This window comes from Bos indicus, chromosome 14, assembly GCF_029378745.1.
Source record: "Bos indicus isolate NIAB-ARS_2022 breed Sahiwal x Tharparkar chromosome 14, NIAB-ARS_B.indTharparkar_mat_pri_1.0, whole genome shotgun sequence".
NCBI classification, from domain to species: Eukaryota; Metazoa; Chordata; class Mammalia; order Artiodactyla; family Bovidae; genus Bos; species Bos indicus.
In genome coordinates this window covers 11000045-11072133 of record NC_091773.1, presented here as the reverse complement: position 1 = coordinate 11072133, position 72089 = coordinate 11000045, and positions in this window count along the sequence as shown.

Below are 72089 nucleotides of genomic sequence, written 5' to 3'. Positions count from 1 at the left end.
GGTTGGATAGTCATGTGAGTAGGGTGTAGGTAAAGCAGGGATTGGGTGAGCAGGAGGTGTACAGACAGCAAGAGGACAGCCATGGTGAGCAGCCGGACCATACCCCCGCCGCATTCACAGCTGCTTCCTCTGGCAACCAACTCCCATCCTTAAGTGCTTTCCAAAAGTGACCTGTTACAGAAACCCAACTATTGTGGAAAAGAGATTGTCATGAATATTAAGACACCCACTTCACCTTTATGGCTCTGAATTTTTCAAGCAACCAAGGGCAAGGCACTCAGCAACGAAAGATATTTTCGTTTCACTTAGCAGGAAATTCCAAGGGTTTTGAGGGCCAAGAACTGTGAAAGTGAAAGTGAAGTCATTCAGTCATGTCAAACTCTTTGCAACCCCATGGACTATAGCCTACCAGGTTCCACTGTCCATGGGATTTTCCAGGCAAGAGTACTGGAGCGGGTTGCCATTTCCTTTTCCAGGAGATAGTCCCAACCCAGGGATTGAACCCTGGTCTCATGCATTTTAGGCAGACACTTTACCATCTGAGCCATCAGGGAAGTCTGAACACAGGAACTGTGAGTGATGATTAAATACACATAAGAAATATATTTTGGTCATATGAATGATTGATTATATATGTATTTTTCTTTTTTAATTTTATATTGTAACTGATTAACAATGTTGCATTAGTTTTGGGTGTATAGCAAAGTGATTCAGTTATCTTGCACCCTATTTTTAATTATTGTTTATCCAAGACATCCCCCCTAACTCAAAGCCCGATATGGTCTTCTGCTATTGGGCAAGAAAAAGTTTTTTTAAAACAATAGAAATGTATCCGCTTAGAATAAATGAAAATGAATATCTCAAATATATAACATGGAAAGTAATTTTTAAAAATTAAGACAATAAAAGGATTATAATTTATATTAATAATAAAAATATTAGGAAATTAAAAACAGTTCGCAGAAAGTTCTTGAAATTTTCCCCTAAATTATATGCCAGGGACCTTCAGATTCAACTCTCTGGATTCAGTACCAGACCAAGCCAAAAATTTCAAAAGAGGAGGGAAAAAAAAAAAACACAGTAAAGTCACAAAATCATCTCTTCTGCTCATGAACTGGTGAGTCTTCAGGGGCAAATGGCTGAGTTCCTAAACAGGTCCTGCACATTAGCCAGCTAGCAAGACTGTGAAAGCTTCAGCTGCTGTCTGCACCTAAGCCACCAGGAGCACTGAATTTCCCTTTCATTTGAAATTCTGCCACAACCTCCACCCCAGAGGGCAGGCCTGACCCCAGCGGTTTGATGTCCCAAGCAGATGTGGAACACAGGAGCCTCCCCGGGGAGGCGATTCCAAATGAGCGTCTGCCTTTGGATCCTAGTCCCCAGACTATCTCTTTGCAACAGAACCTCGTCTGGAAACAAGACAATTATCTTTTCTAGCAGGGGCTGTGAGGGAAGAGGAAAGGCTGGAAAGGAGAAGGAGTTGGGGCTGGGAAACCAACCAAATGCGGTTCATTTTCAGGAAGATGCTAGGCTGGGTGTTTCAGAGTGGCTTACATGGGTTCACGATGCATTTTCTTTGAGGTTCCCCCACTCCGGATACGCCAGTGCCCTCTTTTCAGCCCGGGCCCTTGCATCACCACCAACCAGGGGAAGGAGCCGGGCCAGCGGTCACCGTTCTCTTGGATAAGCTTTACCGTAATCTTCATAAACCTCAATGCTCAAGGTGCAGAGGGAGATTGGAGGAAACTTGTTTTTCCGTTGGTTTCTCTGTGACTTCTGTGGCTAGTCATTCCTAGAACAGGAAGCTGGAGAAACTTAGGTGGGAAACACTCTTCTGACCAGCCGGGTTTCCTCACCCTTCTAGGGTACAACTGATTAGGAAAAGCTTCAGGGTTACATAAACTCCTTCCTCGGCTGGTTGGGGAGTGGGGGGTGGTTCTTACAAAAGGTAAATGGGTTGCTCACCCCTGAGAATTGCAATCCCCCCATCCCTGAAGCAGGGCAGGAACCTCTTGGCTGTGTTTCAGTATTGTTGCCAGCTTCATTTCAACACCCCACTGGACCAGTCAGGAAGGACATTCATTCATTCAGCAAGTATTAATTAAGTGCCCACCATTGCCGGGACCTGGGATCCGTCAATAACACATTAGAGAACTCTACCCTGGTGGGCTCATCTTCTAAGGAAAGGAAACAGAATGAACAATAGTAAAGAAGTAAATTAAAAGCATGTTGGAAGGTGAAAAGTTGAATCAATGGAAACAGAAAAAGTACAGAGCGGTGGAGGAGGGGAAATGAGAGGTGAAATTTTAAACAGGGTTCAGAGCTTGAAAAGATGACATCTGAGCAAAGCCTTGAAGAAGATAAATGGGGTCAGTTATGTGACCTCCTGAAGGAAAAGCAAAGGGCTAAGGTCTGAGTATTCCTAGTGTGTTCAAGGGACCACAAAAATGGTCCGAGTGGGAGGAATAGAGTGATCCAGGAGAAGAGTGGGAGATGATGTCTGAGAGATACAGGCCAGAGTAGGTAGGATTCTGCAGGTGAATGTAAGGATTTGGCCTTCTAGAATAAATAAAATGGTAACCATTGCTGTTCTAGGCAAAGGAGCGGCAGAATCAGACCATTCACCGTCGTGCTCACTCTGCAGTGAGAACAAACACAGGCAGGCTCTTCGGGTATCATTATATCCTCCTCTACTGGAAGCCCCTACAAGCTTCTGGGTCACACCAGATGACCTACACAGCCAGCCCATCTTGGGCTGGGAGGGCTGGGTGAGGTCAGGAAGCCCAACAGCCTACGTGCTTAACCACACAGTTTAAATCATCCAAGTGACCCATGAAGAATTACAAAGACAATTTTTTGCTTATTTCCCTGCAGAAGGACTTTGAGACCCTCCCCTTCCCTTTCTTCAATTTCCTAGTGACCAAAGAAACAGATTCCAAGGACTGCTAGCTGGATGCAATCCATACACTCAGAACACAGAGAGCTAAACTGCTTCTCTGTTCCCACGTTCCATTCATACTCAGGCTCTAACCTTCCAAGCTGATCACCCGTAATGCTGTACGGAATGCAATATTTTCTTTAAATCATGACATAGTGAGCACACATTATTTCAGTGATGTGGTAGACTGGGAGGACTCTATCAAGGCTATTAGTCAGTTCATTTTGAGTAGGGTTACCAGCTTCTTTAACAGGAAGATATACTGTTTGTTTCTCTGGAGGCATGAAACCAAGAAGAGAAAGACATTCTGAAAGGGAAAGCCACACTGAGGCCATGCCATCAGTTCAGTTTAGTCGCTCAGTCATGTCTGATTCTTTGCAACCCCATGGACTGCAGCACGCCAAGCTTCCCTGTCCATCACCATCTCCCGGAGCTTACTCAAACTCATGTCCATCGAGTTGGTGATGCCATCCAACCATCTCATCCTCTGTCATCCCCTTCTCCTCCTACCTTCAGTCTTTCCCAGCATCAGGGTCTTCTGCAATGAGTCAGTTTCTCGCATCAGGTGGCCAAAGTATTGGAGTTTCAGCTTCAACATCAGTCCTTCCAATGAATACCCAGGACTAATCTCCTTTAGGATGGACTGGTTGGATCTCCTTGCAGTCCAAGGGACTCTCAAGATGCATTTTGATATTTGGCAAAACTAATACAATTATGTAAAGTTTAAAAATACAATAAAATTAAAAAAAAAAAAAAGAGTCTTCTCCAATACCACAGTTCAAAAGCATCAATCCTTTGGTGCTCAGCTTTCTCTGTGATCCACCTCTCACATCCATATGTGACTGCTGGAGAAACCATACCTTTGACTGCTGCTGCTGCTGCTAAGTCGCTTCAGTCATGTCCTACTCTGTGCAACCCCATAGACGGCAGCCCACCAGGTTCTGCCATCCCTGGGACTCTCCACGCAAGACCCTGGAGTGGGTTGCCATTTCCTTCTCCTAGATGGACCTTTGTCAGCAAAGTAATGCCTCTGCTTTTTAACATGCTCTCTAGGTTGGTCATAACTTTTCTTCCAAGGAGCAAGCATCTTTTAATTTCATGGCTGCAGTCACCATCTGCAGTGATTTTGGAACCCAAAAAATAAAGTCTGTCACTGTTTCCATTGTTTTCCCATCTATTTACCATGAAGTAATGGGACCGGATGCCATGACCTTAGTTATTTTGAATGTTGACTTTTATACCAACTTTTTCATCAAGAGGCTCTTTAGTGGCCATGCCATGCTCACCCCCAAATCCCAACAAATAATAGCAAGAAGGTGAGGTTAAAAGTAATGCATGGAGATAAGCTAGGTAAGAATGGCTGACTATTGAATTTTGGATCAAGAAAGTTAGAGGGGCTTCACTGGTGGCTAGTGGTAAACAATTCACCTGCCAGTGCAGGAGACACAGGTTCGATCCCTGATCCAGAAGATCCCACATGCCGTGGAGCAACAAAGCCCAGGTGCCATGCTGTTGAGCCTGTGCTCTAGAGCCTGGAGCCACAGCTGCTGAGCTCACATGCCGCAGCTACTGCAGCCCGCGCTTCCGCGAGCCCACGCTCCACAATGGGAGAAGCCACCCCAACGAGAAGCCTGCACACTGCGACTCGAGAGCAGCTGCAGTGCACCACATCCAGAGAAAAGCCCACGCGACAGTGAACACTCGGCACAGCCACGAAGAAATAAAGTTTAGAAAATACAAAGTTAGAAATTGGCCAGTCCTGATGTCACAGGTTGACACCCAAATGATACATATGTTCTGTTTGAACTTTACAGCTTTAAAAAATGTTTACATTGTTGCAGGATATATCACACACAAAATTGTATTTCTTACTTCTCTTTAAAAATATGACTGACTAGCTACATGCTGGCAATACCAAGCCTACATTGCAAGGCAGCTAGAGCTTAATAGTGACTGCAGGAATCAGGCAGATGGTCCCCACTTTACCCCAAGTCCCATCTGATTTTTACTGATTTCTGACCCATTTCACTTATTAAAGATCTAAAGTTGTCACACCCTCAGCTCATCTATTATTTTTTATAGAAAATATAAGCCTAGAATGAGGGAGACAGTAGAGTTGTCAGTCATAAAATCAGAATCCTTGCTTTCCAGCCTCCCCCATCTGTGCAAGGGCTAAAAATAAAAACCTCAAGGAAGTCATTTTCCAAAGGCCCATCCTTCCTCCTCAAGCAACCTGGTGCTCCAGCCTCCATGACACTCTAGGGTCTGGTTCTTGGTTAGGTTTCAGAATTATTTTTAATTTGGCTTTGATTCTATTTCACTTGGTACCCACAGCAAGCTGCATTTGTGGCCAAAGGCTTGAACAAGCACACAGGGTTCAGGACCCCAGGCTTCACCAGAGTTCAGGTGGAAACGGTAAAACCACCAGGTTTCACTGGAAGCTGGTGGAAACCTCTTGTCCTGCTTGGTTAGTGGTGCTTAGACTTTGGACTGGAGTCAAACTGACAAGTCTGCCTGCCCCCTCCCTCACTGGGATTGTGGCCTGGCCTGACCTATCGCCAGTGGTGACTATGTTAGAAAATCCCGTCTTTGGGACACGACGGCATCACTGTCTCTACTCTTCCATTTGGTCCATGCCACCACCTACCCCTCTTTGGACTTGGAAAGGCCCAGGCGGTTCCATTTCTTGCCCCATCTCATGGTCTTCAGGAAAGACCTAGTACTGTGCCTGTCGCCTTGCCCCCTTTCCTGGGGGAGTTCTAGCATGAGGCTTTTCTATAATAGGTGAGGATAAAAGCTCTGTGCATCACAAGAAGGTGGCAGAGGGATTTGGGCAAACAGAATGCTTTCTTACTCATTCATTCACTCACTCATACAACCAATCAGTATGGAGTACCTTCTGGTCTGAGTGCTTAGAAGACCTAAATGTCACTGACATGCCTGCTCTATCCTCAGTGAGCTCACAAAACCCAATCCTGAGCTCACACTGTAACGCAGACGATGACTGAGGACCTCCCTGGAGCCTCAGTTTCCTCATTTGAAATAAAAGGACCCCATTGACTCACACACAGATGAACTTTTGAGAACAAATGAGACGAGTGGATGTTACATTCTCTACAAACCGCAAAGCACAACTTCAGCACCTGATTACTGACTCATATTTTACTTGTGCTCGAGGATTTGACCTTGTCGGCTTCCCAGTTGGCTCAGTGGCAAATCCACTTGCCAATTCAGGAGACACAGGTTCTATCCCTGGATTGTGAAGATGCCCTGGAGAAGGAAATGGCAGCCCACTCCAAAATTCTCACCTGGAAAATGCCATGGACGGAAGAGCTTGGAGGGCTACAGTCCATGGGGTTTCAAAGAGTCAGACACGACTGAGCATGCCAGCATGTGTACAATAAAGGATTTGAACACTGCGAGCCAGGCTTTTAACTAAATAAATACAGAAGGGAAGTCTCATCCTTACTATCAAAAGCTAACAAATGTAGAAAGAATGATGGAACTAGAAAACCATTTGGCAACAATTATAATAATCCTGCCAAGGCAGGAGATGCAAGAGACAAGCGTTCGATCTCTGGGTCAAGAAGATCCCCTGGAATAGGAACTGGAAACCCACTCCAGTATTCTTGCCTGGAGAATCCTATGGACAGAGGAGCCTGGCAGCTTACAGTCCATGGGGTCCCAGAAGAGTTGGACACGACTGAGCACACACACAATAATAATCCAGGCAGGCAAGAATTATGGATGCATTTTAAAACTAGTGGCTTAAGGTGTGAAGAGTAACAGAATGTTTATATATCAAGTATCTTCTGCCAGGATACTTACAATTAACGAGAAAGACAGTAAAAAATAACCTGGCAGACACAACCTGCATCATAGTCAACATCACCAGTAATGGGAGAAACTGACATCACATGCCTCCTGAGATAATACATGGAAAAAAGCGTCACTTCTATGATAGTTCAGCTGAAAATGCACAACCTGAATTTCATGAGGAGACACTGGAGAAACCCAGATTGAGGACCATTCTACAAAATACCTGATGTGCACTTTTCTAAACTGCCATCGTCGTAAAAGAGACTGAGGAGGCCTAAGGGACACAAAGCATGGTACAGGGTTTTCTTCTTCTGCATAAAATATCACTGAGATGACTGGTGAATCTGGATAAGGTTATAGGTAAGGTAATAGTTCTGTTTTAATGTTAATTTCCTAGTTTTGATGATCATGCTATGGTTATGTGAAAGAATGTGTTTGCTTTTAGAAAACATACACAGAGGTATTCAGGGACTAAGGGCATCATGTATAAAACTTACCTTCAAATAATTCAGTAAAAGAATTATCTATGATTGTACATATGTGTGTGTGTGCTCAGTCATGTCGACTCTTTGTGACCCCATGAACTGTAGCCTGCCAGGCTCCTCTGTCCATGGCATTTTCCAGTCAAGAAAACTAGAACAGGTTGCCATTTCCCACTCCGGGGGATCTTCCAACCAAGGGATCAAACTCGGGTCTCTTGCACCTCTGCATTGCAGGCAGATTCTTTACCACTGTGCCACCTGGGAAGCCCCATACATAATATGCACATATATAAATATATGTGTATAGAACAACTATGTATATGTGTATTTATGCATAGAGAGAGAAAAATTAACCAAAGCTGGTAGAATTATTAACACTGGGGAATTCTACAGACAGTTTGGGCTGCAGTTTCTGGAATCCCCAGACGCCAAATGTGTTTCACTCATTTTCATCTCTGTTGTCAGGGCTTCTGATATTCACGACAAGGTGGGCAATGATGCTAAATGGGACCCTTCCTTCAGTGATGGTTTCCCATAACTACACACCCACACACCAGAGCAGAGTCGTTAGGACTAGCTATCATTGCCGAGCCAGCTGGGGTCTTAAAAATTTATCTCCTGGAACCTACAGTCCAACATCATCTCTTCCATTCCTGATGGAAGGCAGGAGGCTATCTCTACTGCAATGCACCAGGCCAGCAGACATAGATCACACAGAAATCAGGTGGCAATTTAATCGCGGTGCTACTCCCACCATCTGTTTGTTGTGCTGGATTCTTTACATGCTACTTGGGCCAGCCGGTCAGCTCCTATACGTCCTGGAAAAACCACTGGTAAAAATCAACCTATGCCTGAACCCTTTGCATTTTGGGGAGTCATGAAATGGCCACTCCCAGAGAATGGGCAAAATGTAACCCCCCACCCCCATAGTGCCAAGGATTAAACAGGACTTTGACCGCTCCCTTTCACTTGGTTGAAACAATCTAAAGAAAGTGCAAGAGTGCCCCCTTCTGCCCAAAGGTGGAATCATTCTCATTAGCCCTTCACATATTTCTGTCTCAAGAGAACTTAAAATCATGCCTTTCACAGAGAAATGTGATTCCAGAGCTCACGTTTTCAAACACTATGCTAAGCTGTTGCTTAAATCAGCACTTATCATCTACAATAAGATCTCACCTTTATTACTTCATGTTATCCCTTCCATGACCTCCAGAGGCAAAGAGACCAGTGGTCATTACATCCCCTAACAAATGACTTGAAACCAACAGTGAGGTTAATTCATCCAAGGCCAAAAAGACTCTCCCCTCCGTGTCTCCATCTTTCAAATTCAGTGGCTGCAAAGAAGGGCTTCTACACTGGCCCAACAATACGGATGAGACTCTTTGATTCTGGGTCATCCTCGATGCAACGAAGACTCAGGAAGAGTAGGCAACTGACATTACAGGCTGTCCACAATGCCTTGTGTCATTAAAAACCAAAAGCACAAACTCGGTTAACTTCCCTGCTGGGATGTGATCTGCATAGCGTCATCCTCTTAGTTCCCTAAGATCCCACCGTTTCTCTCTCCCCTTCCTAAGTAAATAGCTGCCAGAATGGGAACATCCATCAAGTCTGAAGAGAATATTCAGTAGACCTAAGCGATGCTGAGCACAGATCCAGGTCTAGGTTATATGCACACCAAGGTACTGCATCTTGTCTAAAAATGCACGATAGAGCGTAGAAGGACATGCACCAAAATGTTAATAATGGTTTCCTCCAAGAAAAGTTCAGGGGTGGGAGAAGACAGCCTGAAGGGAACTTTAATCTTCCTTGTAATATTTTACTATATTATAAGAATGCATTTTATGTTAGATATGCCAGTGAACATGACATTTCTTCAAATTCAAGACATTTGTACTGAACGTCTCAAATGTCAACTCAGATACCTTTTGTACCACAGCTACTGTTACCCAACGCAACACTTCATAGCTCAATCCATTGGTAGGATTATAGGATGCTGTTTGCTGTTTAGTCACTAAGTTGCGTCCAACTCTTTTGCGACCCCACTGTAGCCCTCCAGGCTCCTCTGTCCATGGGATTTCTCAAGCAAGAATACTGGAGTGGGTTGTCATTTCCTTCTTCGGGGGATCTTCCTGACCTAGTGATCCAACCCGAGTCTCCTGCTTGGCAGGCAGATTCTTTACCACTGAGCCACCTGGGAAGCCCCAAATATCAGTGTTGGACCAGAAAATAACTCAAAAGTCCCTTCCAGTCCAGAGATTTCACTAAGTGTGCTAAGCATGTACCACAGGGCTGTGCAGGCCTGGTTCAAACTGGGTGGGAAAGACCTACACCCCAGCTGCCAACCCATTCACCCAATTTCACCTTAGGTGAAAGCGCATTAAAAAATGTGTGTGTGGCAGACATAGAGAATCTACTTAGGGACACGAAGTGTGGGGGGGGGGAGGGCAGAGGAAGGAGAGGGTGGGATATAGGGAGAGAGTAACAGGGAAATTCACATTACCATATGTGAAATCGACAGCCAACGGGACTTTGCTGCATGACTCAGGGAACTCAAACCAGGACTCTGCAACAATCTAGAGGGGTGGGAGGTGGGAGGGAGGTTCTCGAGGGAGGGGACATATGTGTACCTGTGGCTGATTCATGTTGATGTTTGGCAGAAAATAACAAAATTCTGTAAAGCAATTATCCTTCCAGTAAAAAATTAGAAAAAAGAAAAGTGTGTGTGGTTCTTTCCTGAGAGAGACATTCAAGTTGCTCAGGACAGAAGATGGGCTTTCATGGCTGACTAGACAAGCCAAGTGGGTCCTCAGTGAGTGCTGGCTGCTTCCTCCCTCTTCAGATGCAGTGATCCAGCAGTCTGGGATTGCCTACATGCAGCTGAAGATGACTAGGATCGTTGTTCCTTTAGCAGAAAGCCAAGAGGTTACGGTTCAGTGAGCTGGACTGCATAAAATGGGGTGCTCTAGGAGCCAGTACTCTACGGTAGGGAGAGGGTGGGAGCCTGCAGACCACCCCCACCCCAAGTTCAGAGGGCTCTTATCAGCCACAAGTGGAGGTTTGCTTAAACTTAATGATCCATCACGACTGTGTTCACCTTGAAAAATACTGAAGTCTGTTGTGGTGGTGGTCGTCCTCTTGAAAGTTTAACACAAACAGACCCAAGAGGGCCTGTTCATAGCTGACAATGGTGCCAGAATAAGAAATGTTTTGCTGAATAACTTAGACGGAGTGATTGATTACTCAGGCTAAAAAAAAAAAAATGAGAAATGGAAAATGCACTACACTTGGAAACGGAAGACCAGGGTTCGACACTTAGCTCTGTGACTCACTAGCGGTGTGACCTTGAACAGTCCAGTAGGCCTCTCGGAGACATATTTGTCGTCTATAAAGCAGGGATAATGCTAACATGTAATTAGTTAAAAGGTTGTCAGCATGAAACTAATAAAATAGTTCTCATGGGAGGGGAGTTTGGGGAGGAATGGATACAGGTATACGTATGGCTGAGTCCCTTTGCTGTCCACCTGAAACTATAAACATTGCTAATCAGCTATGAAGTTACTCAGTCGCGTCCGGCTCTTTGCAACCCCATGGACTGTAGCCTACCAGGCTCCTCAGTCCAGGGAATTTTCCAGGTAAGAGTACTGGAGTGGGTTACCATTTCCTTCTCCAGGGGATCTTCCCAACCCAGGGATTGAACCTAGGTCTCCCACATTGCAGGCAGACGCTTTACCATGTGAGCCACCAGGGAAGCCATCATCTATACTCCCATATAAAATAAAAAGTTTTTTTAAAAAAAAGGATCTTTCTACTCACAGACATAGAGAACAGAGTTTGGTTGCCAAGGGGCAGGTGGAAAAGGGGAAGAAAGGATTGGGAGTTTGGGAATAGCAGATGCAAACTGTTATGTACAGGATTGATAAACAAGGGCCTCCTGTATAGCACAGGAAACGATATTGAATATCCTGTGATAAACCATAATGGAGAATATGAGAGAGAATGTACACATATATATATGTACAACTGAATCACTTGCTGTACAGTGGAAACTAACAGCATTGTAAATCAACCATACTTTAATAAAGTTAAAAATAATTTTTCAATTAAATAGTTCTCATTAGCCTCAGATTACACATGAGAACACTGAGATGCAAAGGGTTAAGTGGATTACCAAGAGACACCCATCGAGGCAGTCACCAAGTCGAGTTTCAAACTCAGGTAAATCTGGCTGCTGCTGCTGCTAAGTCGCTTCAGTCGTGTCCAACTCTGTGCGACCCCATAGACGGCACCCCACCAGGCTCCCCCGTCCCTGGGATTCTCCAGGCAAGAACACTGGAGTGGGTTGCCCTTGCCTTCTCCAATGCATGAAAGTGAAAAGTGAAAGTGAAGTCGCTCAGTCGTGTCCAACTCTTCGCGACCCCATGGACTGCAGCCTACCAGGCTCCTCCATCCATGGGATTTTCCAGGCAAGAGTACTGGAGTGGGGTGCCGTTGCCTTCTCCGGTAAATCTGGCTACAACATCTCAGTTTCTTCTATGCCACCTGCCCTACTGCTGCCTGGGATCTGATACTGATTATCTGAACCCCATCCATGACTAGTCCCATCTTCCAGCGCTCAGCATATTATGGCACATATGGGTGCTTACTAATGTATTTGTTGAATCAACCAACCCAAGCTCAAAGCATGAGTGAGTTAAGAAACTGTCCGTTCACTTGCAAACACTGTTAAACAGTGACACGCGCCACACATGGGATATGGCTGTTTCATGACCATAAAGTCAAAAATATGTTTCTCCCAATTTGCTATGGGCGTTTCAAATATGAAAGCGTGCATGTGTGTGGTGCACCTGTCACGTATATGTGTGTGTCAAAAGGAGAGGGAATGGCATGAGAATAAGACGAAGACGAAAGCAGCTGCCCTTCTGTTAGCAGCCCCCTCAGTATGAGCTGGGTACCAGGCGCCTGTCTTTGGAAACCCTGAAAGCCCCCTGGCTACGACCACCCTCCACTCCTCAGCTGACAGCCCTTACTTTCCACTGCAGAGAGAACTGTCTTTGAGGAGCAATTCTACCTCCTTTCTCCATCAGCATTTGGTAGTCAGAAAAGGTCAGGTTTGAAATTAGATCCACCCTCTGCATTGCCAAGGTTCTGGCTCAACGGGAACCCTCGGAAAGCTTTGTGATCAAATAACCAGTGTCATCAGATAACCTTTCATTACACAAGAAAGGCCACCGGTGCCTGCCTCTGTCTTGCCACTCTGGAAGAAGGGGATCTGGGGAATGCGGGATTTCTAAGGCTGGCTCAGAAATGCAGCCTCCAAGACAATGCCCAGCTGCTTTTCCTACAGGTATTTTATGTTTTCTGTTTCTTCTTGGCTAGTTTTCAGCCTGACCAGGAAAGTTTAGTGAACTCCTAGGCAATTAGGAGCTGCAGGGGTCAGGTTCTTACTCCACGATTTCCCAGCTACGTGATTTGGATAAGTTCCTTGACCCCTCTGAGCCTCAACTTTCTCATCTACAGGATGGGAATGATGATACTTTGAGGCTGAAATGAATAGCACATGTGAGGCACAGAATGCAAATCAACTGGGAGGTTTCCTTAAGCTGCAATATTGCTAAGAAATAAAGGTACAGTTTTTCTACCTTTATAGGAAAAGATTGAATTTCATAGAAAACAAGTGGCTGTGAAATTATACTCCTCATTCAAGACCAAGACTCAGCATCACCTCCTCGGGACACTTTCTCTGAGCCCCTTCAGGCAGAGCTGAGCAGTTCTCCCCAAGCCCCTCCCAGCACTCCAATACCAGATAGATAATTTACAGGCAACCATTTGTCTACAATCCTCCAACCAGATCATGGTCCAAGAGCCAGGGTTGTGATGTCTCATGAATCCTTCTACCTCTGCCACTCTACACAGATCATTCAATTAAAAATGCTTATTGAAATCACTGACTTGAAATTTTAATAACCAACACGAGATGACCATTTAGTCACTAAACAATGCACTAAAGTTCAGTGCAAGGCAGGATTCTTATGCCCTCTTTTAAATGAGGGCACTGAGGCTCAGGCAGGAGGGGTGACTCTCCTAAGACTAGAGAGCTGGTGACAGAGCTCAGACTTGATCTGGGGTTATCCAGCTGCACCCCACAGGCCTGCAAGCCTTGTAACTGTCCGGCCTCAAGATCAAAGAAAGACCGAGAGACAGTGCCAGAGACATCGACGTTCTTTGGACAGGGGAAGTCTTACAGGTCTCAAGCAAAAGACCCCGGAGCAACTCTCCACCACACACAGCAGACGGCAGGCAGAAGAGCTCTCGCTACACAGGTGAGAAGCCAGCTACCATTTATAGAGGGTCTTGACATCAGGTTGGCTCCTCAGTTACCAGGGAAACCCCCAGCTGGGGTAGGGGGCAAACACACAGACAGTTCCTGATTAACCCCTATAATTAAGATGATCGGAGAGTCATATGACTGAAGCAGGGCCTGGTCAAGCAGGGGATATACAGAGAGCAAGAAAAGAGCCATCTTGAATAGTCTGATCATACAGGGATCTTTTGGCCTCAAACCAGTGTTGCCCCAAGAGACCCAACTACGGAGCCCGTGTGTCATGACTACTGAAGCCTGCACGCTCTGGGGGCCATGAGCCACAACTTCTGAGCCCACGTGCTGCAGCTACTGAAGCCCGTGCGCCTGGAGCCTGTGCTCTGCAATGCAAAGCCACCGCAGTGAGAAGCCCGCGCACCACAGTGAAGAGTGACCCCACTCGCCGCAGCTAGAGAAAGCCCGCATGCAGCGACGAAGACCCAGAGCAACCAAAAATAAGTAATTTCTTTTTTAAGTGTTGCTTCTTGCGCCAAATATCTTCTTCCAGAGAGGGTTTCCCAGTTAAATTTGAATTTCAAATAAACAACAATTTTTTAGCGTGAGTATATCCCTTGCAGTATTTAGGACATGCACCTACTAAAAAAAAGCATTTATCTGAAATTTGAATCTAACTGGGCATCCTGTACTTCTTCATGAATTTGGCAGCCCCACTCCCAGACTCCAACGTGGATCAAACTCATCAATCCACAGTCATCTGGCTGACGTGACAACTTTTGTGAAAGTGATGAAGTCAGGGGAGGAAGAACAGCGTGACGCTAAGTGGGGAGCTTCTGACCACAGGCACCTGAGGAAGAGGCATCGAGAAAGGTGTGTTGAGTGGGAACAGAGAGAGGGAAAGAAGGCTTTGTAGTCAGAGCCAGAATCCCGTTGAGACTCTGCCCCTGTTCACCCGGAGATGCATAAAGCTGCAATAATAATTTGATGACCTCATAGAATCTACACAATGATCAAGTGAAATAACGAATGTACTTTTAGTATTAAGGCCTGGGCCGTAGCACTAAAAGTAGGGGAACATAGCAAACTCCCCAAAGTAGCTTCAGTTATTATTATTTTTGAGGGAGTGAGAAGGGGCATTTATCAAATGTATTGCCTATATCCAGCACCAAAATGAGAATTATACATATATTATCTCATGCGAACCTCATAACAATCGCCCAGAGTAATTACGGATATTAACCGCCATATACTAAGGTTCAGAAAATCTGACACCTGCCCAAGGCCCACAGATGTTAAGCAGTGGAGACAAGACTTGAAGCCAGGTCTGCTTATGCTTAAAGTCACTCTTTCTCCACTGTACCAACTGCCTGGAAGCATCCTTTGGGGGGTCTCTGTGTATGGATCACCTGTTCAGGGATGACACTCACCAGGATTCAAGCCATTCCTTCCCAGAACAGCCTTCTGACCCCTGACCAAGGGAGGGTGCGTAGGAGCAGAAAGAACCACTACAACATTGTAAAGCAATTAGCCTCCAATTAAAATTAATTAATTTAAAAAAAACAAGAAAAGAAAAAAGTCCAGTCATGGAGCATGGAGATAAAGCACAGGGGGGTTCAACCCCATGGGACAGTCCCCCTTTCTTAGTCCTCGAAGTGACCAGCCCGTGTGAGCAAGGCTGCTCTTTCAGGGCTGACACCCAGTCCAGGCACCTTGAGCCCCCTCTTCCGCTCCATCCCCCTCGGCCCAGAGCCAGGGGTGGGCTGTGGAAAGACACGAGGGTGGACAAGTCTGAATGGAGCCCCCCCACCTCCAATGGTCACACCCCCCAGCCCCAATTCAGTTAAAGATTGCAGGAAGTGGTTTGTCCGTTTAGAAGTCCTCTCCAGCTCGGGGGCCTTTCTGAGAAATGAACTTGCAGTTCTCTAAAGATAGATTGCGCAAAACAGGAGGGGGCAGCCCCCAAGGACCCTCCAACAGCAACCCTCCCAGGACGTCCAGAGACTCTTCAAGCACCTCGTGTTCCCTGCCCGCCCCCCGCCCCCACCGCCACCAGCAGCTGCTGGCCTGGGATGGACTAGTCAACGCCCCGCTCTGTGGTGTGCGCTCTTGTGCAAGGCTCAGGTTTCGTGTCTCCAGTGAACAAACTCTGTTCTGAAGAGCTGAAGGAGGGGGTCGGGGGACGGGAACATAAAAACCAGGGGGAGGGGAGTTGAAGCTGGTGGGGGCGGGGTTTTCAGCTGTTCCTGTCATTTCTTTTCCATGGGCTCTTAACTGTAATTTCAAACTGCATCTGGGTTTTCTGAAACTATGTGATGTGACGTGAGGTTCACAGAGAGTTTAGGCCTCTCTCCAGACTGCTGTTCTTTCATGCCTAGGAGAACAGGTGGCGGGATCTTGGAGACAGGAGTGATGGGAAGGAACCGGGGGGTGGTCCCTTGATGGAGGTGCAAGTAAGCAAGCCAACCAGCAACTGGCTCGGGCATCGGTGGAGAGTGAGGACCCAGAGCCAACGCCACTCAGAAACTGACATTTCCCAGCAATCTGTTAGGGCTGGCCTTCGGTGGAACAAATCCGCTTTCTACTTCGGACGATGAGTTTTTAAGCAAATGTTTTTGGAGAAAGGATGGAACACAAGCAAAAAAGGCTAACATAGGCTTGAGGCTTCCATATGCCATCGACTCCTATCTCCAATTACCACTCTGACCAGAATGACTCCTCCACTTATGCAGCCCTCAATGTTTATTTCAGTTTGTTTGCGAAGCGTCTTTCGAGTAGTGGCAATGCAGAGGCAATTCAGACAAGATGAACTTACGGTCTAGTGAAAGAGAAAAAAAAAACATATACAGACAAAGAGAAGACTGCAGTTCCATGTAATTGCATGAGTACTGCAAAGCATGGGTTTCCAGAAGAGAGAGTGAGGGTGGAGAACATCTGGGAAGCCTTCCTGGAGGAGACGGCAGTTGGGCTAGGTTTTGAATTCACCGGGCAGACAAATTAGGTAAAACCAATTCTGACAGGAACAAATAGCACATGCAAAGGCGCAGAGACGTAAAACTGCCTGGAGTGATGGATGAGGGTCTGCAGTTGTGCAGGAGGAAAGGACGTTGGGCACAAGGAACCAAGACACCCAGAGCATTTGGCCCTGGGACACGGTAGGCCAGGGTCTTCTCTGAACTCCACCCAATGCACAGTGGGCTTTGAGCCAACTGGGAACCTATAAAAGCAGGCACAGTGGGGCTGGGAATCCCAGTCAGAATCCCCCCAGCTAGACAGGAGGTCATCACTTCACCCCACTGGTTCCCGATTCCCCAGGAGAGACTTGCTGCGAGAGATTTCCACCGTGGGCCCGTCCCAAAGCCTGATGCCACATTACTACCTGGAGCCTCAGGACAAGTTGCAAAACCAAGGTGCCTCGTTTCCCTGGGGTGTCTGCTCACCTCCCCAGGCACAGCCTTATCAGTGGAATCTTCTGTGTTCTCTGCCCCCCAGTTTGCAATGCCAGAGTCTCTGTTGCCCCATCCAGCACTCGGTTCTCCTTCACACATTCCCCATGCCTTATTTTTTTCCCTTTCCATTCTTCCTCTTCCACCTCTTTAATTTAAATCTGATTCAGAAGTATTTTTGTAAGCTGCCAGCCCTCCTCCTAACGCATCAGGAGGGTCACCCACCATCCCATTCCCACACATTCCCACAACCTGGCAAAACCCCAAACCCAAATTCAGTTGCTTTCTTAATTGACTTAAGTGGATCTCCTATTGGGGTGACTGAGCAGAGCAGAGAAAATCACTAAGCTCTGTAGCAACACCACATCTCCACCATCGTACTTCAGACATGTTTCGTCAACACCTGAATCTTTCTGAGAATTGAGATCACCAGTCAACTTCTTTTCTTCCCAGTTCAGCAGGCTCTGCCACTGACTTTCCTTTCAATATTTCTATCCGATTCTCAAATTCCCTGGTAGTGCAGTGGTAAATAATCACCTGCCAAGGCAGGAGACACAGGAAATGTGGGTTCCATCCCTGGGTTGGGAAGATCCCCTGGAGAAGGAAATGGCAACCCACTCCCGTATTCTTGCCTGGAGAATCCCATGGTCAGAGGAGATTGGCAAGCTACAGTCCATGGGGTCACAAAGAGTCAGACACAACCACAGATGCGTCCAATCCTCACCATCCTAGCACATAACCTGGCTTCCTAACCCAACAAAGAATTGAAGGCACTGGGTATCCATGACAGAAACCCATGACTGCCCTTTCCCAAAAGTAATTATTTGTATTCTTATATCTTCTCCTTGGCTTCTCTGATAGCTCAATTGGTAAAGAGTCCGCCTGCAATGCAGGAGTCCCCAGTTTGATTCCTTGATGGGGAAGATCCCCTGGAGAAGGGATTGGGTACCCACTCCAGTATTCTTGCACTTCCCTTGTGGCTCAGCTGGTAAAGAATCCACCTGCAATGCAGGAGATACCAGTTCGATTCCTGGATTGGGAAGAACCCCTGGAGGAGGGAAAGGCTACCCACTCCAGTGTTCTGGCCTGGAGAATTCCATGGACTGTATAGTCCCTGGGGACACAAAGAGTCGGACACGGCTGAGTGACTTTCACTTTCACTTCACTTTCATCTTCGCCTGCCTTCATCATCAAGTGTATTCATTTCCCACTGCTGCTGGGAAAACTACCACAAACATAGTGGTTTAAAATGACACGAATGTAGTCTCATGCAGTTTCAGAGGTCAGAAGACCAAAATGAGTTTTACAGGGCTAAAATCCAGATATCAGCAGAGCTATTTCCCTCTGGAGAATCCAAGAAAGCATCCCTTGACTCTTCTGGCTTCCAGTGGCCACCAGCCTTTGTTGGTTTATGACCACATCACCCAGTCTCTGCCTTGCTATTGTGTTAGTCGCTAAGTCATGTCCAACTCTTTTGCAACCCACCAGGCTCCCCTGTCCATGGGATTTCCCAGGCAAGAATACTGGAAGGGATTGCCATTTCCTTCTCCATGGGATCTTTCTGAGCCAGGGATCAAACCCACATCTCCTGCAGTGGCAGATGGATTCTTTTCCACTGAGCCACCTGGGAAGTCCCAGGCTCCACCTATGTGGATACAATTACCCTCACTTCTTCTATAGTTAAATCTCCCTCAGCCTCCTCCTTAAAAGGATACTTGTGAATATATTTAAGGTCCACCCTAAACGTCCAAGATAACCCCCACATTTTCAGATCCACTTAACCACATCTGCAAATTTCCTTTTGTCATAGAAGGTAACACCCACAGGGTCTGGACATGGGGACTAGACACTTGTGGGCCATTACTCAGCCTGGCACAGAATAGTGGGGGCTGCCTCTGCATGGCCACCCCTCAACCTGCCCTCCCTCTGCTGTTTCTCCCCTTCTCTCTGGCTCCTACCTTTCCTTTTGCAGGTCCTGCATTCTCTATGTGGAGAAGGCAATGGCACCCCACTCCAGTACTCTTGCTTGGAAAACCCCATGGACGGAGGAGCCTGGTAGGCTGCAGTGCATGGGGTCGAGAAGAGTCGGACACGACTGAGTAACTTCACTTTCACTTTTCACTTTCATGCATTGGAGAAGGCAAGGGCAACCCACTCCAGTGTTCTTGCCTGGAGAATCCCAGGGACGGGGGAGCCTGGTGGGCTGCCGTCTATGGGGTCACACAGAGTTGGACACGACTGAAACAACTTAGCAGCAGCAGCAGCAGCATTCTCTATGGGCTCTCCCCGCGAGTCTAGAAAGAGAATCAAGTGCCTTCCATACTAAAATGTAAGCACTCTGGATCTAACACTTACAACTGCTACTCTGTTCCTACTCTACTTTTCTTCTAGAAAGTTCTAGAAGGAGTGTTATTTACCTGTGGGTCCTACTTCTCACCTCCCATTCACTAGCCAGGCTACTACCATCTCCCTCTCCCCTACCACTCCCCTGGAACTGTTCCTCGAAAGGTCTCCCGTGACCACAGTATTGCCAGAACAATGAACACGTTTCAGTCCTATTCTCACTGGACTCTCTGATGCATTCGACCATGGATTTCTTACAGCGCTTCAGAAATTCTCTTTCCCTTACATGATACTGATACAGGGCAGGACTCTGTGGGACTCCTGGGCACAAAAGGCTTTCTGTGTCCCCTACTTCTTAATTACAGGAAATAGGCTTCATTCAGCCTCCATGAGGTTCCCTAAGTTCCCATGAGCAGGTTCAAACAGTTGCTAATTAGGGAAGGGAGGGGATACAGAGACAAAGGAGGAAGAGTCAAATATATATATATATAATAGTGCAGCCGTGGGGCAGGATCCAAGCTCCCCATCAAGGGATATGCATGCTGTGCTTATCACTCAGTTGTGTCAGCTCTTCACAACTCCATGGACTGTAGCCCACCAGGCTCCTCTGTCCATGGGGATTCTCCAGCAAGAATACTGGAGTGGGTAGTCTTTCCCTTCTCCAGGGGATCTTCCCAACCCAGGGATCGAACCCAGGTCTCTTACTTTTCAAGTGGATTCTTTACCATCTGAACCACCAGGGATACACATAACAAATTTTTTAGCTGTTTGCCCATACTGAAACCCCTACCAGGTGGAAGAAGTTAGCAATGATGTGCTGCCCACTAGCATGTAGGCCCCAGACAGGTTGGAACCAGAAGATTAATAATGTTGACTCCTGCTTAGCTCACCACCAACCAGTCAGAAGAATGGCCACCCTCTTTGAACCATTACTATAAAACTCCTCACTACCCTCTCCAGGTTGGGACACAGTTTTGAGGGCATTAGCCCTCAGTAGCCCTCTTTGCCTGGCAAAGCAATAAAGCTATTCTACTTCATCTGAAATTCTGTCTCCAAGATTTACTTCAGTGTCAGGGCACAGAAGCTGGACTCAGCTTCACTCCTCATTTCCATATTATTATTTATGGCCTTCTCCTCTTTCTACTTTTTGAATACCAGAATTAAATCCTTGGCATACTTTCCTCTCTCCATAGGCACTCTGCTTGGGTTACAGAATCCCCTCTCGTCATTTTAAGAACCATCTCTATGTTGATGTCTTCTAAGTCTGCATTTCCAGCACCAGCATCTCACTGATGTTCTATAGTCAGCTCTCCACTTGACACCTCCAGCTTGATACACCACAGGCCTGTCCAGGTCATTACACTTGTCCATCCTCCTACGTTTCTAATCTCAGACTAAGTCATAATCACCTACCAAGACCTCACTTACCTTCTCTCAGTTACCAAATCTTAATTATTTCACTACTCTATGTGTTTGTTCTCCTTTAATCTACTGACCTACTGACCTAGTTCAGGACATCCTACAAAAGCCCCAGAGCTGAGTGTAAACCACCCCTTCTCACCTCTGTTCACCACGGATCCAACCTCTGCACAGCCTTAAGAGGTTATTTGGCTACGCCAGGTCTGAGTTGCAGCATGTAGGATCTATTTCCCTAACCAGGGATTGAACCCCAGCCCCCTGCATTGGAAGCATGGAGTCTTAGCCACTGGACCACCAGGGAAGTCCCTCCATGTTTAACTTCTTGAGGAATCTTCAAACTTTTTCACAGTCGCTGAAAAAGTACCATTTTTTCACAGTACCGTTTTACATTCCCATCAACTGTGTGTGAAGACTCAGATTTCTTCACATTCTCACCAACATTCGTTTTCCTTGTTGTTGTTCCCGCTGTCATCATTGTCGGTGTTGCTGTTACAGGCCTCCTAGTGCATGTGAAGCGATCCTTCATTGTGGTTTTCATTTCCTTAACGACTGACAACATTGAACATCTCTTCATGTGCTTTTGGCCATTTGTATAGATTCTTTGATGTTTATTCAAGCCCTTCGCTTATCTTTTTTTAATATGAATGTATTCTTTTTCAAAAAAAAAGCTTTTTATTTTGTATTTGGGTATAGTCAATTAACAATATTGCAATTATTTCACATGAACACCTCACTTACTTTTTAATGGGTTCTTTATCTTGGTATTTTAGTAATGGGGGGCTTTTTGATCACACACTTAATCTATTTATTATCAGTTCAGTTCAGCCACTCAGTCATGTCCGACTCTTTGTGACCCCAAGGACTGCAGGGCGCCAGGCTTCCCTGTCCATCATCAACTTCCAGAATTTACTCAAACTCATATCCATTGGGTCAGTGATGCCATCCAACCATCTCATCCTCTATCGCCCCCTTCTCCTCCTGCCTTCAATCTTTCCCAGCATCAGGGGCTTTTCCAATGAGTCAGTTCTTTGCATCAGATGGCCAAAGTATTGGAGTTTCAGCTTCAGCATCAGTCCTTCCAGTGAATATTCAGGACTAATTTCCTTTAGGATGCACTGGTTGGATCTCCTTGCAGTCCAAGGGATTCTCAAGAGTCTTCTCCAACACCACAGTTCAAAACCATCAATTCTTCAGCACTCAGCTTTCTTTATAATCCAACTCTCACATCCATACATGACTATTGGAAAAACCATAGCTTTGACTAGATGGACCTTTGTAGGCAAAGTAATGTCTCTGCTTTTTAATATGCTGTCTAGGTTGGTCATAACTTTTCTTCCAAGGAGTAAGCATCTTTTCATTTCATGGATATTTATTATAGGTCTGTTCAGTTTGTCTATTTCTTCTGGAGTCAGTTTTGGTCCTTGTTTATAGAGCTCTGCAATCCCCCAATATATCTCCTAATTGCACAGTGAAGGGGGCTGCCAGAGCCTGGATTTCAGGAGCTTTATGAGAGCATCTTTACTTCTTCTTCACCCTTCATAGAGATTATGAAAGATCTTTGTTTTCTAAAAGAACAACAGCCACTTGGGAAATAGGTACCATGTTTTAAGACCAAGCACTTAGAGGGAACCTGGGCCCCTTCACTCGCATTCCTCTCAACCTCTAAACCTGCAACCACTTAAAGTCAATTACAGATAAATGAACCAACAGACAATTACAGGACCGTGGGATGAATGACATGCAGGATGGAGAATAGGGTGCTCTGGGGCAGAGGGAAAAGGTGCCGAAGCAGATGCTCAACTTTTTGTAAGTGGCTTCTCCTCTCTTGCCCAAGGTGACCCACCTGTCGAACACGAAAATATACTTTTAGCCAGAAAAAAAAAAAAAAAGTACATCTTGTTCTGTTTCTAATCTTCTACTACCTTCCCAGAAGTGTGTGACATGATCAAAAATGGTGATACTGCAACTTGGAGATGAGATGACAGGAAAAAGTGCTGGAACCAAGAACCTGGGGAGATATGATATCTGGGTTAGATGATTGAGACAGAAGAGAAAGAAAGAGACTTGGAGAATGTAGCCAAGAGAAGAGATTTTATAGAGAAGAGCATGGACTCAGAGAAGAATTTTATCAGGTAATTTTGAATGATGTACAATGTAACCTAACCTTCCTTTCTCCATATCCCCAATGAAATAGTCAACTAAAAATTAAAAACTTGATAAGGATGGAGTTTATTTGGGGGTGGGACAGAGTGAAGAAGGGTGCTAATTCCTGCTTAAGTGGTGCAGACACACGAGTAGAAGCAAGGATGAGAAAAGAAATGGCACCAATAGACCTGATCACATCCAGGTAACGGACATGTGAAGGGAGGAGCCACTCTGGTTAGACCAGTCCTCAACAAGAGGTGTGCAGTGCAGCCTCAGCACGATGCTCCTCCCAAAGCTCAGGGCAAGAGACCAGGAAGGATGCCAAGAAAGGAGGAAGGACTTAGAAGAGCAGCCTGTGAACTTCCTAGAGAATGGATGAGTTTCATGTGTCTCTGTAACTTCTACACTTAACAAAGTATCTGGTTCATCTCCTGGGCTCAGAGAGCTTCTAGTGAGCAAATGAATGAATGAATGAAGAAATATAAAAACCAGTGGCCTACCTGTCCACTTGTTCTAGAGTGATTTCTTGGAAATGGATAGCAGCCCATATTTCTCAGAGCAGCAGTTGGTATGTCTCCCTTACCTCTCTGGTTTCAGAAAGCTTGCCCTTCCTAACTATCTAAAATTGGATTTTGCATTTGCTATACACATGGGTGGAAGAAGCACAACCTGGAATCAAGATTGCCGGGAGAAATATCAGTAACCTCAGATATGGAGATGACACCACCCTTATGGCAGAAAGTGAAGAACTAAAGAGCCTCTTGAACGTGAAAGAGGAGAGTGAAAAAGTTGGCTTAAAGCTCAACATTCAGAAAACTAAGATCATGGCATCCAGTCCCATCACTTCATGGCAAATAGATGGGAAAACAGTGGCTGACTTTATTTTGGGGGGCTCCAAAATCATTTTAGTTGGTGACTGCAGCCATGAAATTAAAAGACATTTACTTCTTGGAAGGAAAGTTATAACCAACCTAGACAACATATTAAAAAGCTGAGACATTACTTTGTCAACAAAGATTCATCTAGTCAAGGCTATGGTTTTTCCAGTGGTCATGTATGGATGGATATGAGAGTTGAACTATAAAGAAAGCTGAGTGCAGAAGAATTGATGCTTTTGAACTGTGGTGTTGGAGAAGACTCTTGAGAGTCCCTTGGACTGCAAGGAGGTCCAACCAGGCCATCCTAAACCAGATCAGTCCTGGGTGTTCATTGGAAAGACTGATGTTGAAGCTGAAACTCCAACACTTTGGCCACCTGATGCGAAGGGCTGACTCATTTGAAAAGACCCTGATTCTGGGAAAGATTGAGGGCAGGAGGAGGAGGGGACAACAGAGGATGAGATGGTTGGATGGCATCACTGACTCAATGGACATGAGTTTGGGTGGACTCTGGGAGTTGGTGATGGACAGGGAGGCCTGGTGTGCTGCAGTTCATGGGGTCACAAAGAGTCAGACACGACTGAACTGAACTGAATACACATGGGGAATAGGTGTACAGGCTTACTGACCAACTAACTTAAACGCCTAAAAATCAGAAGAGTTTTATTGGGGACTTCCCTGGTAGTTCAGTGGTTAAGAATCTGCCTTGCAATACAGGGGATGGGGGTTCAGTCCCTGGTCCAGGAACTAATCCAACATGCAGCAGAGCAATTAAGCCTGTGCACCACAAACACGGAGCCTCCACTCTGGACAATCTGGAGCCCAAGTGCCACAACTAAAGAGTCCATGATCTATAAAAAAGGACCCTGCATGCTGTAACTGAGACCCAACACAGCCAAATAAATAATTTTTTAAAAAAAGAAAGGTTTTATTGTCCCACAGGCTCAGACAGGTAACTAAAAACCTGAATTCTACCTTAGACAGCTTTCTTTCCTCTGGACTAGATAATGCCCCCACACAATTTCAAACCTGATTCCTGAAATGTACTGTGAACTCAACCATATCTGCCATTGGCCATGAGACCTGAGATAGGTCACTTCTCCTCACTATGTTCTGTTGTCTGAAGCAATGTCTTCCATCAGTTCTGGTAGTCCACGAACCTGAGATTTGACTGGGTTCTTCCTGTTGACAAAAGTACAGAATCCAATCTATGGTCTGAAGACTCCAGCTCCAAGTACAGAAGCCATCTTTGGACCCATAAAATCACTTTACTGCCATAATTTCATACACTGATATTCGGAAGAACAAGTTTCTGTTTGGAAAAGTCTGTTCATTGCCAACCATAAACTTTGAAAGCAGATAAAGAAGATAATCTACACGAACTAAAGGTTACTTTGAGTCAAGCACTCTGTGTAGTGTACCCATGATTTCATTTAATCCTTCCTCACAGTCCTGCAAGGTCAGCCTGATTGTTCCTGTTTTACAAATTGCAGAAACTGAGGCTGTCAGCAGGCAAAAATTGCATTCAAAGTCATACAGGTTACAAGTGAAAGTCAGGTTCAAGCCAAGTCCCCCGACACCAAGGTGACATTCTTGCTACTACAACAGGAATAAAATAAAACTAAGGCTTTGCAGAATGTAATTAGCAATTAGATCAACAGCATCCTGTGGGGACCCAGTCAGTCAGTCGGTTCAGTTGCTCAGTCATGTCTGACCCCATGGACTGCAGCCCACCAGGCCTCCCCGTCCATCACCAACTCCCAGAGCTTGCTCAAACTCATGTCCATCGAGACAGTGATGCCATCCAACCATCTCATCCTCTGTTGTCCCCTTCTCCTCCTGCCTTCAATCTTGCCCAGCATCAGGGTCTTTTCCAATGAGTCAGTTCTTCACATCAGGTGGCCATATTGGAGCTTCAGCTTCAGCATCAGTCCTTCCAATGAATATTTAGGACTGATTTCCTTTAGGATGGACTGGTTTGATTTCCTTGCAATCCAAAGACTTTTAAGAGTCTTCTCCAACACCACAGTTCAAAAGCATCAGTTCTTCAGTGATCAGCTTTCTTTATGGTCCCACTCTCAAATCCATACAGGACTACTGGAAAAACCATAGATTTGACTAGACAGACCTTTGTCAGCAAAGTAATACCTCTGCTTTTTAAATTGGTATCTAGTTTGGTCATAGCTTTTCTTCCAAGGAGCACGTGTCTTTTAATTTCATGGCTGCAGTCACTATCTGCAATGATCCTGGAGCCCAAGAAAATAAAGTCAGCCACTGTTTCCACTGTTTCCCCATCTATTTGTCATGAAGTGATGGGACTGGATGTCATGATCTTAGGTTTTTGAATGTTGAATTTCAAGCCAGCTTTTTCACCCTGGGGACCCAAGATGTATCCAATTGTTCTTTCAGCCTCACCCAGTTCTGCAAGATGACAATTTATCTCCTTTCACTTGACCACAGAAATAGAAAAATAAACATTTCCTCACATCTGTATTAGGAGCTGATGATAAGTGGTTATGCAACTAATAACACATAGATTTTGCCTCCCATATCTCAACCTATCTCATAGTTTGGTTAGATTAAGAGATCATTCAGAAACATTTTTGAAAAGTATACATTAAAAAACTCCAGTGTTCCCATTAACAATCAAAAATCTGTTAATAACTTAAGAACAAATTAGGAAATTTCCTACTGGTCCAGTGGCTAACACTGTGCTCCCAGTGCAGAAGGGCCAGGGTTCAACTCCTGGTCAGCGAACTAGATCCCGCATGTCATAACTAAAAAGATTGTGCATGCTGCAATGCAAATTGAAGACCCCATGTGTTGCAACTAAGACCCAGCACCACCAAGTAAATAAATATTAAAAATAAACACTTTTATTAAAAAAGAATAAATTAATACTTTGTGTTTTCCTGCTACATTCCAAGAGTTTCTAGATTAAATCTTCATTGCAGAAGTACTACCAGCAATTCTAAGCTCATTTGTCTTGAAACTTGATGACGATCAGGAAAAAAAAAAAAACCAATAAAGGAAAATCTCGAAGAATCAAAACCCCTGACCTGGGTACATGATTCTGTGGTTTACAAAGTCCCATCAGGCCTCTTATCTCATTTGAGTCTCTCCCAACACTTTATGAGGTAAAATGGTCAGGAATTCATGATCCCTGATACACTTTCATTCAGTCCAATATATTAATTGAGAGCCTGTTGTATGCCAGGTTCTCTGTTAAAGACAATGACCTAAATACACATAATTCCTGCCCCATGGAGCTCCTGGTCTAGTCATCATACAGACATTACACAAACTGATACATGAATGAGAGCCTGGAAATTATGAAATTCACTCACTGGCAAAAGCTAGCAATAGCTAGTAAGTACTGAAGCCAAAGCTCAAATCCCCAGTCTTCTTTCATCAAGATTTCCGATTTTATTTATGGGGTCATTTAACCTATCAGAGTCTCCATCTTCTCATCTGTAAAATGGGATGATGATGGTACCTAGCTTATCTGGTCACCACCAGGGTGAAAAGAGATAACGTACAAATACAGTGTGCTGCTGCTGCTGCTGCTAAGTCGCTTCAGTCGTGTCCAACCCTGTGCAACCCCATAGACGGCAGCCCACCAGGCTCCGCCGTCCCTGGGATTCTCCAGGCAAGAGCACTGGAGTGTGTTGCCATTTCCTTCTCCAACCCATAAAAGTGAAAAGCAAAAGTGAAGTCGCTCAGTCGTGTCCGACTCTTAGCAACCCCAGAACTGCAGCCTACCAGGCTCCTCCCTCCATGGGATTTTCCAGGCAAGAGTACTGGAGAGGGGTGCCACTGCCTTCTCCAAAATAGTGTGAGTGGGCACTTACTCTGGAGCACACAGGAAGTGCTCCCTTCTTCTGCCCCTACTTTCCTCCTTTCTTTCCAAGTTCATCTTTGATGAGAAGGCTTCTCTGCCTACCTTATCCCTCATCTACTGGGCTATCTACTCTGAACCATAATAGATTGTGCCCTCTATTTCACTCCTATAAGAGTCTTAAAATTAGTTATTTTATTGTTTTCTTCTCTTTCTAATTATAAAAGCAATACACACTCGTTGCAGAAAAATATGTAATAATACTGATAAGGCCAAAAAAAAAGGAAGACAAAAGTGAAGTAATTGCCTTAAACTCAGAGATAACCACTCTGGGTATATGTATTTTATGCATGTACTTCCAGATCTTTCTCTAAGCATATTTTCATTAAAAATTTTATAGCCATTTTATAATATGCTTTCTCCACTAAGTGCTATATCATAAACATCTTTCTATTCAAATAAATATGCTTTTGCATTATTTATATCAGTCCATTGCATAGATGGAATCTATTCTATTGCATGGATGCATTTTCTTAATCAGTCTCATATATTTGCATATTTATGTTGTTTACAACCAGTGTTGCGATGAATATCAATCCTCACAGCTATTTTTTTTTGTTTGCTTTTTTGCACGTTCTGAATATTTCCTTAGTACCCACTCATCCCTTTTAACACAAAGCCTTGTTCTGATCATAAGTTCCATTAAGTTGGCATGTATCTATGTCTTGAAAAGCTTAAAATCTTTCTCAAGGTCTGCAATCAGTCTTTAACATTTGAAATTTCTCATTAAGCTTAGCCTGAAGAGCCTGTCTATCCCATAGTGTTTCTTTGAGGGTCCAGGACTGTGCTGTTCCCTATGGGAGCCATTAGCACGTGTGTGACTATCTAAATTTTCAAAAATTAAAGTTAGATTAAAAACATAGTCACTCGGCCACACTTGACACATTTCCAACACTCAAGAGCCACATGTAACGGGGCCTGCCATATTGGATGGTAGACAGAGAACATCTCAGAAATCCTTCATCACAGGAAGTTTACTGGATAGCCCTGGTCTCGTGGAATATGGTGACGAAAATTTGCTTTAAAACAAAACAAAACAAAACAAAAAAGATTGAAGCAGTTACGTTTGTTCTCCCATCCAACTCTCCTCAAGGCAGCCCTCAAGAAAATCCAAGACATAGATCCAAACATCTGTTATCTCTCTTCTGTCATAACTCTTTGGTTGGACTCCCCTGGCCTCAGGATAAAGCCTGTGGTGTTCCTAACAACTCTCTCATCTGCCCTCTCCCCCTTCTCCACCCCCCAAACTGAATGACTGGCATTTTCCAGAACATTCCATGCCCTCTCACACACCTGTGCTGAAGCCAATCATGACCTCTGCTTGGAAGAGCTTCCCTTTCTTGTATCTATGCTTCTATCTAGCTAAATTTCACTCGTCCTTTAGGACTTGGTTTAAGCTTAGGCTTCCCCTGCCAAGTCTTTTCAGATAAAGAAGCTAGAAAAGGCCTCAGGCAGGAGTTTTAGCACTGTGGTCACAAAATCACACATTCTTGTAAAGTTGGTAAAAAGAAGATATTTTCTCTGAATCAGTTAGGAAACACTTCCCTCCTATTATTCTTTCTAGCATGTCAATCACATTGCCAAGGCTGCCAACCTTTGCAGAATAGCTTTGGGGAGTGTCGCTTAATCTGCAAAACGGAAAGACATTTTGTATCAAGCAAGTCAGAAAGGAAAGACTCCTGATGCGAATACATGTAAAGGTGGCTTCTGTCATCTTTACACATTAAATTATGGGAAGTTCAGATAAAAAAATGGAATATGGAAGTACTACTCAGCCATAAAAAAGAACAAAACATGCCTTTTGTAGCAACATGGATGCAACTAGAGACTATAATACTAAGGGAAGTAAGTCAGAAAGAGAAATAGCATACGATATCACCTATACATGGAATCTAAAATATGACACAAATGAGTCTATCTACAAAACAGAAACACACTCACAGACATTGGGATCAGACCTGTGGTGGCCAAGGGCAGGGGGGAAATGAGAGGGATGGGCCAGCTGGGAAGAGGTGTTCTCCCCTGGGAAGAGGTGAATAATAATATTACAGGCTGGTTGTAATGATTAATAAGTGAATTTAGGCCAAGCATTAAACACAGAACCATCTGGCCCAGGAAACAGAGTTAGCTAATACTATAACAATTTCATAGGAGTGCCATTTAATAATCTGTAAACCAGAGAATTCAATTTCAGTATTAAAAAAATAACATGAGTATGAAAAAAGAAAATTGTTGCTTCCAAGAAAACTTTGTTGAATTCTTTATGAAAATTTGATAAAGTCATGATTTTTAAAAATTTTTGTTGAATTAATTATGGACTAACCAACCATAACATTTAGAGAAGGCAATGGCACCCCACTCCAATACTCTTGCCTGGAAAATCCCATGGATGTAGGAGCCTGGTAGGCTGCAGTCCATGGGGTCTCTAAGAGTCGGGCAGGACTGAGCGACTTCACTTTCACTTTTCACTTTCATGCATTGGAGAAGGAAATGGCAACCCACTCCAGTGTTCTTGCCTGGAGAATCCCAGGGACGGGGGAGCCTGGTGTGCTGCCGTCTCTGGGGTCGCACAGAGTCGGACACGACTGAAGTGAATTAGTAGCAGCAGCAGCAACCAACCATAGCATTAGGCAGGGAAAACACCGTAAAAAGTTTGAGGTCTGAAATAAAATTACTTTGAAAGTTTCTTTAAGCTCTTCATCTACTTTAAAAAAAAAAATAGAAGTAGAAACTGGGGTGATGTTGGGTGTCTATTTTCTTTCTTTGCAAGAAAGATAAAAACCAATTCACAAATGGGTGATTGAATATACAGACATAAGTTTTAAGTAAAAACAAACAAAAAGTTTTAATTATATATGTATTTTTTAAAATAATTCCCTTCCTTTAAAATCTTTTTTGATTAACTGATCAAATATAGGTCCGGCTCAGGTTAAAGACAGGACTTCTAAAATAGATACTCAAACTATTTAATGACTAAATGGACAGCGATGCATAAGTGAATGATGAAATAAATGGCTAAATAAAGTGGCCATTTCTCTTAGTAATTGACCTGTTTTACATATACACTGCTAATCAGGGTAAAAACGCTTGTCCTTTTGTTACTAGCCTGATGGCTTGTTAGACCTTAGAAGCAAACAAATGTGGGACAGCTTCTTGGGGTTTTCTCTTTCAAGTTCCCTAAAGCTCTTCTTTTCTCTACCATCATTTCTCCATTTTTTTCACCTGCTTGGATGGATGAAAGAATCTTAGTGAAATAAGAAGCTCAATGAGGTGAAAACCCTCATAAACACTCCCATTAAGGAGTTTACTGAAGGGGCTTGCATCCTTGTCACTTAGATGGCCATATTTTATTCCTCCCAAGGAAACTGGACACTCTTAATCCAAAAAGAACGCAATGAGAATCAAAGAGAAAAAGGAGGGTCAGGTTGCAATCCTTTCATTTTCCAAAGAGGATTCATGGGGGAGGGATAGGAAGAAATTTATAACTAGTTATTCTAGAGCCTTCTGAGCACAGAAGTTAAATCATTCTAACTTCTGCCTGACTTGCTCGACCTCAACCTGATGAATAAAGCAAGATTCGGTGTGAAAGGGGAAATCTGGGAGAAATGGAAAATAAAAGAACAGAAGAATAAATAATGAATTTAGAGTATACCTTTACATGTAACATGTAGATAGACTGCACAAAAGGATGCTTTCTCTGCTGGATGATGCAATGCAAAGAAGGAAAAGAATCTGGGGTGTGGAAGTGGACAGATTCAAATCCTGCCTAGGTCATTGAGTGACCCTGTCACCCTAAGGCAGGTTATTTAGCCTCTTTGAGACTTGGTTTCTTCATCTGCTAAATGAAGACAGTAACACCTATTGGCCAAAAAATGTGTGGATTATGTAAAAAAAAAAAACACAAAATACTAAATATAAAATTATGTGGCACAGTGCCTATCTCAAAATAAGTCTGATTTATGGATTTAAAGTAAGGGGTTTTACAAACTTAGAGCTACCAAAGAGGGGAAGGGAGGGAGGGATAAATTAGGAGGTTGGGATTAACAGATATACACTGCTGCTGCTGCTACTGCTAAGTTGCTTCAGTTGTGTCCGACTCTGTGCGACCCCATAGACAGCAGCCCACTAGGCTCCTCTGTCCCTGGGATTCTCCAGGCAAGAATACTGGAGTGTGTTGCCATTTCCTTCTCCAATGCATGAAAGTGAAAAGTGAAAGTGAAGTCGCTCAGTCCTGCCCGACTCTTAGCGACCCCATGGACTGCAGCCTACCAGGCTCTCCGTCCATGGGATTTTCCAGGCAAGAGTACTGAAGTGGGGTGCCATTGCCTTCTCCAAGATATACACTATTGTATGTAAAATAGATAAACAACAAGGACCTCCTGTATAGCTCAGGGAACTCTACTCAAAACTCATAATAGGGACTTCCCTGGTGTCCTTAGCCACTGGCTAAGTCAAGCGCTCCCAATGCAGGGGACCTGGGTTCTATCCCTGGTCAGGAAACTAGATTCCAAACATTGCGACTAAACAGATCCTTCACGAGGCACCTAAAAGATCTAAGATCCCACATGCCGCAACTAATATTTGGAGCAGCCAAATAAATAAAAATATTTTTAAAGGGGGGCGGGGCGGGGACTAGCTAGATAAAAGCAGGGGTGGAGACAAAAGGGCACCCACAGAGATGAATGGCTACAGTCTCAGGGGATAGAAGCCCGGATTAGAACAGAAACACCCACTGAAGCAACCGAGCCTCCGTTTTTGAGAAGCATAAACAGCAGCAAGAACCGCAGCGGTTCAGCCAAGCCAAGAAGGGAGCCAGATCTGAAACGGAGCACCCCCGCCGCCCCCCCCAACCCCATCTTCTCCACCACCAGGACAAAGGGCCAGTTTGAATGTGTGCCTCGCTATTTTAAGAAGCAAAGATTTTCATTTGGCAAGCGCTCTTCACACAACACAAACCCCTCTTTCCTCTGACATAAATTCTTCCTTTAAGGAGAGAAAGAAGAAAGCCTCCATCGTCAGAGTCCGTGGGTCCCAACAATGGGCCGAGTGCGGCTGCCAGCGCTCCTGAAGGGGGCCTGTGTGCCCGGGCGGCTGCCCTCCTTATCTTTTATCTCCTGCCCACGCCAGAGCTCCTGTTTGTCCAGGGTGTTTTGCCGACTTCTCTCCTTCGGCGGCTCGGACAGAATTTGCCGGCTGCCGGCTGATGGGAAACAACCATCTTCTTGTGCCTCGGCCGTCCTGTCTTCTCTCCAGGCCACGGGGGAGAAAACGTGTCTTTGTGGCCTCCCTTCAATAGCTTTCTGCATCCAAACGCCTCGTGGGCTCTGGCAGGAGCAGCCCGCAAGGCTCTGAATAGACGGTGTTGTGTGCTCCTCTTTGCAAAGCTGGCCTCTGATCCAAAAAGGCCTCCGCCGCCCAGCCCTGGTAGTCCCGGGCAGATGCCACAGCCCATGGAGAATCATCATTGCTCGTCTGTGTAGGGTGCATTCAAGCCCGTCTACAAAACGCTTTCAGAGCTGCTGGCTCGTGGGATGGACATTCACCGTGGATCTGCTCTGCGCCTAGCACAGCCCTCGCCATCTACTCTCTCCTGAAGCCTGTGATTCGGCTCCACTATGGGTACCATTCTAGGCTCATCACTTCATAGTTGAGGAAACCAAGTCTCAAAAAGGGTAAGGTGACTAAACAGTTACAAAGATCCAGCCAGGGGTACCAATTGCTTCAGGGATGCTTCAGATCAGATCAGTCGCTCAGTCGTGTCTGACTCTTTGCGACCCCATGAATCGCAGCACGCCAGGCCTCCCTGTCCATCACCAACTCCCAGAGTTCACTGAGACTCACGTCCATCGAGTCAGTGATGCCATCCAGCCATCCCATCCTCTGTCTTCCCCTTCTCCTCCTGCCCCCAATCCCTCCCAGCATCAGAGTCTTTTCCAGTGAGTCAACTCTTTACATGAGGTGGCCAAAGTACTGGAGTTTCAGCTTTAGCATCAGTCCTTCCAAAGAAATCCCCAGGGCTGATCTCCTTTGGGCCCCCTAAAAAGCATCTTATTCTCTGCTAAGCAATGAAGAGGGGATATAACACCCACCAGCCTAGTTGCTGGGTACCCTTTCTGCCCATGTATAAGCCAAAAAGGGGAAGTAACTGATTTTCCTTTCCTTCACTCCATATTCCTCCCTCCCACTCTACAAAGCCCCCTTGAAATAAAGAACGGAGCCTCTCACCAGGCTGACAGGTCAAAGTAGCCTTCTTAACTCTTATATTCTGAACCTACGCATCTCTGATATGTCTGGTTTGACCTTTGCTGTACAAGGTAAGGTGGCCTGGGGTGTTCCTTCGGCTTGAGTAGCAAAGCTCAAAAGATTCAACTCTGGGGCTCACCTGGTGGCTCAGAGGTAAAGAATCTGCCTGCCCATGAAGGAGACACGGGTTCAATCCCTATTCCAGGAAGATCCAACGTGCTACAGAGAGACTAAGCCCAAGAGCCACAACTCCTGAGCCCATGAGCAGCAACTATGAAGCCCGGGTGCCCTAGAGCCTGATGCTCCGCAAGAGAAGCCGCACAATGAGAAGCCTGCATACCACAAATAGAGAGGAGCCTTTGCTTGCCACAACTAGAGAAAAGCCCATGCAGCAACGAAAACCCAGTACAGCCACGAGAAAATGAATAACTAAGTTAAATTACTTTTTAAAAAAAGACTCAACTCTGGAACTGTGAGCTAAGTGACCTTCAGCAAGTCACTTCTCTGGATCTCATTTTTCCCTCTGGTAAAATGGGAGTGCTGATGCTACCTCCACAGGGTGTTGTAAGGGTTAAATAAAAGGAGAAAATGAATGTGGGAGGGCGAAACAATAATACCAGTTATTCTGTGGCCGTGGCAGCTGTATAAATACCGGTTCTAGGGTAGCAGCAGTGGTAGGAACAAGAACCTTACTACAGCCCTGGAGGCCTGAATACCAACTTCAGCCTTTCACTTTGCTCAGTCATACAAGCAACGTTTCATGTGCGCTCACCAGGAACAGTACCTTATTCCATAAAGTCTCAAAGCTTCCTCGTCTGTAAAAGGACTGGTGGTGGCCAACTGGGAGACAAAGGGATGGGCGAGTTGGTGTCTCTACCAGTTAGTATGGAATTTGCAATCTGCTGACCAGTGGGACAGACTGATGTCATAGATGGGTTTTATTTGGCACCTAGTTTTTTTTTCAAGTGAGACTGAATTTTAAAATTGGAAATTTTGACCACATTGAGCCTCTATTTGTACAAAGGAGCACTCAGGTAGAACTGATAAAGCCTCCTTGTTCCTTACACAGAGCAAGCAGGTGCCAGTCCATCACAGTCCCCACCACTCCCTATTGCCTTATCAAAACTCAGTGTCATTTCCACTTGCTTTTGCAATTACATTATTGTTGTCCTTGTAGTAAATATCTGGTCCACATGTATCAGAGTAACACTAGCTGCTGTAATTAACAAAATTCCAAATATCCATGGCTTAATGCAATAAGTTTATTTCATGTTCTTGTAATGGTCTGTGATGGTGGCTTTCCTCTAGATGGTAATTTAAGGACCCAAGTTCCTTCCATCTTGTAACTGTGCCGCTCCCTCAAGTTTTGCTATCTGGCCTTCAGTCAAAAAATGGAGAGAGAGTAGAAAAACCCTATCTGCTTTTTACAAGCCCAGGCACAAAATGGGGACATATGTAATTTCCCCACATACTTCATTGGTCAGAACTAGTCACATCCCCACCACCACCCCAGATGCTAGATGGATGGGGACATATAACTTCCAACTGGAAAACCATCTCTGACATAACTCGAATACAGAAGAGGGAGAACTTTCTTTTTGTGGCCATAAATCTCTGCCACATTTTAGCTCTAGGAAAGGGAGGGGTAAATAAAACACGGACTAAACGCTATAGGATTTTTCTTACATTCACTTCTGCAAGCCCAGAAACAGATCAGATTCTGATCCCATTGTCTGGGTCTGAGCCTGAAATTCTGCATGTATAACAAGTTCCCAGGTGATGTCATGATGTTGATCTGTGGACCAAAATACATGCTCGATACATGTCTGCTAGAAGAATGCGTGAAATTTCACTAAGAACCTCAGCTGTATATATCGTAGACAAGCTTGGTCACTCGGTTTTGTCCTGATCTTTGTGACTCTATGGACTGTAGCCCACCAGGTTCCTTTGTTCTTGGGATTTCCCAAGCTAGAAGTGGAAAGCCATCTCCCACTCTCTGGAGGGGGTAGCCATCTCCTCCTCCAAGGAATCTTCCCAACCCAAGGATTGAACCTGCATCGCCTGTGTTTCTTTCACTGGCACGTGGATTCTTTACAACTGAGCCACCTAGGAAGTCCTGCTATATATTCCAGGATATGTGGTGAATGAAATGAACACACTCTTAGTATTTCTTATGTATCCACCATGGTGAAACCTGAACCACAGTGTGGCAAGAACACTCTGGCCTCAAGGGGCTTTATATCTAGTTGGGGTGATGAGATGTAGGTCAAAGGAAAACGAGGGGAGAACAATCAAGGGTCAACTTGGCATGCTGCCCATTCAGGGACTCTGGGGAAGGGAAAATGGGAGGGAATTAATTGCTCTTTTACATGCAGAATCAGCTATATGTTTGCAATGGTACCAACCAAAAACCTCTTGTGCTACAGGCTGTATTTAATCCTAACCCCTAGTATCTTAGAGTGTAACTGTATTTAGATGTGGGATCTTTAAAAAGGTGAAGTGAAAGCGTTAGTCACTCAGTCATGTCTGACTCTTTGTGATCCCATGGACTGTAGTCTGCCTGACTCCTCTGTCCATGGGATTCTTCAGGCAAGAATACTGAAGTGGGTTGCCATTCCCTTCTCCAGGGGATCTTCCCAACTCAGGGATTAAACCCAGGTCTCCTCTATTACAGGCAGATTCTTTACCTTCTGAGCCACCAGGGAAGCCAGGGAATTTTACCGTCTGAGCCACTAAGGAAGCTTTTGATTAAAAAGGTAATCAAGCTGAAACAAGGCAATTAGGGTAGCCCATAATCCATTATGACTGGGGTCCTTATAAGAGTTTAGGGAGACTTTCCTAATGGTTCAGTGTCCAAGACGCCACACTCCCAATGCAGGAAGTCTGGGTTCAATCCCTGGTCATGGAACTAGATCCCACGTGCCACAACTAAAGATCCCACTTGCCGCAACTAAGACCCAGCACAGCCAAATAATAAACAAAAATTTTTTTTTTAAATAAAAGAGTTTAGGCCACAGACATACACAGAAGTGAAACCATGGGAGGACAGGAGGGGAACACGACCATCTTTAAGCCAAGGAGAGGAGCCTCAGAAGAAACCAATGCTGCTGAATCTTGATCTTGAAAATCTATCTCCAGAACTGTGGAGAAGCCATTTTTTGTTTTCTTAGCCACACAGCCTATGGTACCTTGTTACAGCAGCCCTGGCAAAGTAATACACAGTGTCTACTTAACTTCTCTGCTACTCAGGGTCCTTGACTCTCAATGCAGGAAAAGGAGGTGGGAGGTAGATGCTCGTGGAACATCTCTGGTGTGATGTGTTAGGCAACTCCTCTTATCTTGTACCATCCTCATCACAACCATGTAAGATAAACAGCTAAATTTCCCCCTTTTTGTAGACAGAGGAAAGTGAGGTTCTTCATCAGAGAGATGAAGAACTTTTCCTCTTTTGCAGAGAGAAGTCAAGGAAGCCAGGTTTACAACCATCTCCATTTACTATAGACCTTAAGCTCCCTAGGCTACACCATGTTGCTTCTCTCAATGTCAGCCCATGGACCTGCTGAGAACAATCAAACTGTAGACTGCGCGTCAGAGCCCTGGAAAGTATTTTTAAGTATTCCATCTGAGAAGCATTAGAATTACTAAAACAAACCTGATGCCATTTCTGAACAAGCGAATGGAAGAAAATACTGGGGCTCCGGCCTCAGTACCCACACTTCTATCCTTTTAACACTAAACAGCCTACGACGATAGCAAATTCTACTCATGTTCCTACTCTTTCCACTCAAGTTGGCTCTGTGAGTTGTTGGTTTTACCAAAATTGAGTGAAAGTGTTCAATACAATATTGGATTCATTGGGGAGAAAAAAAGGAACAGAAAAACCCCGGTGCTTCAATGCCAGGAGCTTACAAAGACATATAAACCATGAGGAATTCCAAGGACTTACTCAGAAGCCGCTCTGCAAATGCACTTCTTGAACAAAGGGCCAGTGTTCCTTTCAGGGAAGAGGGCAGGACTGGTTTCCGGCATTTTTTCTTTAAGTCATTAGGACCATGCCAACAAGCAAACATATACTTCTCCTGGGAGAAAGAATCTCATTCAACACGGCTTACAAGAGTCTGATTATTGGGGAGGGGGTGCTTCATGGCACGTGCCTCACCAGCCGGCCCTCGAATGTACAGATCTGCTTAAAGGGCTTTATTGATGGAGGCCGCAGACAGATCAGGGCTTGTGGAGAAAACTGACATCCCAGGAATACTGGCGGGTCAACTCCATCCTGACAAACACACAGTTCCGCCAGGAAGCACTGAGCAGTCTGCCTCATTCCTCAGGAAATGTGCTTCCTAAACATGTAAAAATATAGAAGTAATAAACTCAAGTCTGACAGGTGTGCCATTTCCTTCACAATGACAGTTCAAGGGTTTGGGGGCATCTGGGATGATACAAAATGGAACGACAGAAAGTGAAATGATAATTGAATTCTTAGCCAAATGCAAATTTCAGTTTTCAATGGACTGAAAGTATTATGTGGTAGCTCTGAGAACACACCAGCATTGGATTAAGACAGACCATAGTTCAAGCCCCAGCTCTCCTGCCTACTCCTGGGTTGGCCAAAAGGTTCATTTGGGTTTTCTGTAACAGCTTATGGAAAAACCCAGATGAACTTCTTGGCCAAACCAATAGTTATATGACCTTTGGTTATACCTTAACTTCTCTAAGCTTTAGTATCTTTATGTCTAAAGGATGATGAGATCCTCTTAGCATCTATGGAAAGATGAAATTAGATTACATAGCATGTTCAGACGGCTCCTATTAGATTACATAGCACGTTCAGATGGCTCCTAGCATAAGGAGCCGTCTCCTTATAACTCCTTTATAAACTCTTAAAATCAGTGGCCAATTCTTTCTTTCCTCCAAGGAACTGGTTTCAAACACACAGCATGTTTAAAGTATACCCGAGACTACAGATGCAGAAAACAAACGGATGGTGACCAGGCCCTAAAGGGAGGGATAAGGCGGGAGACAGACTGACATATACTCACTACTGTGTATGAAACAGATACTGAATCCGGGCCTGTTGTAGAGTAGAGGGGACTCTATTTACTCAATGCTCTGTAATGGCCTATGTGGGAGAAGAATCTAAAACACGGCGGCTATGTATAACTGATTTGCTTTGCTGTATAGCAGAAACTGACACAACACTGTCAATCAACTATACTCCAATAAAAAAAGGTTTTTTTAAGAAAAAAAAAATAGTAAAGTACACCTAAGATTAAAGCAATACTAGTAGTGCTAGTTAGTGAAGGAGTAGGTTGTTCTACGCAGTTAGTACGGGTAGGTTTTCTACTCATTCACACGTTCGGCTCTATGTTCATCCAGCCAAGCAACATTCATTGAGCACCCACGCTGGGCTGTACCAACCTGCTGGAATGAGGAGGCCACAGGGATGAATAAGGCAGTCTCTGGGAGCTCAGACTCTGCAGGAGGTGTCAGACATGTAAGAACACACCATACAACAGGCAGAAGAAAGCAGAGTTGTCGTGGAAGAGCAAGTACTATGCAAAGAGAAATCTGACAAATTCTACCTGCAGGCCAGACACACACATGCACACATGTGTGCACACACGCACACACACACACACACACACAAAACATATCACTGTAGACCGGAAGCTTTATGAAGATAAGGGCTTTGCTTTCTGGTTGGTGTGCTGATACTGAGAACATTTCCTAACACTCAAGCAGGTACTCTTAAAAAAAAAAAAAAAAAGGTTGTGGAATAAGTGAATTGATAACTTGATAACTATCTTAATCCATTTTGAGTAGAAGGCTCTAGATGTGGAAAATTGCAGTTATCTTCTTATCTAGAATAGAGGATGCAAGAGTAGGTATGGGGAATTATTATTTTTTAATTAATTTTATTGCAATACAGTTGCTCTATAATATTGTGTTTATTTCTGCTGTACAGCAAAATGAATTGGCCACACATATACCCTCTCCCTTTTGGACTTGCCTCCCATTCAGGTCACTACAGCACATGAAGTAGAGTTCCCTGGGCCACACAGTTCATTAGGAATAGAGTGTTTTGGTGGGAACCTCCAGATGCAGGGTTCATCAGGTATCTCCATCAGGGAGCGGTGGTACTTAAGACATAGGCCTGGGCTGGAGGTACAGATCTGGGGTCACTTAAAGATGGGGATTGAAGCCAAGAGAGGCAATCACCCAGAAAGGAAAGGAAAGGAAAGGAAATACTGAGAGCCAGTACAGGAGTCACAAGACCACAGTTTCTAGGAGGAGTCTGAGAAGACCTCTCAGGAGAGACAGCTCCATCATTGGTGAGTCGAGAGTACAAACGAGGAGCAAAATGTTCATCAACCACTTGTCAGGAAACACCCGTGGGAAAGGCAGCCTGGGGTGGAGGCGCGGGCGGGGGATCAGGGAGAGCGTATGCCCCCTGGCTCCCCAGCCCTGGTGGAAAATGTTATCTTCATGTGACCACACACTCCCACGGACCCTTCTCCCACCCCAGCCCTTCCTCAGCTATTTGTGTTGAGGCTGTGGTTTTCCTTTCTGACCCTTCTTATTGAAACTCTGGAAGAAAAAGGGGAAGAAAGCCAAGATGTCACAGAGGGGCTGGGGTTGGGAGGGGGGTGGTCTTCACCCTAGGGGGGTCTCTGGGGAGGCAGCATGAGGCCATAGGAAGACCATAGATGCTTCAGCCTCTCGCCTCCTACTCACATCAGCAGTTCTGTATCTTTTCTGAGCCTCTGCTTCTGCATCAAACGGAAACACACCCACATTTCACACTGTTCTCTAGACAATGCAATAAAATTACAAATGAGCTTCCTTTCCTTTGGTCAAGTCTAATAACTGCTCCAGGTCTCCATTCTTTTAGAAGATAGAATTAAACTAAGTGCTACCTGTCTTGGTTGTACTGAGGATTCAGCTGAAAGCTGTTTTATAATATAGGTATCTCTATTTCCTTGCCTGCTCCTCCTGTTGGAGGAGATAGTCATGAGCTAAAGAGTTGGGATGCTAGAACTCACATGTACCTGAAAGATTTTTAAATAAACATACAAATAAGTGGCGGATAGGAGGATGGATGGAGGGGTCTGAGTTAATACTTACAGATACAGAATCCTACAAATTCAAGATGTTTCAGCCTCTGAATGTTCTCCTGAGAAACTAGGGGTCACAGAAATCATCTCCAGGGTCCGAGGACTATGAGAAAAAAGACTTTCTCCCTATTTTGTGTACCAGCAAATTAGCCATTCTTCATCAGGTTTTGTTTAGAAATGGTGGCACAGCCTGAGAAAATTGGGTTCAACTTGCCATGGAGAATTTTGGTCATGGAGTTGTATAAACATAGCTCTTTATTAATCTAAATTACTGGCCTTCAGGGTGAGTTTATTTTATTTGCACACATGATCTTCAGTCCTGGGAACCCTGAAGGACAAGTGTGTTCCAGAGAGAGCAAGCCTCTTGTGAACCACTTAGCAATGGGCGCTCAGGAGGTGCTACATAAACAAAATGTAACGAATTGTTGCCCCTGTCAAAAATGAACAATTCATAACGTGCCCTTGAACGAAACCAACTGGTCCTCTTGTCAAACACTCTGTGCTTTGATGTCCATTTCACTGGTTAGGAAAAAAAAGAAAATAACAGTCCTTTTTAATAATTTTTTTCAGTGTAAAAAGGGAGAATAAGCTATCAGCTACCAGACACAAACACCCTTCCTAGCGGAGAAAGAACTTTGGGTTTCTGAATTAGACTTCTTTAACTGAGAAAAACTTACATAATGTAGTTAAAGTATCCTTTACCAGTGTTGTAAAAACAAGCTAAATAAAACAACAACAATATTCTTAAGTGACCAATGGGTGCAGTGGAACCAACAACGGTAGTAATTACTCACATTTCTCTCTTAACAATGCACCAGGTACTGCGCATTCAGACAGTACAGATGCAGTTATTACGCAACATAGTCTATGTCACAAACCTATAGGGTTCATGCTATTATTCCCATTTCACAGCAGAGAAAACTGAGGCAGAAAGAGATTAAGTGACTTCTCCAACATCACACAGATAATTATGTAGTGGAAACAATTTTCAAACTCCAGACTGAGGGATTGTTCTTGAATCACTATTCTATAAAGAATACTAGACTGCTGCTGCTGCTGCTGCTGCTAAGTCACTTCAGTCAGGTCTGACTCTATGCGACCCCATAGACAGCAACCCACCAGGCTCCCCGTCTCTAGGATTCTCCAGGCAAGAACACTGGAGTGGGTTGCCATTTCCTTCTCCAATGCATGAAAGGGAAAAATTAAAGTGAAGTCGCTCAGTCATGTCCGACTCTTCACGACCCCATGGACTGCAGCCCACCAGGCTCCTCTGTCCATGGGATTTTCCAGGCAAGAGTACTGGAGTGGGGTGCCATTGCCTTCTAGGAATGATGAAATATGCTTTTAGTCCACTTTCTGTCATTAGCTCCCCATCTGCTCTGAGACAATTCACAAAGAGTCCACAGTTTGCCTATCTATAAAACAAAAAGTTTCCATGAGATGATTTCAGCATTAGTTGGGGTTCTCTGGTTGCTTGTCACTGAAATTCACTTTAGCTAATTTAAGTCAAAGTAAGAGGAGGAAGAAGAGGAGAAGAAGAAGGAAGAAGAAAAATGAGGATGAATTCATTCTAAGATGTTTAGGCAGCTCACAGAATGGACAAAAGGCTAGAGACTGGATAGCCAGACTTAGAAACAGAACTTACATCAAGACAGGAATCAGCGTGGCATTTGGGGTCTCATTGAAAAGATAAGTAAACTGTCTAAATCAAGTGCCACCAAAAGCAACTGAGCCCTCAAAATGTCTCCATTCTTATGTCATTCCTTAAGATTTAAAGTGTCCATAGATGATACATTGTTCTTGCTTGAGTCAGGTGACCACCCCTTGCCAGGGAGAGCAGGACAGCTGATTTACAACTCCACAATACTACACACCAGTGAGACTGGGTTTCCGAGAAAATCTTGATGAAAGGGGATGGGCTGTTTTTAATCCACTATTCCATGGAAAGTCACTTGCAAGACAACTGCATAGATTAAATGAGAGGTATATAAAGTCGGAAAACTGGGCCCAGTTTTCAGTTACAGTGCCATAGGTATTGGGACACTCTGTTACAGGAAGGTTGAGGCAGCAGCGACTCTCCCTGCCTTTTTCCCACTATTGTTGTCATTCTCAACATAGAAGTGGTAGGATTCTCTGAAGCCCCCAAAACTGGGTCAGGGGATTTATATCAGCAAGTCACTGGTAGTCCATCAAATCCACTTCAAGTTTAGTGGAGTGCTCATGTCTCTCAGAGATACTGACCACACTCATTTGAGTCCTTTGATGTGATTCCTCCTATGAGGGGTAGTAGAGAGAATGAACGAGAAGGTAAACCATGTGGATGATAAGAGATGATATGCGTCTAAAGCAGATGAAAGGTACTAGGAGTGGAGAAGACAAAGCACATTCAATGGACGCTTTAAAGACTGATTTGACAGGACGCAAAGACCTGGCAAATGAAAGGGAAATAGTAAGGATGCTCTTGAGGTTTCTGGGATAGATGACTGAGTGGAGGGAAAAACACTTACTGCAGAAATACTGGAGCACTGATCATTTACATGAGAAGGTAATGGACACAGCATTTTTGGACACACTGAATATGAAGTCCTTGTGCACATTTCTAGGAGAGAGGTCTAGAAATCAGTTGCATACAAGAATCTAAAGCCCAGTGTGGAGTCTGAGAATGGTATTTGGCAATTATTCACAGCAGCATTAGTTGGAGGCATAGGTCTGCTTAATCAAGAAAGAGTTCATAAGTTAAGAATGAGTGAAAGGGGGTGGAGGGGAACAGGAACTGATGGTAGGTCCATGAAGCAGAAAGGGAAGTGGGAAAGAAGCCTACAAGGAGATTGGAAAGGAAAAATCAAGGAGGGAGGAAGAAAATAAAGGGAGGGGACATCAATGTCCAAGACTAGGAGAGAGCCCATTAGCAATAAGATCTAAAACTCAGAACACAAGAATACAAGTTAAAAGTCAAGGTTGAATATTGCTTTCACAAGGGTCCTTGTGGGAGGGCAGAGAACTACATAATCTACTATATAATCAGAGAGCTGATGGACCTAAAAAGAATAAGATTGACCACATGGCAAGAGGAGGCTGGAGGGTGAGTAAGGCCAGACCATGAGCCGTGATAAGGAGTTTGGACTTTATACTTAAGGCAAAGGAAAGCCACTGGGAGTTTTCAGCAAGATGATGACATGATCAGAGTGAGTGTAGAACGAACTGCTGGGTAAAGATTCTTAGAAGGTCAAGAGTGGATACAGTGAAACCAGTTAGGAAACTCTTGCATAAATGTTGGATGATTAAAGTGGGTAGCAGGCCAAGACATGCGCTCTAGAGTCAGACTGGATTTGACTCCTGGCTCTGTCACTTAGCAATTGTGGACAAAATGTGGAACTTTTTGTTGCCTCAGTTTCTATAACTGAGGATAGGTTCACAAATATTTCCTACTAAGATCAAATGCAACCATATATATCAAGCACTCAAAAGTGTGTCTAATACACCCAGTAAACACTCAAAACATCACCCGCTATTGTAGCAATGCAGTGATCAGAACTGCATTGAAATAATAGTGATCAGAACTGTCGAAGAGAAACTGGAGAGATGTAGATGAATTTAGAAGAATCTTTGAGTGACAAGAGCAAAAGCTTTACTCTTTAGCAAAAGCTAAATTCATTGAATTTGCCTTACTTGTAGGAATGTAGAAAATGACGTTGAAATGTAACTTAAGTATGGTATTTTGTGTTTTTTTTAGAAATTGTTACAAATTCAGATTTTGTGTAATGAACATGGAAGTTGAAGTTCAGGAGAATAAACAAGCAAAGTAAAGGTTCGCATTTCTCAGAATGAATGTGAGAAGCAAATTGTAACCTCATCTGCAAACAGGCCCATTATGTGTGAAGCATTACCAATTGTTATGCCTGGTTTTTTGGAGAGATTTCCCACCACTGCTAAAGATACTAGTGATGAAACAGAAAAACTTGCAAAGGCAACAGCAAATTCTCATTCTTCTCTCGACACTGAGGTTTAATAATCTAATTTTATTAGGGAAACTTAAAAACTATATGTGAAGGCGGAAAGCACATAGCACACAGTCTCTAGCTCATAGACGCTACTGAATAAATACTGTTTTCTTTCATGACACTTGATGGCAATGATTACTTCTTTGTAATCTATGAACATTACACACTAGGAGGGTAAGACTAAAACACAGAGGGCTTCGTTAGCTATGTATGTTCAGAATGTGTCACTTTGCTTGAGAAGATAACAGCTCATCATTTGCTATGTCCATTTTCATGGCAACATACCTGATTACCATTAAAGAATTATAGTGGCAGCATATTCATTTTCACATTAAAAAAAAAAACCTACAGAGTTGGACTTCCTTGATGGTCCTGTGGTTGAGAATCCACAGGCTGATGCATGGAACGCAGGTTCGATCCCTGGTCCAGAGTCCACATGCCACACCACAGTTACCAAGCTGGCACTCGAGAGGCTGTGAGCTGCAACAATTGAAGCCCACGTGCCCTAGAGCCTGTGCTCCCCAACAAGAGAAGTCACCGCAATGAGAAGCCCACGCACCGCAGTGGAGTAGCCCCCACTCGCCAAAACTAGAGAAGCCCATGCCTAGCAACAAGACCCAGTACAACCAAAAAATTATTTTTTAAAAAACTATGGAGTCATTTACTTAATAATGTAAAGTGAAAGTGAAAGTTGCTCAGTTGTGTCCAACTCTTTTCAGCCCCATGGACTGTAGCCTGACAGGCTCCTCTGTCCATGGAATTCTCCAGGCCAGGATACTGGAGTGGGTAGCCATTTCCTTCTCCGGGAGATCTTCCTAACCCAGGGATCAAACCTAGGTCTCCCACATTGCAGGCAGATTCTTTACCATCTGAACCACCAGGGAAGCCTTTATTAGGTAAATGTCAACATTAAAAACATGGTGGTCGGGGGATGAATTGGGAGATTGGGATTGACATATACACATTACTATGAAAAAAATAGAGAACTGATAACATACTGTACAGCTCAGGGAACTCTGCTCAGTGTTCTATGGTGACTTGAACGGTAAGGAAATCCGAAAAAGAGAGGAGATATATATATATACACATACACATGCCTGATTCACTTTGCTGTACAGTAGAGACTAGCACAGTTCTCATTCCAATCCAAGGAAAGGCAATGCCAAAGAGTGTTCAAACTACCACACAATTGTATTCATTCCACATGCTAGCAAAGGAAATCTCAAAATTCTCCAAGCTAGTCTTCAACAGTACATGAATCAAGAACGTCCAGATGTTCAAGCTGGAAGTTCAAGCTGGGTTTTTAAAAGGCAGATGAACCAGAGAGCAAATTGCCGACATCTGCTGTATCTTAGAAAAAGAGAATTCCAGAAGAACATCTCCTTCTGCTTTGTTGACTATGCTAAAGCCTTTGACTGTGTGGATTACAACAATCTGTGGAAAATTCTTCAAGAGATGGGAATACCAGAATGTAAGTCAAGAAGCAACAATTAGAATCAGGCATGGAAAACAGACTGGTTACAAATCAGTAAAGGAGTACATCAAGGCTGTATATCGTCACTCTGCTTACTTAACTTATATGCAGAATGAGTGAAGTGAGTGAAGCTGCTCAGTCGTGTCTGACTCTTTGCGACCCCATGGACTATAGCCTACAAGGCTCCTCTGTCCATGGAATTTTCCAGGCAAGAGTACTGGAATGGGTTGCCATTTCCTTCTCCAGGTGATCTTCCTGACCCAGGGATCGAACCCGGGTCTCCTGCATTGCAGGCAGACACTTTACCATCTGAGCCACCAGAAAAGTCCACCTGGTGTATATGCAGAATACATCATGCAAAATGCAGGGCTGGATGAAGCATAAGCTGGAATCAAGATTTCCAGGAGAAATATCAATAACCTCAGATATGCAGATGAAACCACCCTTATGGCAGAAAGTGAAGAGGAACTAATGAGCCTCTTGATGAAAGTGAAAAAGAGAGTGAAAAAACTGGCTTAAAACTCAACATTCAAAAACCTAAGGTTATGGCTTCCAGTCCCATCATTTCATGGCAAATAGATGGGGACAGTATGGAAACAGTGACAGACTTCATTTTCTTGGGCTCTAAAATCACTGCAGATGGTGACTGCAGCCATGAAACTAAAAGACACTTGTTCCTTGGAAGAAAAGCTATGACCAACCTAGACAGCATATTAAAAAGCAGAGACATTACTTTGGCAACAAAGGTTCATCTAGTCAGCTATGGTTTTTCCTGTAGCCATGTATGGATGTGAGAGTTGGACTGTAAACAAAGTTGAGTGCCAAAGAAGAGATGCATTTGAACTGTGGTGTTGGAGAAGACTCTTGAGAGACCCTTGGACTGCAAGGAGATCCAACCAGTCCATCCTAAAGGAAATCAGTCCTGAATATTCATTGGAAGGACTGATGCTGAAGCTCCAATAGTTTAGCCACCTGCTGCAAAGAATTGACTCGTTGGAAAAGACCCTGATGTTGGGAAAGATTGAAGGCTGGAGGAGAAGGGGATGACAGACGATGAGATGGTTGGATGGCATCACTGATTCAATGCACATGGGTTTGAGTAGGCTCCAGGAGTTGGTGATGGACAGGGAAGCCAGGCATGCTGCAGTCCACGGGGTCACAAAGAGACGGACATGACTGAGTGACTAAACTAATGTATGGATGTGAGAGTTGGGCCATAAAGAAGGCTGAGCACAGAAGAATTGATTCTTTTGAACTGTGGTGTTGGAGAAGGCTCTTGAGAATCCCTTGAACTGCAAGGAGATCAAAGCAATCAAATCCTAAAGGAAATCAGTCCTGAATATTCATTGGAAGGACTGATGCTGAAGCTGAAGCTCCAATCCTTTGGCCACATGATTTGAAGAGCCAACTCATTAGAAAAGACCCTGATGCTGGGAAAGATTTAAGAAAGGAGGAGAAGGGGACAACAGAGGATGAGATAGTTGAATGGCATCACCAACTCAATGGACCTGAGTTTGAGCAAGCTCCTCAAAAAGTTGGTGAATGACAGGAAAACCTGGTGTGCTGCAATCCTTGGGGTCACAAAGAGTGGGACACAACTGAGCAACTGAACAACAGGAAACTAACACAACATTCTCAGACAACTATACTCCTACTAGTTTTTTTTAAAAATCCTAAAAGTCCCCCTCAAAGCTTCCTCAGACCCATGACCCCCATGATTCTTTCTTATACAGAGAGTAGACTGTTTTGGTCAAAAGAAAGAAAGAAATAGGAACAGAGAAATGAAGAAAGGAAGTGAACTACTACCAAGCTGACTACACCCTAAGTGCTGTGCTAAGCACTCTCCATACATCTAATGAGAAACTCCCCCACTTTCTGTGCAGGAGGAATTGTGGTCCCATTTGACAGAAAAAGAATCTTCAGCTCAAGGAGGTTTAGAGTCAAGGTAGCAGTGCTAGTGAGTTAACAAATTGGGGATCCAAATGTAGGTGTCTGTGCCTCCCTTTCCCTTGCACTGGTGTTCCTACATGACTCTTAAGACCCGTAGAGCACAGAGAAAGCATATCTTTTGGAGAAAGCAGGCAAAGAGCTTACCTTTAAAATCCTAAATTTGGATTAAAGAAAAGTATAGGTGTCACTTTCCTAGCAATCATAGAATCAAAAACTCCTTGCTTAAGAAGGCTTGCCACAGTGAAACTGATCAACTGTGTAGAAAGTATCAGGGTTCTTCTGGTCACCCGCCAGCTGTTTGCTATGGCAACCCCAGGTGCAGATGCAACTAGCAGGTTCTTTAGTTTTCTACTAATGTTGTGGAGTCATAGGAGCAGAGCGTAAGTTGACATTCATAAGTAAAAGAAACACAAATTTAAATAGTGTGAGGAATAGTGACAAGTTGAGGACATTTATACAAGGAAAGTAGGTAGGAAATAGAAATTGACTCACAAGACACCAAGAAAGCACAATGATTTGGAGTTTAGGTAAATCAGGTCAGTTTAGTTGCTCAGTAATGTCCAACTCTTTGCAACAGCTTCCCTGTCCATCACCAACTCCCGGAGCTTGCTCAAACTCACGTCCATTGAGTCGGTGATGCCATGCAACCATCTCATCCTCTGTCGTCCCCTTCTCCTCCTGCCCTCAATTTCTCCCAGCATCAGGGTCTTTTCTAATGAGTCAGTTCTTCACATCAGGTGGCCAATTTTTTTTTCCAATTTAGGTAAATAGTTGTTTTTAAATACTTCCTTGTCATTTTACAAAACTATATTTTATGGCTGCTAATTGTTTACATGCCTATCTCTCTTACTTCGTTTTGAACTCCTTGTGTTTAGCATGGTACTTATCCTTGTATCTTAGTACCCTACACAGTAACTGGCATATGGAGGATATTTAATATGTTTTTGATGAGATGGATAGATAAATCAAAGAATAAAGACATACTAGAATAAATGAATGAAGTGAGTGCATTTATGGATGCATTTGCATTGATAATATTTCTCTGAATTATAAGTGCTTATAAAAAAAAAAACCTATGGTTTTTTCCAGTAGTCATGTATGGATGTGAGAGTTGGACTGTAAAGAAAGTTGAGCACTGAAGAATTGATGCTTTTGAACTGTGGTGTTGGAGAAGACCCTTGAGACGCCCTTGGACTGTGAGGAGATCAAACGAGTCAATCCTAAAAGAAATCAGTCCTGAAAATTCATTGGAAGGACTGATGCTGAAGCTGAGGCCTCAGTACTTTGGCCACCTGATATGAAGAACTGACTCACTGGAAAAGACCCTGATGCTGGGAAAGACTGAAGGCAGGAGGAGAAGGGGACGACAGAGGATGAGGTGGTTGGATGGCATCACTGACTCGATGGACATGAGTTTGAGCAGACTCCAGGAATTGGTGCTACAGTCCATGGGATCTCAAAGAGTTGGACACGACTGAACGACTTAACTGAAGTACTTTAAAGTTAAGATAGTTATCAAAATTCTATCACCATTTCTGCTCTGTTAAAAAGATTAGGACCAGATTTCTTTGGCCAGTGGCCATGCAGATGGTGGTAGTGAATGGGTTTCATGGGGTCAGAAATTTGGGAAGGGAGCCCCTCAAATAGAAAGGAAGGCAGTATGTCAATCCATTATTTTAACAGATTGCTGGTATTCAAATAACAAGAAGACCAAGGATAAATCTCCTAATGGACATCAGTTGACTATCTCTTTGCTGTCCACTTTCCTAATGGTCAGACTTCCATCGGCTCTCTCAGGGCAGAGTTCATAACTTAGGCCATGTCAGTCAGCCCATTCCAGGCCATAGCCAGAAAGTTGACTCAAGGAAGTTCTGTAATCTTAGCCAATTCAGAATGAATCTCAAGACTTATGCTGACGGACTTCCCTGGTGGTCCAGTGGCTAAGACTCTGTGCTCCCAGTGCAAGGGGCCCAGGTTTAATTCCTGGTCAGGGAACTAGATTCCAATGCTGCAACTGCGTTCGAATGCCTCAACTAAAGATCCCGCATGCTGCAAGGAAGATTACAGATCACGTGTGCCACAACTAAGACCTGGCCCAGTCAAATAAATAAATTTTAAAAAGACTTATGCTTAGAAATTTCAGGGAAAGTAGTTTTCACACCTGCTGGATGAGACTAGAAGACAGGTTACTCTAGGAGCCATTGGTATGCATCTTAAGAAGCAGACTTAGTGTGAAACTATTAGAAACAAAGATGGAAGAAAAAAAATCAAGTCTTTGGTGATTGCATTATCTGAGGCTGAAGCTTTGTCTCTGAACTTACGAGTTATTTGTTTTCTTGTTGTTTTAATCTTTGGACAGCAAGGAGAACAAACCAGTCAATTCTAAAGGAAATCAACCCTGGATATTCTTTAGAAGGACTGATGCTAAAGCTAAAGCTCCAATATTTTGGCTATCTGATGCAAAAAGCCAACTCACTGAAAAAGACCCTGATGCTGGGAAAGATTGAGGGCAGAAGGAGAAGGGGGAAACAGAGAATGAGATGGTTGGATGGCATCACCAACTCAATGGACATGAGTCTGAGCAAAGTCCGGGAGATGATGAAGGACAGGGAAACCTGGCTTGCTGCAGTCCATGGGGTTGCAAGGAGTCAGACACCACCGAGTGACTGAACCACAATAGTGTGAGGCATCCTAACTGGTACCATCATCACGTATCAGGCAAAATCCCATCTGGAGCAACAGGAGGAAGAGGGTCCTGAGGGGTTTCCCCAATTTCAGCTCTTGCTCACACTTTTCTTTATGGGCCAGAGAATGTATGATGCACAATAGTGTCCAACAATTTAAAGGATCACGATGGTCAAATGGAAGGGAAGACATAGGCGTGAGCAAGCTGTAAGGATTCTCTATGCTCACTGGTTTGTTCTCGTGCATCTTTGGGGAATCTGGATGGATCGAACACAGTCCATCAGTACAGTCAGACTTTGGGGTCTGTTGGAAAAGCTGAGGGACCTCTCATCAAGACGCAGATCTGGCTCTTTTCTTTAAAGGACCCTATTGTTAAAACAGGCCATGCAATCAGGTATTCCTCTCCCTAACCGCAGCTGCACCAAAAGTAATTATGACAGAACAGACCGAAAATGTGGAGTTGGGGAAATGAACAGCATTCTTAAGTGGCCATCTTTTTTTCTTTTTTTTTCCCTAAATCCCAGAGCATATCAGGGACTGGCGGTAGGAGAACACTGAGCAACAGCTGTCAGCTGGAAATCTAACACAGGGTAATGTAATCAGGTTGGATTTGCAAAGCCCATGTGGTTTACAGTGTGGGAGAGCACTTTCTGAGCCCACATCACCCAAGTTTAGGAATCTTTTGTCTTCTGGATGGGAACTGAGGTTTTCAGCCACCACCACTTCATCCAGTGAGCTTTACCATGGATCTGATAATTCAGGGAGTCTCTTTGGCGGACCAGCACAGGCAGCCTACCCTCCAAACTGAATGCTAAGCCTGCCTGCTAGCCCGTACCATGTAATCAAGCGAGAAAAGTACAGGGTGATGCAATGAATTCCAACAGGATGGGGTAGGAACAAGAAAGAAAAACACTCAAAAACCCCCAAATCTTTTCTAAGTCAGTACAGCAACTGGCGGATTTAAGATGAAATTCCTATCCGTGGGCCGATGGCCAAGCCAGGAGACAGCATAATTACAGGAGATAAGACTTGGAAGGGGATAAATTAGAAACATAGACCCAACGTTACAGAGTTGACAGGAAACAAAGATAACACCCACAGTGAAATTTCTGTGATCAAGAGAATACCTCAGGATTAAAGCATGTATATTTTTAAGGAACTACATTCACATAAATTTAAATTCATATAAGTAAGAATGTATGTTTGGTAGTTTTATTTAATGTAACAAACATGTATAGTGAGCCTCCTATGCACCAGGCACTAAGCTGGGCCTTGGGAATAGAACAGTCTTACAGCCTCAGCACTATTAATGTCTGGGACTAGATAACTCTTTCTCGGCAGGTAGGTGGAGCAGAGACCATCTACTACATTGTAGGATTTTTAGCAGCATCTCTGGCCTCTACCCACTAAATACTGGTAACAACCTCCACTCCAGTTGAGACGACAAAACCATCTAAAGAAACTGCTAAACGTCTCCCCTGGGTGGGGGACACAAAATTGTTTCTATCCAAGAACCACAAGAATAGAGAAATAATAAACACAGAATCATCACAGGGGCAATGCCTCATACATCAGGGCTCTGGGATTCAACTCTCTGTTGTTAGATGCTAAATCTGCCACTTATTGGCTGTGTAACCTTGGGAAAGCTTTTTAAATATATTTCTAACTTCAGGATCCTCATCCATAAAATGGAAATGACTCTGTGGAAATGTTGTGAGGATTAATGAGAAGATATATGTAAAATATTTGACATAGTACCTGACCCAGATTAAGACTGCAGGTATTTTTCCAAGGTGCTCATGGCATAATACAAAACAATTACAGCAAGTAAATAATTAAGTTTCATAGATTCCCCTTGAGTACCATTCAATATTTCTCCCATATTGCTGAAATTCCAACTCCACTTCTGATATGTGAATATATTTGATCAAGTCCCATATCCAGTGAGACACGGATATGGGCCTTAGTCAAATATATTCATATTTGATTCATATTCATATCTGATTCATATTCATCCATGAATCAGAATAGACTTTGCACTAACTTTCTAGTTTCTATTATCCTTCTCCAATGTATCTTCCATCTTGCTGCCAAAGTTCATTTGCTAAAAGACCAACTCTAAAAATCATGTTATGGAGCCAACTGAGAAATGGAATATTTCCTACCATGCTGATAAACAAGGATGTCAGAGTCATCAGCAATTGCAGCCCTCCAATGTGAGCTAGTAAGCCCTCAGGACCTTCAGGAAGGAGAAAAACATTTGTGATCTAGCAGCCATCAGACTGCGGCCACTCCTTATGGTGAGCCTCAAGGAAGCTCAGAATGTACAAAACACAATACCAGCCCCAAACAGGTGAGATGCATGTCAAAGGTTTGATTTCAGTGAGCCCAGACTCTTACATCTTCCCATACATAGAAAAGCACTAAATTTCTTAACTTGGGATATCTGGTCTTCTTTAATTAATAATAATCTTATGTTCAGACCACCTGCACTTTGTTGCAAAACTTTTATTTAATCTGTCTCCCTCCCTCACCTCCTTGGAGCAGTTCTTTCAGGATTACTCGAGATGCTGTCTCCCAGACCTGAAGTCCTAAAAATTCCTACCAAATAAAACATAACAACTCTCAAATTTTAGGTAGTGAATTATTTTTTAAGTTGACACAACATTGGCTCCATATGGCTTTGTCTGGCATTCAAAGTCATAGACAATTTGGTTCACCATAGATTTCCAGCCCACCTGTCTTTCAAGAGTTAGTTTAACTCCAAATTCTTTCAAAAAGTGTTCTCAGATCCTCCCAGGTAGAATTCCTTTCTTCCTCTGCTACAAGCTCTCTTGTGTTTCAAAAATCTATAAATTCATAATACTCTCCATTTAAGAGTTCTTCATGCTTGTCTGTCTCCTTCATTCGTGTGAGAACCACAAGGGAACTGAAACTAATCTTTCCATCATTTCTGTATCCTTGAGACCCAAAATGCAATGGTACCCTACAGGCAAAGAAAACAAAATGTGTATAATACAAGAAAAAAATAGAATCCAGACAAGAACTGGACAGAATGGACACCATTTGGTCAACCAGTGGTTCTTGGCCTATTAGAATCACTAATTAATCAGAATCTCTAGAAGAGGACCCCACATATGAGTATATTTTATTTTTGCAGGTGATTTCAGTTGCAGAAAACTAGTTATACAATTATTTATAATATCTGAGAATGGTTTCCTCACCTGGCCTGACCATTTTTTAGACCAAGTCTAATTAATTGAGGGCGGCTGCCTGAGCACTACCTTGAGGAGTATTTTGAGGATCCCTTGTGTCTCTGCAGAAGAGATAATGATGATTGATTTGTCATGTCTGCCAAGGCAGCTAATCAGGGATTTGCAACAATCATGCTACTAATTGACAGCTCTGTGATTAATGCATTAATGAGGAGAAACTGGATACACTTGATGACTATAATATATATATATGTATATGTCCATATGTAATGCTATCATTTAAATCAAATCCCTTATCATTATACAGTAGAAGTGAGAAATAGATTTAAGGGACTAGATCTGATAGACAGAGTGCCTGAAGAACTATGGACAGAAATTCACAACACTATACAGGAGACAGGGATCAAGACCATCCCCATGGAAAAGAAATGCAAAAAAGCAAAATGGCTGTCTGAGGAGGCCTTACAAATAGCTAAGAAGAGAAGCGAAACGCAAAGGAGAAAAGGAAAGATATAAGTATCTGAATGCAGAGTTCCAAAGAATAGCAAGAAGAGATAAGAAAGCCTTCCTCAGTAATCAATGCAAAGAAATGGAGGAAAACAACAGAATGGGAAAGACTAGAGATCTCTTCAAGAAAATTAGAGATACCAAGGGAACATTTCATGCAAAGATGGGCTCAATAAAGGACAGAAATGGTATGGACCTAACAGAAGCAGAAGATATTAAGAAGAGGTGGCAAGAATACACAGAAGAACTGTACAAAAAAGATCTTCATGACCCAGATAATCACGATGGTGTGATCACTGACCGAGAGCCAGACATCCTGGAATGTGAAGCCATGTGGGCCTTAGAAAGCATCATTATGAACAAAGCTAGTGGAGGTGATGGAATTCTAGTTCACCTATTTCAAATCCTGAAAGATGATGCTGTGAAAGTGCTGCACTCAATATGCCAGCACATTTGGAAAACTCAGCAGTGGCCACAGGACTGGAAAAGGTCAGTTTTCATTCCAATCCCAAAGAAAGGCAATGCCAAAGAATGCTCAAACTACCACACAATTGCACTCATCTCACACGCTAGTAAAGTAATGCTCAAAATTCTCCAAGCCAGGCTTCAGTAATACATGAACCATGAACTTCCAGATGTTCAAGCTGGTTTTAGAAAAGGCAGAGGAACCAGAAATCAAATTGCCAACATCCGCTGGATCATGGAAAAAAGAAGAGAGTTCCAGAAAAACATCTATTTCTGCTTTATTGACTATGCCAAAACCTTTGACTGTGTGGATCACAATAAACTGTGGAAAATTCTGAAAGAGATGGGAATACCAGACCACCTGACCTGCCTCTTGAGAAACCTGTATGCAGGTCAGGAAGCAACAGTTAGAACTGGACATGGAACAACAGACTGGTTCCAAATAGGAAAAGGAGTATGTCAAGGCTGTATATTGTCACCCTGCTTATTTAACTTATATGCAGAGTACATCATGAGAAAGGCTGGGCTGGATGAAGCACAAGCTGGAATCAAGATTGCCGGGAGAAATATCAATAACCTCAGATATGCAAATGACACCACCCTTATGGCAGAAAGTGAAGAGGAACTAAAAAGCCTCTTGATGAAAGTGAAAGGAGAGAGTGAAAAAGTTGGCTTAAGGCTCAACATTCAGAAAACTAAGATCATGGCATCTGGTCCCATCAGTTGATAGGAAATAGATGGGGAAACAATGGAAAGAGTGTCAGACTTTATTTTTGGGGGCTCCAAAATCACTGCAGATGGTGACTGCAGCCATGAAATTAAAAGATGCTTACTCCTTGGAAGGAAAGTTATGACCAACCTAGACAGCATATTAAAAAGCAGAGACATTACTTTGCCAACAAAGGTCCGTCTAGTCAAGGCTATGGTTTTTCCAGTGGACATGTATGGATGTGAGAGTTGGACTGTGAAGAAAGCTGAGTGCTGAAGAATTGATGCTTTTGAACTGTGGAGTTGGAGAAGACTCTTGAGGGTCTCTTGGACTGCAAGGAGATCCAACCAGTCCATTCTAAAGGAGATCAATCCTGGGTGTTCATTGGAAGGACTGATGCTAAAGCTGAAACTCCAGTACTTTGGCCACCTCTTGTGAAGAGTTGACTCATTTGAAAAGACTCTGATGCTGGGAGGGATTGGGGGCAGGAGGAGAAGGGGATGACAGAGAATGAGATGGCTGGATGGTATCACCGACTCAATGGACATGAGTTTGAGTAAACTCTGGGAGTTGGTGATGGACAGGGAGGCCTGGTGTGCTGCAATTCATGGGGTCGCAAAGAGTCGGACACAACTGAGCAACTGAACTGAACTGAATGCTATCATTTATATATAAACATACACAGAGACATGTATATATATATGTTTGTTATATACAGTAATAGTACATCTTTAGCTATGGGCTAAGCATGCCTTCCCCTTAATGGTCCGTACTCTGAGGCCATAGCCCAGGTTAGTGGTGCTCGGATCTGAAGCACTGTATTAAACACTGGAGGTATTACTGAGCACCACTAGCACAGGCTATGGCCTCAGAGTATGGACCATTAAGGGGAAGGCAAGTATTTATAAAATAATCACATGAATAGATAACTAAACACTGGGAAAGAAAATTAAAGGATGACCTAAGAAATCTCCAAAGTCAGGGTACTGAACTAGTTTGGAGGGCAGCAAAGCCATCCTAAACAGGTGGCACTTGAGCTGAGATGTGAGTGATGAGAAAGATTTAGCAAGAGAAGTGTGGAAGAGTTTTCCAGACTGGAGGCCAACACATGAAGGGAAGATAAGAACGCAAACTCCCACACATAGAGCTCTGTGTTCTTAGCAAACTATTTTAACTCTGTTGAGCTCATCTGTAAATGGGGAACTAATGAGCCATAGTACACTGAATCATTTCAAGGGCACAACCAGCTGGTCTGTGTTACACGTGTAGCGCTGTATGTAGCACCAGGCAGCAGTGGGGACTGTTCCTCAGCAAAAAGTACCAACACTTTGGAGCCAGAGAGACCTGGGATCAGGTTTTGGCTCTGCCACTTCCTAGCGACGTGGCTCGGTCAAATAATATCACCTTGCTGAGCCTCACTTTTCACATCCGTAATTTTAAGGTAGTAATGACTTCAATTGAGAAGCCCACAGTGGTGAAGAGTCTGTGCTCTGGGGTCTGACTGTCCCCATTTAAACTCTGGCTCCACTTCTTTGTATCTATGTAGCTTGAGCACATTAGCTTCCCTGTGCCTCAGTGGTCTCATCCATAAAATGGGGATAATAACTGGGTCATTTGTGAAAATTCAATAAAGCAATGTAAGGAAAGAGTTTAACACATAACCTCTCAGGACTTTTCTGGTGGTCCAATGGCTAAGACTCCACACTCCCAACACAGGGGGCCCAGCTTCCATTTCTGGTCCAAGAAGTAGATCCCAAGTGCAGGAACTAAGACCCAGAACAGGCCAAAAAAAAAAAAAAATACACAAAACCTCTCACCAAGAATGCATTTGGCAAAACTGACTCTGTTGGTAATTCCTTACTTGGTAGGATTTTGCTCTGCATTATGATTCAGAGCATTAAATTACTCACAGGAGTTAATTCTGTTTACACCAACATCAGTTCAGTTCAGTTCAGTCACTCAGTTACGTCCGACTCTTTGCAACCCCATGGGCTGCAGCACGCCAGGCTTCCCTGTCCATCACCAACTCCCGGAGCTTACTCAAACTCACGTCCATCAAGTCAGTGATGCCATCCAACCATCTCATCCTCTGTCATCCCCTTCTCCTGTCTTCAATCTTTCCCAGCATCAGAGTCTTTTCAACTGAGTCAGTTCTTCACATCAGGTGGCCAGTGGATTGGAGCTTCAGCTTCAACATCAGTCCTTCTGATGAATAGTGAGGACTGATTTTCTTTAGGATAGACTGGTTGGATCTCCTTGCTGTCCAAGGGACTCTTAAGAATCTTCTCCAACACCACAGTTCAAAAGCATCAGTTCTTCAGCACTCAGCTTTCTTTATAGTCCAACTCACATCCATACATGACTACTGAAAAAACCATAGCTTTGACTAGATGGACCTTTGTTGGCAAAGTAATGTCTCTGCTTTTCAATATGCTATCTAGGTTGGTCATAACTTTTCTTCCAAGGAAGAACTGTTTTTTAATTTCATGGCTGCAGTCACCATCTAAAGTGATTTTGGAGCCCCAAAAAATAAAGTCTCTCACTGTTTCCATTGTTTCCCCACCTATTTGCCATGAAGTGATGGGACGAGATGCCATGATCTTAGTTTTCTGAATGTTGAGTTTTAAGACAACTTTTTCACTCTCTTCGTTCACTTTCATCAAGAGGCTCTTTAGTTCTTCTTCACTTTCTGCCATAAGTGTTGTGTCATTTGCATATCTGAGGTTATTGATATTTCTACTGGCAATCTTGATTCCAGCTTGTGCTTCATCCAGTCTAACGTTTCTCATGATGTACTCTGCATATAAGTTAAATAAGCAGGGTGAGAATATACAGCCTTGATGTACTCCTTTCTGGATTTGGAACCGGTCTGTTGTTCTAAGTCCAGTTCTAACTGTTGCTTCTTGACCTGCATACAGATTTCTCAGGAGGCAGGTCAGGTGGTCTGGTATTCCCATCTTTTTAAGCATTTTCCAGTTTGCTGTGATTCACACAGTCACAGAAAGCTGCCAAAAGTCTTGAGCTTTCAAGAACTTTCAAGCTAAGAGACCCACAGCAGAGCTGCCCTTCAGGATGTTTCTGTCTCTGGCCAAGGAGACCTGTCATTGGATGGTGCTGTGGGTTCACCTAGCTCCTTGTTTCTGTGGTCCCAGCTGCATCTCTAGAAGTTTTGAGTTTTACTCTCCATGAAGCCAGGGGCTTGCACAGAGCCTACATGCTTTATAAGAGACAGCAAACCTGATTTCCCATGGCCAGCACAAAGTCAAGGGAGGCCTTGGGATCACTTGTCATGGTTTTTGAAAGCACAGTTATGAGGAAGAGTTGCAAGAGGCATATTTTGAACTTTTCCAAGTATTGAAGGCCAAAGCCCAGCTCACAGCAGCAAGAAAAACAAGAAACTCAGGCTATTTCCAACCAGCAAGATTTGTATATTTCAGCGCTCAATAAATATGTACTGAGTTTCTGAATAAATGACTGAATGAATGAAAGGACAGGGTGAAGAAACAAAAATAGAATCATACTCTGCTGACCCTTTATGTGGATTCTCTTACTGGATCCTCAAAACAGCATTCTAGACAGTGACTAATCACCTCATTCTGCAAATGAGAAAGCCTAAGTTTGCCAGGTAAGGGGCAGAACTGTCCGACTTCAGAGCTTTGCTTTAAAAACACAAGATCAGCATCTCTCATCACATGCTTCATGGATATTAATAGATTTTAGTCAACACAGGGCTGCAGAGTTAAATCCCAACCTTGTAAAATGCCTGCTTGGATAACTTTAGACAAGTTTCTCTCCTGCAGTACTTCTCAGAGTCTTTAACATAAAAGTCCATACTACAAATTTGCAATGAGGCATTTATACACTATAGGACCTCAGAGCCCATGCATCACAGAATACCTTTCAGGACTAGTATTTAGCAGAACACATGTTAGGAAATTCCACAGTATGTTAGACTACCTTTCTGATTGATAAGTAAATATAACGAAAGGACGAGTAAAGGAATGAATGAAAATTCCAGCAGTAAACTCCAGGTATCAGATCTGGAATATGAGGCGTGATCTGTACACTATTGAATAGTTTACTAGGGCTTGACAAGGTACCTCTGAGCATTGATTTCTTCATCTGAAAAATACACATCATAAAAAGACCTCTCTCTTCAAAGCTTCACAAGAATTCCAAGAGACCATGCAAGAGCTGAGCATTGCCAATCTTATGAGTAGTTCTATTAATGTATATATTAATTAATGGCTGCATTAATAATCATTGTACCGAAGAAAAGTCTCTGATATCCTCAGACGGAGCAAAGTATCTGACTCATTACAAAGAATGTCAGAACCCCTGCCCCAAATCAAACCAGCCAGGAATTCAATTAAAGAAACCATACCGAATTCATTTCTAATCACAACAGAGATCCTTTAAAAAAAAAAAAAAAAAATTGAGCTCCTTAACTTTGGTGGCCTCAGTCTCCAAGAACAGACAGCTCCTTCCTAGCTGTCATTCAAGCTTTCTTCCCATTCCTTTTTTATCCCCCCAGAAAAAGAACTAGTCTCTAACCATGCTCCATGCTCAAGCAGTAATAAGTACCCAGCATGTCAGCTCTTGGGTTAAAAACTTATGGTTTTTCATTTCTGCTCCAAAGCAGATGCCATCCAGAAATACGGTCACAATATTCCAAAGGGAAAGTATAATCATTTTTCATCTCTCTCAGATGCCTGTGACACTATCTCCTGATTTGTGCATGTCACAAATCCAGCTTTTAACATAAAAATGGACTTTGATTACAGACCTCCTCCAATACCACTTTGATTTTATTGAGTAAGCTGTTGTCATCTTAGCTCTGCTATTAATTTGCAGTGCAACCTTCACCATGCTGCTTCCCCTCACTGGAACTCACTTTTCTTCATTCAAGAAATGAGGGATTAGGGGCTTCCTTGGTGGTCCAGTGGCTAAGACTCCACACTTCCAAGCCAGGGGGCCCAGGTTCAATCCCTGGTCAGGAAACTAAATCCCACATGCTGCAACTAAAGATCCCACATGCTGCAGTGAAAACTCGGTGTAGCCAACTTAAGAAATGAAGAGTAGTTGATTACTTGGATTCATTCTAGTAGCCACCACTGGCAATTTTTAGCTCAAATTCTCACTACAAACTCAGAGACCTGAGTCTCAGCAAGATGACATCTGGGTTTGAAGCCCAGCCTGATGGTATACTGCTCCTTCAGACATTATGATACGATCTCAAAAGGCTGCTCTTTTCCATTTTACCATGTTTTAATTTTTCTAAGTAAGTCACTGATTTCTGATCCCTTCTTGGTCTGGATTATGATCTTGAGCCATGTGACAAGCTGTAGAATTGAAATGTCACTTCCAATAGCTTCCTGAAAAGGAAGGGTCCAGGGTGGAAGAGTGGGAGTGTCCTAAAGGGGTGGGGAGAGGAAAGCTCTGGGAACACTGAGGCCTCTCTAGGCACCCCATCTTCTTGATGGGCAGCAGTCATCCAGCTGACTCTTCGCCCCACCTACTCACTAGAAGCAACCCTAGCCCCTCTGAGAACTAAGGGTGAGGAACACACTCCCTTCCCCAAGCCCACTTCCCTTCATCAGCTTCACAAAGACTCCAACACAGGTCATTCCAAGGGATTAAGCATCAGAGTTCAGGGGACCCCAAGGCTGGGTCACCTCCAGCAAAGTCCTCCTTTATGTCCTTTCCCAAGCTTGGTGGGCCAGCACCTTCTCCCCTCCTGGCCTGATTGCCTGCCACAAAGAGTGTGATGGGAGGGAAGGGAAGAGAGAAGTGATGCCCATTCTCAAGTCAGACAAAAGATAAGATTAAATGATTCAAAGGAAAGTCCCTCCATGTTGTTGAGGGGGTCTCAGTGAAAGTAATGTACTTCCCTAGGCCAGCTGAGAAAACCGCTCCTTCTCTAAATCCATATGCATGAGAATGTCAGTCCAGGAACCTGTTTTGAAATTGGCTTAATGTCGGGAAGAGAAAGAGCTGCAGGAATGGATCCAAGATCTTTGTCTTTCTCAAGTCATCTGTGGGACTTCCCTTGGAATTCAGATACTCAGCAAAGACACTGATTTCACCATTCTTAACACTCTTCAGAACGCAAGGAATAATCTGGGAATCTGGATTCCAGCTTTGTGAGTTCCCTCAAGAACAAAAACACCACTACTCGGCCACTGTGTGGCCTTCAGCAAGTTGCTTAACCTCTCTGATCTCAGGTTCTTCAACAGTATCTCTCTTACCCAGTTGTTGGGAGGAATAAGCATGAGATAAGATTTCCATTTCTTCTAAGCTTAGAAGAAATGGAATAGTCCTCATAGTCAACAGAAGAGTCCGAAATTCACTACTGCGGTGAAATCTCAAAAATGACAGAATGACCTCTGTTCATTTCCAAGGCAAACCATTCAATATCACAGTAATCCAAGTTTATGCCCCAACTAGTAATGCCAAAGAAGCTGAAGTTGAACGGTTCTATGAAGACCTACAAGACCTTGTAGAACTAACACCAAAAAAAAAGATGTCATATTTAGTTCTTTGGCCCATTTTTTGATTGGGTCATTTATTTTTCTGGAGTTGACCTGTAGGAGTTGCTTGTATATTTTTGAGATTAGTTGTTTGTCAGTTGCTTCATTTGCTATTATTTTCTCCCATTCTGAAGGCTGCCTTTTCACCTTGCTAATAGTTTCCTTAGTTGTGCAGAAGCTTTTAAGTTTAATTAGGTCCCATTTGTTTATTTTTGCTTTTATTTCCAATCTTCTGGGAGGTGGGTCATAGAGGATCCTGCTGTGATGTATGTCGGAGAGTGTTTTGCCTATGTTCTCCTCTAGGAGTTTTATAGTTTCTGGTCTTATGTTGAGATCTTTAATCCATTTTGAGTTTATTTTTGTGTATGGTGTTAGAAAGTGGTCTAGTTTCATTCTTTTACAAGTGGTTGACCAGTTTTCCCAGCACAACTTGTTAAAGAGGTTGTCTTTAATCCATTGTATATTCTTGCTTCCTTTGTCAAAGATAAGATGTCCATATGTGCATGGATTTATCTCTGGGCTTTCTATTTTGTTCCATTGATCAATATTTCTGTCTTTGTGCCAGTACCATACTGTCTTGATAACTGTGGCTTTGTAATAGAGCCTGAAGTCAGGCAGGTTGATTCCTCCAGTTCCATTCTTCTTTCTCAAGATAGCTTTGGCTATTTGAGGTTTTTTGTATTTCCATACAAATTGTGAAATTATTTGTTCTAGCTCTGTGAAGAATACCGTTGGTAGCTTGATAGGGATTGCATTGAATCTATAAATTGCTTTGGGTAGTATACTCATTTTCACTATATTGATTCTTCCAATCCATGAACATGGTATATTTCTCCATCTATTAGTGTCCTCTTTGATTTCTTTCACCAGTGTTTTATAGTTTTCTATATATAGGTCTTTGGTTTCTTTAGGTAGATATATTCCTAAGTATTTTATTCTTTCCGTTGCAATGGTGAATGGAATTGTTTCCTTAATTTCTCTTTCAGTTTTCTCATTATTAGTGTATAGGAATGCAAGGGATTTCTGTGTGTTGATTTTATATCCTGCAACTTTACTATAATCATTGATTAGTTCTAGTAATTTTCTGGTGGAGTCTTTAGGGTTTTCTATGTAAAGGATCATATCATCTGCAAACAGTGAGAGTTTTACTTCTTCTTTTCCAATTTGGATTCCTTTTATTTCTTTTTCTGCTCTGATTGCTGTGGCCAAAACTTCCAAAACTATGTTGAATAGTAATGGTGAAAGTGGGCACCCTTGTCTTGTTCCTGACTTTAGAGGAAATGCTTTCAATTTTTCACCATTGAGGATAATGTTTGCTGTGGGTTTGTCATACATAGATTTTATTATGTTGAGGTATGTTCCTTCTATTCCTGCTTTCTGGAGAGTTCTTATCATAAATGGATGTTGAATTTTGTCAAAGGCTTTCTCTGCATCTATTGAGATAATCATATGGTTTTTGTTTTTCAATTTGTTAACGTGGTGTATAACATTGATTGATTTGTGGATATTGAAGAATGCTTGCATCCCTGGGATAAAGCCCACTTTGTCATGGTGTATGATCTTTTTAATGTGTTGCTGGATTCTGGTTGCTAGAATTTTGTTAAGGATTTTTGCATCTATGTTCATCAGTGATATTGGCCTGTAGTTTTCTTTTTTTGTGGGATCTTTGTCAGGTTTTGGTATTAGGGTGATGGTGGCCTCATAGAATGAGTTTGGAAGTTTACCTTCCTCTGCAATTTTCTGGAAGAGTTTGAGCAGGATAGGTGTTAGCTCTTTTCTAAATTTTTGGTAGAATTCAGCTGTGAAGCCGTCTGGACCTGGGCTTTTGTTTGCTGGAAGATTTTTGATTACAGTTTCAATTTCTGTGCTTGTGATGGGTCTGTTAAGATTTTCTATTTCTTCCTGGTCCAGTTTTGGAAAGTTGTACTTTTCTAATAATTTGTCCATTTCTTCCACGTTGTCCATTTTATTGCCATATAATTGTTGATAGTAGTCTCTTATGATCCTTTGTATTTCTGTGTTGTCTCTTGTGATCTCTTAATGCAAACTAGTACAGCCACTATGGAGAACAGTGTGGAGATTCCTTAAAAAACTGGAAATAGAACTGCCTTATGATCCAGCAATCCCACTGCTGGGCATACACACTGAGGAAACCAGAAGGGAAAGAGACACGTGTACCCCAATGTTCATCGCAGCACTGTTTATAATAGCCAGGACATGGAAGCAACCTAGATGCCCATCAACAGATGAATGGATAAGAAAGCTGTGGTACATATACACAATGGAGTATTACTCAGCCATTAAAAAGAATACATTTGAATCAGTTCTAATGAGATGGATGAAACTGGAACCTATTATACAGAGTGAAGTAAGCCAGAAAGAAATACACCAATACAGTATACTAACGCATATATATGGAATTTAGAAAGATGGTAACAATAACCCTGTGTACAAGACAGCAAAAGAGACACCGATGTATAGATCAGTCTTATGGACTCTGTGGGAGATGGAGAGGGTGGGGAGATTTGGGAAAATAGCATTGAAACATGTATAATATCATGTATGAAACGAATCGCCAGTCCAGGTTCGATGCACGGTACTGGATGCTTGGGGCTGGTGCACTGGGACGACCCAGAGGGAGGGCAGGGGAGGGAGGAGGGTGGAGGGTTCAGGATGGGGAACACATGTATACCTGTGGTGGATTCATTTAGATATTTGGCAGAACTAATACAATATTGTAAAGTTTAAAAATAAAATAAAAAAAAGATGTCCTTTTCATCATAGGGGACTGGAATGCAAAAGTAGGAAGTCAAGAGATACAATAACAAGCAAGTTTGGCCTTGAAGTACAAAATGAAGCAGGGCAAAGGCTAACAGAGTTTTGCCAAGAGACACACTGGTCGTAGCAAGCACCCTCTTTCAATAACACAAGACGCAACTCTACACATGGACATCACCTGGTGATCAATACCAAAATCAGATTGATTATTTTCTTTGCAGCCAAAGACGGAGAAGCTCTATACAGTCCACAAAAACAAGACCAGGAGCTAACTGTGGCTCAGATAATAAACTCCTTATTGCAAAATTCAGACTTAAATTGAAGAAAGTAGGGGAAACCACTAGACCATTAAAGCATGACCTAAGTCAAGTCCCTTACAATGGAAGTGACAGATATAGTCAGTTCAGTTCAGTTGCTCTGTTGTGTCCAACTCTTTGCAACCCCATGGACTGCAGCACACCAGGCTTCCCTGTCCATCATCAACTCCCGGAGCTTACTCAAATTCATGTCCATTGAGTCTGTGACACCATCCAATGATCTCATCCTCTGTCGTCCCCTTCTCCTCATGCCTTCAATTTTTCCCAGCATCAGGGTCTTTTCCAATAAGTCAGCTCTTCACATCAGGTGGCCAAAGGATTGGAGTTTCAGCTTCAGCATCAGTCCTTCCAATGAATATTCAGGACTGATTTCCTTTAGGATAGACTGGTTGGATCTCCTTGCAGTCCAAGGGACTCTCAAGAGTCCTCTCCAAAACCACAGTTCAAAAGTATCAATTCTTCAGTGCTTAGCTAGTCCAACTCTCACATCCATACATGACTACTGGAAAAACCATAGCTTTGACTAGATGAACCATGTCAGTAAAGTAATGTCTCTGCTTTTTAATATGCTGTCTAGATTGATCATAGGTTTTCTTCCAAGGAACAAGTATCTTTTAATTTCATGGCTGAAGTCACCATCTGCAGTGATTTTGGGGCCCAAGAAAATAAAGTCTGTCACTGTTTCCATTGTGTCCCCATCTATTTGCCATGAAGTGATGGGACTGGATGCCATGATCTTAGTTTTCTGAATGTTGAGTTTTAAGACAACTTTTTCACTCTCCTCTTTCACTTTCATCAAGAGGCTCTTTAGTTCCTCTTTGCTTTCTGCCATAAGGGCGGTGTTATCTGCCTATCTGAGATTATTGATATTTCTCCCGGCAGTCTTGATTCCAGCTTGTATTTCATCCAGTCTGGCATTTCACATGATGTACTCTGCATGTAATTTAAATAAGCAGGGTGACAATACAAAGCTTTGACGTACTCCTTTACCAATTTGGAACAGTGGAAGTGACAAATAGATTTAAGGGATTAGATTTGATAGAGTGCCTGGAGAACTATGGACGGAGGTTTGCAACGTTGTACAGGAGGCAGTGATCAAGACCAACCCCAAGAAAAATAAATGCAAAAAGGCAAAATGGTTGTCTGAGGAGGCCTTACAAATAGCTGAGAAAAGAAGAGAAGCTAAAGGCAAAGGAGAAAAGGAAAGATATAAGCATCAGAATGCAGAGTTCCAAAGAATAGCAAGGAGAGATAAGAAAGCCTTCCTCAGTGATCAAAGCAAAGAAATAGAAAACAATAGAATGGGAAAGACCAGAGATCTCTTCAAGAAAATTAGAGATACCAAGGGAACAATTCATGCAAAGATGGGCACAATAAGAACAGAAACAGTATAGACCTAACAGAAGCAGAAGATATTAAGAAGAGGTGGCAAGAATACACAGAGGAACTATACAAAAAAGATCTTCATGACCCAGATAACCATGATGGGGTGATCACTCACCTAGAGCCAGACATGCTGGAATACAAAGACAAGTGGGCCTTAGAAGACATCACTATGAACAAAGCTAGTGCAGGTGATGGAATTCCAGTTGAGCTATTTCAAATCCTAAAAGATGATGCTGTGAAAGTGCTCCACTCAATATGCCAGGAAATTTGGAAAATTCAGCAGTGGTCACAGGACTAGAAAAGATCTGTTTTCATTCCAAACCCAAAGGCAACGCCAAAGAATGTTCAAACTATCACACAATTGCAGTCATCTCACACACTAGCAAAGTAATGCTTAAAATTCTCCATGTGAGGCTTCAACAGTATGTGAACCATGAACTTCCAGATGTTCAAGCTGGGTTTAGAAAAGGAAGAGGATCCAGAGATCCAATTGCAACATCTGTTGGATCATCGAAAAAGCAAGAGAGTTTCAGAAGAACATCTACTTCTTCATTGACTATGCTAAACCTTTGACTGTGTGGATCACACCAAACTGAAAATTCTTCAAGAGATGGGAATACCAGACCACTTTACCTGCCTCCTGAGAAATCTGTATACAAGTCAAAAAGCAACGTTAGAACCAGACGTGGAACAACAGACTGGTTCCAAATTGGGAAAGAAGTACATCAAAGCTGTATATTGTCACCCTGCTTATTTATCTTATATGCAGAGTACATCATGAGAAATGCTGGGCTGGATGAAGCACAAGCTGGAATCAAGACTTCTGGGAGAAATATCAATAATCTCAGATACTCAGATGACACCATTCTTATGGCAGAAAGTGAAGAAGAACTAAAGAGCCTCTTGATGAAAGTGAAAGAGGAGCATGAAAAAGTTGGCTTAAAACTCAACATTCAAAAAAAACAAAGATCATGGCATCAGGTCCCATCACTTCATGGCAAATAGATGGGGACACAATGAAAACAGTGGCAGACTTTATTTTCTTGGGCTCCAAAATCACTGCAGATGGTGACTTCAGCCATGAAATTAAAAGACACTTGTTACTTGAAAGAAAAGCTATGACCAACCTAGACAGCATATTAAAAAGCAGAGACATTACTTTGCTGACATGGTTCATCTAGTCAAAGCTATGGTTTTTTCAGTAGTTATGTATGGATGTGGGAGTTGGACCATAAGAAAAGCTGAGTGTCAAAATTGCTGCTTTTGAACCGTGGTGTTGGAGAAGCCTCTTGAGAATCCCTTGGACTTCAAGGATATCCAACCAGTCCATCCTAAAGGAAATCAGTCCTGAATATTCATTGGAAGGATTGATGAGAAAGCTGAAAGTCCAATCCTTCGGCCACCTGATGCAAAGAACTGACTCATTGGAAAAGACACTGATGCTGGGAAAGATTGAAGGCATGAGGAGAAGGGGACGACAGAGGATGAGACGGTTGGATGGCATCACTGACTCAATGAACTTGAGTTTGAGTAAGCTCCGGGAGTTGATGATGCACAGGGAAGCCTGGTGTGCTGCAGTTCATGGGGTCACAAAAAGTCAGACACGACTGAGCAACTGAACAGAACAGAATATATGGAAAGCAAATAACTGGTCACTAGGGTGCTGTTTCCCTTCCTCCCTGACATCTTCCTCCTTTCCTTCTTCCCTTCCTTTCCTCTTTCTTTCAACTGAACACAAATTTCAGTACCTGCTCAGGAGAGTGATTTTTCAAAGAGCCAAGGTAAAGGTGTTACACCACATCTGTCTTATTGTCCAATGAGGAGACAATTTCAATTGTGTGATAAGAGTAACAGAAATTATTCCCCAAATAGAATGTAAAAATATTAAGTGCCTTCATCCTAAGAGTTTAAGGTGATGTTTCTCAGGCTCCCCTAAGCAGTTGCTAAATGTGTAATTCACCAGGTGATTACTCAGTTGACCCCCACATGCTACCAGGGCACAGTCAGGACCAGGACTCACATATGGAAACAGCTGGTCCAAGTTTTTTCAATGTAAGCCCAACGACAATAAATTTAAAAGGCCATAAGCCATGATTTTTAAATCTACCACCGAATTCATGCTCAAACAGGAACTGCACTCCTTTTTGTTTTTATTCTTCTGTCTCAAAAGAATAAAAGAGATACTGATTATTTTTAAAAGTAAGATCCCTTTGGCGATAACATGAGTCTATACACAATGTAGCTTTGAAAAACAGCTCATGGAAATGAAGACCCAGAGGATAAAGATCATTGGCAGAAGAAAGTATCACATGTACCCCACCCTTTTTGATACCAAACCACAGAGAACCTTCAGTGGGCAGCTCAAATTCTGAGATCACAGACTGAGAGAGATGCTTAAAAAAAAAAACAAAAATTCATACACACAGCTGGCCTTTATAGTGGTGCTGATTACGTCTAGAAGGGCAGTGTGGAAAGGGCGATATGCATGATGTCATCAAGGGACCTCTGTAACTGCTAGCCGAGGGACCTGGGCTAGCCTTCATCTCACATCTGTGATGTTCGTTTCCTCACGTGTGAGATACTGAGACACGCACGCACACAAGGTATTGAGAGGATGTAGGACGTCAGCAGGTAAGAAAGGACTTCAAAAATATACCACTGTGTCATCCAGTATGGTGGCCACTAGCCCCGTGCACCTACTAAGCCTTAAATTCAGGGGAAATAAAATTTAAAATTCAGTTCTTCAGTCACACCAGTCACATCTCAAATGTCCATTATTGAACATATCCCTCACTCTTACTGCATTAAACAGGGCTGAAATGGAATAGGCCTTCATTGCAGAAAGTTCTATTGACTTCCATGATCTAAAAGGATGTAGACAGCTGCTACCCCTGGGAAGAGGATGGGAGCTGAGGAAAATTTTACATGGTCACTTGGTAAATTTCCATATTGTTTATCTTGCCATGAGCAGGCATTTCATTTATAACTTTAAAAATACAGAGCCACAAGGACATGATTAACATTAAAGACAGAATAATAGTTGCCTCCAGGGAAAGGGGAGATGGTCATCTGGAAGGGATTCAGGGTAGACTTCTAGGATGTTGGCAATAGAATATGTGGACACAAATACTCAGCCCAAGAAATTGATTTTCCCATTCCTAATAACCACTGATATAGATAAAGTTTTAAATATATAATATGTTTGTGTGTATATGTGTGTGTGTGTATATATATGTCCACTTTATCTTTGTTTTGTGCATCTTTTTCTATGTGTTTTATTTTGCAACATATTTTAATAAGACTTTTAAAATTATACATCAGTTGTGGGGCTGTCGTTCTTGATAAGGAGGTACCACCTTGAGCCTTAATAAAAGATCTCAGGCTTGGTAAATGAGGAACAGGGTGCAGCATCCTCTTCAACTCTTCTCTTTCAAGCTGCCCCTTCATAAGGGCAGCCCAGCACCCATCTGCTCAGCACAGTCTCCCTAGCTGGCCCCCACCAAGCATGCTCAGGAGAAATCAGCAGCACGTAGCAGGTAATGGCGATGCAACTTTTCTAGGGGGCATTTTGACAATATATAGCCCTGAATTTTAAAACATGCATATGCTTTGATATTTTAATTAGATGTTTACCTAGAAAAACATTACCATACAAAGATTTAGCTAGAAGGATGTTAATAGCAGTGATTTTCATCATATCCAGGAACAATAATTGGAAACACTTTAAAATGGCCAAGCTAACAAATGGATTAAATTCTGCTATATCCAGACAACTTGGTACTGAACTATTGAAAGTCATGCTATGGAGGACTATTCAATGTGAAAAATCCTTTCAGGCTATATTGTTAAGAGGAAAATGGCAGATTGCAGAAAATCATACACACAAAAAAATCATGTGTATGATTCCTTTTTGGTGAAGAAAAATTTGCACTAGAAACTACCTTTGCTAATATATTAATACGTAGGTCATCCCCACTTGAGGAGGTGGGGCTTAATTGTTCTTTCTTTGTGCGTGGGCTGGGCTTAGGGGCTCACTTCCAAAGAATAGTGTATGGACAGAGAGAAAGCAACTTACAGTGAAGAAATTTTTGATCAAGAATAAGGCATGTCACTTGTCATCTTGTAAAGGATTAACAAAGTAGACCCTAAGGAGCAAATGGAGGTGGGGAGAAGCTAGAAAAGTAAAACAAGCTGATGGTGATCAACCGTGGACGTGTGTTGGGGGCCAGAGTGAGGTACTCCGCCCATGGCAAAGGTCATGAGGAAGGAGGCTCGACATACGCAAAGGCGGGATCCAGCCTCAGGAGTCCCCCTGGAAATCCTCGAGCGTCTACCCCCATAACCAGAGCCTGCCTACTTTACTACTTTGTGCTCTTACCTACACCTCTGACTTTACGGGGGGCTGTCCCCCACCACCTCTTTTGGAGAAGGAGTTAACCTAGAGCTCCAGTTAATAATAATTCCTGGGCGTGACAAGAGTGTTTTAACCTACAAACTCCTCTGAAGGTTCTCTAGCCTGCCTGACAGGCTCGTCCGGCCACATGTGATTGCTCACAGCCTCCCAACCGTGAGAGGCACGAGATGCTTTAAACCCTCTAAAAACAGGTTCTTTAGAGAAGTTAGAAAACTATTAGTATAAGTATAATGGGCTGATTAGAAATTGTGTTGGTGAAGGGTTTTTCATTTGTTGAGCCAATGTTTGTTGCTAAGTCTCCACATCCCCTGCCCTTACACACATTAATGAATATGTAGAAGGAATAAGTATTAACCTTTGATATTAATCACGTTAGACCTTAGGCTAAGTAAATTCTTTCCTTAACTAAAACCCACTACACCCTCACCCTGTAGGAATGTAACTTTATTTGGGTGGCGTCTGTTTTGAGACTAATCAGCCCTGGAGAAATAAGTGTCCTGATTGACTGACCGCTATCACAAGGAGAGGGTCGTAAATTGTCAGCAGGCCCCCCTGGCCAGAAGATGATGTAACACCCCTAAGACCTCTGTATACATTTGTATGAAGCACCTGA